The sequence below is a fragment of the Osmerus eperlanus genome, chromosome 6 (genome assembly GCF_963692335.1).
Source record: "Osmerus eperlanus chromosome 6, fOsmEpe2.1, whole genome shotgun sequence".
Classification (NCBI taxonomy): Eukaryota; Metazoa; Chordata; class Actinopteri; order Osmeriformes; family Osmeridae; genus Osmerus; species Osmerus eperlanus.
Window position 1 is genome coordinate 6,507,920 of NC_085023.1, and position 60,948 is coordinate 6,568,867.

General features: G+C 40.7%; 3 protein-coding genes across 8 annotated transcripts; 2 read left to right on the forward strand and 1 right to left on the reverse strand.

Annotated features, from left to right (window-relative positions):
• Nucleotides 1-3,433: 3,433 nt before the first annotated feature.
• On the forward strand, nt 3,434-39,342 carry mcph1 (microcephalin 1). Of its 4 annotated transcripts, none has more exons than XM_062463233.1 (15): nt 3,434-3,523; nt 4,632-4,706; nt 4,937-5,028; nt 5,163-5,281; nt 5,542-5,626; nt 5,814-5,925; nt 6,017-6,148; nt 6,428-6,514; nt 6,605-7,720; nt 9,156-9,271; nt 13,077-13,114; nt 13,234-13,396; nt 13,764-13,841; nt 38,546-38,783; nt 39,026-39,342. In XM_062463233.1, exons 2-15 carry the CDS (start codon nt 4,664-4,666, stop codon nt 39,076-39,078), a joined length of 2,472 nt encoding a protein of 823 aa, XP_062319217.1. In that variant the 5' UTR covers nt 3,434-3,523; nt 4,632-4,663; the 3' UTR covers nt 39,079-39,342. The 4 variants fall into 4 exon arrangements, with proteins under 4 accessions (XP_062319217.1, XP_062319218.1, XP_062319215.1 ...); XM_062463234.1 differs by having other exon boundaries at nt 3,447-3,518; XM_062463231.1 differs by having other exon boundaries at nt 3,468-3,838.
• On the reverse strand, nt 20,930-32,393 carry angpt2a (angiopoietin 2a). The gene is made up of 9 exons (XM_062463235.1): nt 31,914-32,393; nt 28,461-28,616; nt 27,088-27,209; nt 26,669-26,907; nt 25,868-25,995; nt 25,274-25,375; nt 24,974-25,140; nt 23,971-24,101; nt 20,930-22,832 (listed from the first exon to the last, which is right to left on the reverse strand). The coding sequence occupies exons 1-9, from the start codon at nt 32,190-32,192 to the stop codon at nt 22,672-22,674; spliced, it is 1,485 nt and encodes a 494-aa protein (XP_062319219.1). The 5' UTR covers nt 32,193-32,393; the 3' UTR covers nt 20,930-22,671.
• A 4,684-nt stretch (nt 39,343-44,026) lies between the features above and the next one.
• On the forward strand, nt 44,027-59,117 carry agpat5 (1-acylglycerol-3-phosphate O-acyltransferase 5 (lysophosphatidic acid acyltransferase, epsilon)). Of its 3 annotated transcripts, none has more exons than XM_062463239.1 (9): nt 44,027-44,133; nt 44,713-44,864; nt 46,127-46,196; nt 46,307-46,422; nt 46,863-46,952; nt 47,217-47,307; nt 53,843-54,004; nt 58,227-58,350; nt 58,661-59,117. In XM_062463239.1, exons 2-9 carry the CDS (start codon nt 44,826-44,828, stop codon nt 58,884-58,886), a joined length of 918 nt encoding a protein of 305 aa, XP_062319223.1. In that variant the 5' UTR covers nt 44,027-44,133; nt 44,713-44,825; the 3' UTR covers nt 58,887-59,117. The 3 variants fall into 3 exon arrangements, with proteins under 3 accessions (XP_062319223.1, XP_062319221.1, XP_062319220.1); XM_062463237.1 differs by having other exon boundaries at nt 44,030-44,133; nt 44,523-44,864; XM_062463236.1 differs by having other exon boundaries at nt 44,035-44,864.
• Nucleotides 59,118-60,948: the final 1,831 nt, after the last annotated feature.

Consider the following 60,948-nt stretch of genomic DNA (forward strand, 5'->3'; position numbering starts at 1 on the left):
GTGTCTCTAGCTGAAAGTATGCTGAAGTAGTTACGTTTGAAGGAGAGGAAGCTTTTTAATGATTTGAAAGGATTTACCGTTACTTTTAATGGGAGAATAATTTGCACAAAAACCTTAATGTATAAAAGTGAGAAATACCAAAAGTCATAGCCAACATCTCCCGAAGGAGCTGAACGTTTTGATACAAAAATTGTAGGAATCGGTGAAAGTATGCAGGACTAGTTAAAGGCCAAAAAAACAGCGGAAGAACTAAGAAGTTGAAAAACAATAGTGAGAATGCTGAACAGCATTCTCACAATAATAAATATATATGTGAGAGAACAAAGGTTGTGCCCTTGCCGAAGGCAAAGCACACCCAATAATCAAATTAGAAGACATTGGATTAGGTGCAGTGAACTACCTCTTGCCATTTCTTTGAGTGAAATTCCCAGTAATGATGTGTAATCATGTTTCAGTGTTTGTCTCCACTTGTCGGCCATGTGGGGTAATGCAAATCTGCTATGAGGTCACTGTTGGTTTCAGTAGGTTAGTGTGGGCCGGCTCTGGTGTGGGCCATGGGCTTGTGTCTTTCTTGTGGTGATCATTTAAGACAATTCACAAAAAGTTAATATCTCTCACTGTTAAACCCAGAATTGTACAAATTACTATCAGTGAATATGGTAGTCTATCTCATTAACTATAAACCAAAAACTGATGTGAATTGACTGAGAATGGACTCGTGAGTTAATGAAAAATTCATCCCAGAATGCAATGGGCGAGACATGAAATGCAAGCGCGTAACAAGTAGCTACTGTTGATGTTAGCTTGCTGGCAACTTAAAGACGGTGTCAGTGTAAGGTAGTCTATCTCATTAACTATGTTTGCTACAATTGACTTCTTAGCATCTATAGTATAGATAATAGTTTTGTGATTTCTAGCGACGTACCCTTGTTATTTCCCCTAATTATTTAGCCTAATAACTACTAGATTGCTTGAGCTTGTTCTACCCACGTAGGCTAACTTCGACGAGCTCATTATGCTAGCCGGCAAGTGATCTTAAATCATTAAAAAAAAAAACAAGTTAGCGCTAAATTACTCAGGGTACACGGCGGTGAAGCCCTTTTGCTGGCTAAACGCAGTCATATAAAATTGTGACTATGTGGACGTTGAGCGGTCAGTGGATTCCGTGAAATTGTGTAAAGATGTATGCAAGGTCCTTGATGGTTCGTAAATTAGAGCCTGTACAGTAGTACAGTACAGTCGTATATAATAATTATTTATCTTGACTTCAGATGTATGTTAATACTCTGCTGCTATCAGCCTAGATAGCTTGGAAGTTCAAAACGTCATTCTGAAGTTTAGATTAAGTTTAGACTAACTTTGTTGATGAATTTAGTTAGCCATAGCCCAGCTACCTAGCATCACCAGTAGAGCCTGCCCAAACAAATCTATCAATCTAGCTGTTGCTAGCTAGCCATTTGCAATGTTTATGCTAATATGCTACTACTAGACTACATATATCGGGTACGCCACAGATGGACAGTAACTTTTAAAAATACAATTGACAATTAAGCAGTCATAGATCAGATTAGTTATAACGTTATTCATCCTCGAATAGTTCTTAAAGCAATAACGAGAGCAATATATTTCGTTCGAATTGAAATTGATATTTTGTAAAATAAGAATATATTTTGTTATTACTGAGACCACATGATTAGTCTAGTGCTATAAATTATTGTAGTAGTTAGACTAGATATGTCTAGTAAAGACAAGAAAGCAACCAGTCAAATGGTTATACAGTACTGGTTTTAGATTCTGTCATAACAGGATAGTTATTAGGTAGCTAGTAGTAGAGAAGCAAAACTTGTCGAGTTAGCTTGTGTTGATAACCAGTGTGTCACATGCTGAACATTTTCTCTGGACTAGCTTACTAATGGGTCTAATACTTGCTTTGTTTGGATAGATACCATAGATATCCTTTAAATGACTGTGCGGTCAGAAATACAACTCTTAGCAGTTTCGAAAACGTGTACCCAATTCTGCTTTCATGGTGCGTGTCTGTTTGGTTGCCACGGTGATGGCGCAGCTGTGATAGCTAACGAGCTAGGCAGAGAGAAAAACGAACATTTACCTAGCATCCACACCTCAAAAAAGTTGACCTAGACGCAAAACTACACGTCCAATCAATAAAATGAGAATATTTTCCGAGACCCAAGACTCTGCCGAAACTAGAGATGTCCTTTATATGTCTGTGCGGTCAGAAATACGACTCTATCGGCAGTTTCAAAATCTTGTTCCTTCTTGCTTTCTCTGACTGATTTTACCCACCTCTCCATTGAAGTTAGTGAGAGAATTTGAAAGGCTGCTCTCGCTTCCAGGCTCATAGCTGAAAATATGTAAGTGTGAGCTCTTTAGTAGTTACATTGGCTGAAAGAGGACCATTTTTCCTACATTTTACGGTATAACTTGTTTCTGTAAGTTAAACTATATGAACGTTAGAGGAATTTGTTTGACAATTTAGTTGAATATCAGAAAAAGAACAGCCAGCAGTGTGCCACTCTGCTTGCTGCTCATTCATAAAAATCAAGAAGGAGCAAACATTTTAGTGTATTTCAAACTGTCATAATTCAAAATTGGCTGAATATTTGAAAAAGATGAATCATTTGGGAATAGCTGAATGTCTTGTGAACATTTTAAAGGTTGAATGGTGTCTCTAGCTGAAAGTATGCTGAAGTAGTTACGTTTGAAGGAGAGGAAGCTTTTTAATGATTTGAAAGGATTTACCGTTACTTTTAATGGGAGAATAATTTGCACAAAAACCTTAATGTATAAAAGTGAGAAATACCAAAAGTCATAGCCAACATCTCCCGAAGGAGCTGAACGTTTTGATACAAAAATTGTAGGAATCGGTGAAAGTATGCAGGACTAGTTAAAGGCCAAAAAAACAGCGGAAGAACTAAGAAGTTGAAAAACAATAGTGAGAATGCTGAACAGCATTCTCACAATAATAAATATATATGTGAGAGAACAAAGGTTGTGCCCTTGCCGAAGGCAAAGCACACCCAATAATCAAATTAGAAGACATTGGATTAGGTGCAGTGAACTACCTCTTGCCATTTCTTTGAGTGAAATTCCCAGTAATGATGTGTAATCATGTTTCAGTGTTTGTCTCCACTTGTCGGCCATGTGGGGTAATGCAAATCTGCTATGAGGTCACTGTTGGTTTCAGTAGGTTAGTGTGGGCCGGCTCTGGTGTGGGCCATGGGCTTGTGTCTTTCTTGTGGTGATCATTTAAGACAATTCACAAAAAGTTAATATCTCTCACTGTTAAACCCAGAATTGTACAAATTACTATCAGTGAATATGGTAGTCTATCTCATTAACTATAAACCAAAAACTGATGTGAATTGACTGAGAATGGACTCGTGAGTTAATGAAAAATTCATCCCAGAATGCAATGGGCGAGACATGAAATGCAAGCGCGTAACAAGTAGCTACTGTTGATGTTAGCTTGCTGGCAACTTAAAGACGGTGTCAGTGTAAGGTAGTCTATCTCATTAACTATGTTTGCTACAATTGACTTCTTAGCATCTATAGTATAGATAATAGTTTTGTGATTTCTAGCGACGTACCCTTGTTATTTCCCCTAATTATTTAGCCTAATAACTACTAGATTGCTTGAGCTTGTTCTACCCACGTAGGCTAACTTCGACGAGCTCATTATGCTAGCCGGCAAGTGATCTTAAATCATTAAAAAAAAAAACAAGTTAGCGCTAAATTACTCAGGGTACACGGCGGTGAAGCCCTTTTGCTGGCTAAACGCAGTCATATAAAATTGTGACTATGTGGACGTTGAGCGGTCAGTGGATTCCGTGAAATTGTGTAAAGATGTATGCAAGGTCCTTGATGGTTCGTAAATTAGAGCCTGTACAGTAGTACAGTACAGTCGTATATAATAATTATTTATCTTGACTTCAGATGTATGTTAATACTCTGCTGCTATCAGCCTAGATAGCTTGGAAGTTCAAAACGTCATTCTGAAGTTTAGATTAAGTTTAGACTAACTTTGTTGATGAATTTAGTTAGCCATAGCCCAGCTACCTAGCATCACCAGTAGAGCCTGCCCAAACAAATCTATCAATCTAGCTGTTGCTAGCTAGCCATTTGCAATGTTTATGCTAATATGCTACTACTAGACTACATATATCGGGTACGCCACAGATGGACAGTAACTTTTAAAAATACAATTGACAATTAAGCAGTCATAGATCAGATTAGTTATAACGTTATTCATCCTCGAATAGTTCTTAAAGCAATAACGAGAGCAATATATTTCGTTCGAATTGAAATTGATATTTTGTAAAATAAGAATATATTTTGTTATTACTGAGACCACATGATTAGTCTAGTGCTATAAATTATTGTAGTAGTTAGACTAGATATGTCTAGTAAAGACAAGAAAGCAACCAGTCAAATGGTTATACAGTACTGGTTTTAGATTCTGTCATAACAGGATAGTTATTAGGTAGCTAGTAGTAGAGAAGCAAAACTTGTCGAGTTAGCTTGTGTTGATAACCAGTGTGTCACATGCTGAACATTTTCTCTGGACTAGCTTACTAATGGGTCTAATACTTGCTTTGTTTGGAGTGTAGGTGACGTCCAGAGAAACAACAAGTGGTTAATCATGACCACTAACGTTGACTGTATCCCTGCTGCTATATTGAAAGGTAATTGCTGGCTAGCTATCTAACAATGAGTTTGATTCTGTTTGCAGTTGTATAAGGATTGTAGAGGATTGGGTGAGCTTCTGGCAGTCATGTTTGTGTACAAAATTATATATCTAGATCTCAGTCCAAGGTTCAGCCACCAGCAGAAATTTACATATCAAAGATAAATATGGTTTTAATAGATGGAAATTACAGACTTGGGTTAACCAGAGATTTACTTTTGCCTACAGATGTTGTCGCCTATGTTGATGTGTGGTCATCCAGTAAAACGGAGAACTACTCTAAACCATTTATCGAGCTGTTGCAGGAAATGGGAGCTGAAGTGAGACTAGAGCATGCACACACGTGTGCATACACACACATGCACACATACTCTCATTCACACACTCCCTCTACCGTTTTCCTTCCTTCATATACATGCTTACTCACAAAATCACTCTCCTTGTGTGATAACAGGTCACAAAAAGGTTCAACAAACAAGTTACCCACGTAGTCTTTAAAAATGGCCATCAAGCCACATGGAACAGAGCCAAGAAAACTGGTGTAAGACTGGTGTCCGTGCTCTGGGTGGAAAGGTAAAGTTATTATCCAAAAATAATGATCTACAAATTATTACACTTACAATTTACCATTTACAAGTAGACACTTCTACATTAGCTAAATTAAGTGTGGCTGGTTTATTAATTTAACCTTTCTGTTAATCATTTCTACATCAGCAGAAGTGGGTTTCTGCTCAGTTTAATTGCTTACAATTATTGTGTCTGCCACAAGATGGCACCATTAGTCTAAGAGATTGTGGCTCACTGGTTTGCGTATCTGGAATCAATTGTGTAAGGTGTAAAGATGAAGGTGAACAGGTGGATGAAGAGTTGTGCCCTGCATTAAATGAGGAAGGCAATCCTGCCTTCAAGAAAAGAACCGTAAGTATTTAACTAAGACTATTGCAACGTTAAGGAGATGCTGTTTAGATGATATTATTGATCAGGGATTGTGTTGCCCAAAAATACACATTTTCTATGTTATTTCAAACGCATACGTTATCTGTAATTAATATGTTGATTCTAAAGCCAAAATTGTTCAACAGACTATTTCTTTTTTTAAATGTAGCATCGTTGCATGCAGCCTAGAGAGACACCCGAGAAGACCCCTGATGGTGACAAACGCATGAAGAAAAAGCTAGACAAGATGATGAAAGACCTGGTGCCTGCCAAACCTCTCAGTAAGAAACCTTTTTTTACTTTAGGTGACTCCTTCACATAAACATTGTCATGCATTCGTGTTACCTCAATTCAGATGGTCTTTGTCCTTAGTTACAGACGTGTCTCCTTTCATCATTGATGAAGATAATGGGATAGTTTACAGCCCCACTTTAAAAAGGTCGGACTCAATGGCTAAGCGTCTGAAAGTAATGAAAGAGAAGAGGGAAAAACTTTCACCCACAGGTTTGTGTTATAACTAAACTGCATGATGTACGGTATTCAGATTGATCTATGACTATAAACCAATACAATAGCTGAACATGACACAGTAAGTTGAACATGCCACAGAATTATATATTATTTATTTGATTATATGTTCTACAGGATTAGATATTTTACATATTGAAACATAGATTAATATTAACACATTTCACTACACCACTATCAGTGCATGAACAGCTATTCTAAAGCTTGAAGTACTGTGTTACTGGCCTTATTTTAACTTTATTTCATTTCTTTCAGCTTCACAGTTGGTAGAGTCAGAATTATCCTCTGACTGGAAACCTTCTCTTGGTAGTACACCCACATGTACTTTCCTTCAGGTGCTTGGTACGGAATTACTGGTCAAATCAAAACAAAATTACTTATACTACTTACATTTATTTTGTTCTCATAACAGTATATTGTCACTGCCTGCAGATAATGAATCATATGATGACTTCAGATCATCTTCTGGTGATCTGGTGCGATCTGGCAAGAAACATAAGACACAACAGAAACGCTGGCAGTCGCCTTGCAGTGACGTGCCACCAAAACAGAAATCGTCCATTTATTCTGTTCCTGGTTTGTCAGATGAAGCCAAAGAGTCTAAAGAAAGTAGAAAGCCAAGGAAAACATCCGTCAAAATTGTTCCCGTCAAGGTAGACATGATTTTTAGTTCCCCTGTGAATTGCAGTCCAAAGGGGAGGCATAATGGACAATCAGTGTTAGAATCTGACAGCCTGGGCAACAGAAAACATGGATGTTCATCTAGCGCATCTAAAGAATTGAAAAGTACTTTTTCAAATAGTAGAAGAACAAAGTCCAATGCAAACAATGAACTTGAGATTGAAAGTATTCCTAGTTGCTCAGAAACATCCACATTCACACCGGAGAGTGGATTGCCTCAAAACATGTCTGGGGACATTTTCCTTCCGTTACTAAAAGAGGGTGAACAAAGATCCAAGCGTACCCGACCTTCTGTTTCTGCCATAGCACAATCCTCTGCAGATCTTGTTGACTCTCCAAGTACTGTTAACACCTCTACCGAGGAGGAGCAGGATGTTTTTGATGATTTCTTCTCTCCAGCTAACCACCCCCAGAGGCAATGTAAAGAACCCCTTTCACGCTGCTTGTCCTTAGGGACCATGGTCCAGATCCCCTTTAAACTTGAGTCTAGCCCTCGGAAGAGGAAGAAACGTAGGAGTGTATCTGCCGGGTCTACATTGACCCAGGTGAAAAGGAGGAAACAAGATGAGAAGCTGGATACAAACAAACACTCCTGTCAGCCTGCTAATGTCAGCAGTGTCTTAGATCAACAAGTGCCTCTTAGCAAGGCTGCAAAGTGGATTCCAACCTCTACAGACCATAATAATATTATAACAACGTTGGCTAAAAAACTAATTAGACAGAGCTCATTATCATTCGCTCAGATGAATGAATCATCTACTGGATCTGTTATGACTAAGCCTTCATTGTGTCCTGCTACTTCAAAACCCTGTGTAACTGTGGCTGGAGAAGACTTGGAAGAGCACAGAAGTCCAGACCATCTGGGAAGTATGTGAAAACCAAGCCTGTTGTCATATTTGTTTAATCACAATTGTTACTAATTCAGCTTAATTAATAAAAGCCCATTCTTTCAATCTGGGTTTTTATCTTTAAATAAGTGTAAGACCAGGGACTATTGGGTTTGACTGGAGTACTGTTTAATATGATAGCCGGGAATACATTTGTTTATGCCCCCAGGGACTACAGTGACATGCATGTTTTATAAAAATTGTATGGTAATCTCGGTCTGACCTAGGTCAGTGTATTCAGGGTGTGAAAGATATGTACGACGAGAGCCAGTAACTTTAAAAGCTAGATGATACAGTACATTTATAAAAATAGTTCAAAAAAATCTAGCATAAGAACGAAAGAAATCAATACGAAATACGCCTTCATTGTAGCAAATTGTAAAGTTAGTTGAAGTGATGGACAGTAGGCTTACAAGCGCATGGAAGCTTGTATATTACACAAAACTCCAAGTGACTGGTTTATTTAACAACCAACCATAAACACTCAACTATTGTGACCACCCCTCAGAGGTTGTGGGCCAGACATTTTGAAGATATAGAAATGTAGAGCTATATTATTAAAACAGGAGAAGGGATTCCCTCCCCCCATGTTAGCATTATGAATGAAGATGCAATGTCTGGGAGTACATGGCCAGTGAATTGGATACACCCTAACTCAGTCCGACTTAAGGAATGCAACTCAGCATTTGTTTAATCTCTGTTTATCTACCATGTACACTTATGGCATATTTAACCTTTGTGCTGCCTTCGGGTCACATGACCCAAAGGTTCACAACGAACCATCGTTGTGTTTACCCAATTTTACCCAATACAAAAACAAATAAATATCATTTTCTTTTAACCTTCGCAATGTGGGGGGTCTGAGACAGCCCGACGGTTAAAATAAAATGCTTCACTTTGTTTTTGTATGCGGTAAAGTTGTCGCAATACGAAGGTGGGTCACAATGATTGATGGGTCAGAATGACCCGAAGATAACACAAGGGTTAAAGTGAATTGAGGTCATCAGCATGTTACTTTAAATTGATTTGGCGTTGCTTTTAAGTCTTAATTGTATGCCATGTGACTGCCACTGTTGATCTCATGGTTTCACAAACCACATGAATGAGGATTTGATTCTACTTGTGTCCCAATATGTGAAGATATTTCCATAACACTTTTATGAGAGTACCTGGGGGGTGCCTGGAGTAGCAGGGAAAGTTAATTTTGAGTAAAAACCAATTGTTTTAAGAACACATTTCAAAGCAGAATTTATATTTTTCATTGTAGTGTATTGGCATATCGAATACTTAATAAATATAATGTATTCTATTCCTTGTAGACCATTTCATTGTCTTATTTGACGCTCAAGTGTTATTGAAGAAAGCTGCACCTGCTGCCGGAGTGGATGGTTGATGTGTTTTTTTAATGTTTTCAGCTGTTGGCAGAGGAACTGAGTGTGATGCGGCTGATACTGCTGCCATGTCAGAGAGAATATGTGAGCAGAAAAGACAAGTTAATGAGAAGGCCAAGAGAATGGACACAAAAACTAAGGTAAACATGGCCTCACTGAATTATAGTGTGTGCATAATGTATTGGGTTTTAGCTACCTCATTTAAAGTTTGTGATGCTGACAGTCTGCCAATTTAGTTTTATAATTATGAATTCCTTGAGTTGGTTGTGAAGGAATCTGAAAAGAGAAACTGGTCAACTTTGGTTCCAAGAACCCTTGGTATTAAACAAACTGAACATGTGTAGTGTTTAAATTCCCGATAATCCAGGTGCTCAGAAACTGCTCTTACTCAGGTTGAGGTAGACTCAGCTGCCTACCACAGGGTCTCGGTAGTCTCCAATGTTTTCTGTCTCTTACCTCCGTGTTGGCAGCACGCAGCTTTGCAGGCCTGTGACATGCATCTGGCTCTCTGTTGTCTTGGTGGTCTCAACCCTGACAGAACCCCAGCTCTTAAGAGTTTATGATGAAAACCCTTTCATCTTTCTGAGGAATCTTGTTAGTGTTGATTTCTTGTAACCTGTATCATAGAGGGAATGTTTTGTTTCATTCCCTCAGCCCTAGTAGGATGAGATTTGATATTTGAGGTTGTCCTATCAAGAGGTTAGGTTATTGTAAACTGGTGCTTTTCATTGAGGTTACAGAGGTAAATTCTCAGAATTGTTCACAGAATACCCTTTGTTCCCTGACCACCAAGTCTTTCTGGTAACTTATCTTCACTTGGTTTAGTGTTTTGAGTTGGAGCATCACAATCTCCTTTGACATGTTGTCCCTGACACACATTAGGGGAGGTTAGAGAAGGCACTGTTTGGATTAACCTCCCTCCACACACACACCGCATCTGGACAAAGGTTGTCATACCCAGAGCAAAATTAAGTCATGTGCAAGTGGGCCACAACATGACTGTAAGAGCTGCTTATATTCTCCCTGTTTGTCTACGCTGATAATTACAATAACGTTCTATCATGTGATTTAACAAATCAAGAACCCTAAGAATAAAGACTGAGTCTTAAGAAGACACTTGTGTAGAGAGTTCTTTTGATGAAGCATGCCATCTGATGTGCCTTGTACCTTAGTTGCAGTAATGTTATTGTTTGTGTACCATTTGATGTTTGTATGTACTCCCTTGATGCTATAAAGATATGTATTTTATATCTGGTTGCGGATTTGAGAGAAAGTCAAGCCAAGTAAGCAGGAGCAGATCCTCTGAAAATGTGATTCTGACTGTATCCAACCGAGGTCTGTGTTTACAGTAGACTAGTGCCTGTGATAAAATATAACAATTTGGATTAGCATTACTACATTTAAAAAAAACAATCCCCATCTTTCATGTGCCTCCACGGGCATCATGGGAACTCATCCCAGCCCCTTCAATTGGTCCTCTGGTCATCCCTCGCCCCATACTTCACTAGTGCGTGAACTAGGAGGCTGTATTGGAGGCTGTACAATAACTTCAGTGAATTTTGTTTCGTTAATGAAATAATGCAATTATCAAAGGCATTCACAATGAAATTAAACTCAGCGCTTAATGCACTGGAGTTCATAGGATGGAAAATAGGGAAATTCTGTTATTTAGAAGCGAATCTGCCTTTGCAACCGATAATCAGCTGCTATCAAAGCTGTTTGCTGGCTAGCTAACAGAACAACAATATAAAGTGGATGTACTTTCAGAATAAATCTGTGACATATATTAATGTTTTCTGATGTCAAAACTGCCTGCACATTGCAAATGTACATGCCAGTGCTGTATGGTGAATTAGACCTACAATAATGACAACTGGCTCAACCATTGTGCATGTAATGACTTCTGTTATGAACTAAATGTTTATATGTTTGTGGTGGTAAGACAATTGAACAAAGAACCAAACTAGTACGGAAGGCCAAAAAGGAGAGAAAATTATGCGTCTTCAAATGAAACCGTATTAGTGTGGACAGGGCCTTAGATGTTCTCCTGCTCCAAAAACACCTGATTCAATTGAATGGTCATTATCGGTCTTCTGCAGAGCTTGCTAACAACTTATTTATTTTAATCGGGTGTGTTGGAGCAGGAAAACAACTAAAACAAGCAGGACAGTGGGCCCTGGGGACCAGGGTTGAAGACGACTTGGTAGATGAATTGCAGGTATTAAAGCCTTCAACTGTTTAGATTAATTAAAATACGACTTTGTATCCATTACCTTCAGACTGTTCAGAAGGTCCCGTCTTTTTCTATTGACAGTTTTTGCAAATGAAGTCAATATTCATTTGTAACAACCCATAATCTGAATTTTGTTCTGTAAAGAGTGCTTTTTTAGGTGATTATTTACCATTACTTTTTCTTACCCCAAATTAAGCAGTAACCAAGCATTTCTCTCTCTTTTTCACTGTATAAATATGATCTGAGTCATTGTAGGAAACAGACTGACCATCAATAGGCTCTTCGTCATACTCTAAAGAATTTCCTTCATTTGTGGAAGGGGTATTGAAATAGAGGACGTGCTACAGTTCACACCAACTCTTTGTCTTGGGTTCATGTTGTGTGTGGACTCTTGTTCTTGAGTACTGCCCTCTCGTACTGTTGCCAGAACAAGTCCACTGCATGAGATAAGCCCCAAAAAATAAAGAAAAGCCCCTTAGATGATCCTTCAAAATAGTTGTTGAAATTCCTAGTGTGATGTGCCTCTTTAGTAAAGGAGTTAAAAATGAACAGACTTGCTTGTGCTTTTCAGCTGTACCCTCCACAAAACAGGTTTAAAGTCTGAAAAGCATTCAAAAATCACGGTTGGCAGTGGGAAACCTCTTTTTGGGTCAATAGCAGCTGTGTAACTTGCTACAACAATGGCCTTTTTGACAAGGCCCATGACAAGTTTACGGAAAGCTAGTCTGAAAACTGCTTTTTCAGTCGAGGAAGGGCTGTTTGATGAAGGTGAATGTCAGCAATTCATAGAGATGAATCCTTTTTTTGTATTGACATGAAAATATGGTTTATATATTTTAGCCTCAAGATTTGTGAAATTTGTGAAAAATATTATTAGTTGAAAATGAGAGAGACAAAGCGTTGAGTTTGGGATAGTATCCTTTTTGCTTTCTTTTATTCAGTTGTCACACCTATGTGATGGAAACACGTAGAAGTCTGTCCTCATATTTGTAACGTTGTTTTCAATAAAGTTCACCTCTGCCTTTTCCTCTCACCTTTTGCCACAAAAAAGTTTCCATCCTCTCATTTCTGACAGACACTAAACTGTCCTGTTTACTGAACCCTACACCTGGCATTGATGTCACTGCCTGCTACCCTACCCTAAGCAGCAGCTCTCTGCACTGGGCTGTGCGCAGTGGATGGAGATGGGAAGGGAGGGGGGGTGATGATGCTGTTTGGGTGTTTTGGCAGCCCTGTGTTCAGAAGGCCTTCACTCATAACTTCCTGTTTGGGGGACAGAAGAATATTTCCTGACAGGAAATAGCCTTGTGGCCCTGTTTCTCTGTGTTCTAACTGTTGCTCAGGTGTTCGTTGTTGTAAAATGGGCTGATTATGTAGAGATGACCTAGCTCTCAACCACAAGGAACCGCCATCCTGAAGGTCAATTCTGTATGGTTCCCAAACAAGTTTTTGTGTTTTGTGACCTTGGGGTTTCATTTCCGTCTCTCTTCGACAAATATGCAGACATCTGGTATAGGTTAGCTGTTGTGTTGCTGGATTGCAGAGTTGAGGTTGATTGTTCCCTTGTCTTATTCAGTGATTGCTTGACCTTACCATTCAGTCTGCCCAGAGATATAAACCAATTAAAATATTCTTAACTTGACTTTTCAACTTTAATAATCCTGTACATGTTTATATCTATAATGTACTAAATGTGTGTACTTGTATTTCAGACGATGAGAACACTGGTCATGACAAGCATGCCAACTGAGTAAGTGCATTTAGCTACCTATGTATACTGTATCAATACACAGCGCTTGGCATTAATCATTTCTTTATTGTGGGACATGACATGCCAACTTTTGTCTCTCTGCTCCTTCTCATCGTCAGGAAGCAGCACATTGTGATCCAGGTGGTTAAAAACCTAGGTGGGTTCAGTGTGGTGGAAAGTGTGTGTGAGAGCACCACCCACGTGGTATCAGGAGGACACAAACGCACTCTCAATGTCCTCCTGGGAATTGCCAGGGGCTGCTGGATACTGTCTTTCAAATGGGTGTGTAAACAGTATTGTACTTACTGTCATGGTACGATTTTCTGGACAAAATAGTCTTATTTGCTGGCTGTATCTAGGACATTTGCAGAACAGTTGATCACTATGCACCCTTCTAATTTACAAATCCATGAAAACAGCATCATCATGGACAGTGTCTGTTGTTTTAGCTGTAATTGGCTTTTTGTCGTTTCTGTCAGGTTAACATTTTCATGTATACATTATTTAGAGTAAATCTCTTATCGATTATAAACATTTAGACTTAATGAAATACATAAAATTAATGTTGTTTTTTGGTCACGTCCAAATTACACTTCTGGCAAACCTGACAAATGGGTTATGTTATATTAATGGTGTTGTTCCCTAACAGATTTTGTGGTGTTTGGAACAAAGACAATGGATTCCAGAAGAACCATATGAACTCTCAGACCATTTCCCTGCTGCACCTGTAAGTGTCAGTGTATTTTTTACTTTGTACTAACCTTTGAGTACTATTTTATTTCACTAACCCTTTTGAAAGTAATTATAAAAGCCATTTCAAGCAAAGTTGTGTAGTTTATAGCAGAAGTGTCAATGTAAGGGGAAATCTGCAGGAAACCTGCAATTTCATGTTGGTTGTTTTGTTCCCGTGGGTCAACTTCCCTGTGTCTATATGGAAGTTGACTTCCTGTAATATTCAATTCATGAATCCTTGTCCTGGCCTGCGTGGTTGAGGGGAAAGAGGTGTGTGTGTGTGTAAGTGAATGTTTCATCACATTTCCTCCTGAAATCACACACAGGCATTTGTTGTGGTCGACCAAATAACCCACACCTCGGTCCCACAGGGCCTGTATGAGGCAGCCAGTTTGATTTAAAGGTGTAGTTCAGCATTTTCACTTGTCACATTCTTCACTCTGAGGAGGCCTGTGCTGAGCTGATAGTTTGTCTGAAGGACTGAATGGAGGATGGTGCTGAGGTGACTTACTTCTTTTCTCGGTCTGATGATGACTGACAATCCAATTAAGAAAACCTTTCAAATTTAAAGGGGTGATTAACTGGGTTTTTGGGGTATTTCACACTGTTCCTTAAGGTCTCCGAATAGGGTATGTAACATTGGTTGGGTTGAAAATGGCCCGGATGCTGTTCAATGCCCCCTGATAGATCCTCTGAAATTTTCCCGGGAAAAAACACTAGCTTTTCTCCTTTTATGGTATGCTCATTAATATTTAGATAAGCTGCGCGCTGATTGGTTGGTTGGTTTTCAATGAGTGAAGCTGGGGAGCAAAAACGCAACACAGCCAACAGCACTCACTGAAATACCAAAGGTGGAGACTTGAAATAAAAACGCGCAAATAAATCTATTGTGTCTACACAACACTGTTTTCAACAGATTGACTAGATATCATTTGAAATGATAACGTTAGTCGTTTCCACTTCTGTTGGATTGACTTAGGTGGGTAGAACGTTACAGCTTAGCAACCAAACTATATCGTGATTCAACTCAGCTTCAGTTAGCTAGCTCTAGACATCTTGCTGAAAAATAACCTGACAAAGATCTGGACAAACATGCATCGTGAATTGTAGATTTACATAACAACACGGGTTATTTATTTGAATGAAAGTCAGGAACATGAAACAACGTTAGCCCCATTGCCAATAAACTAGGCTAAATCATCACACATTCTACCTATGCTCTTGCAAGCTAAACTAGTTTAACGTTACATGCCTAGGTGTTTTTGCTATCTAGCTGTTCTTGTATTCCTTGCAAATCAGCGTTAATAAAAAGCAGATGAGCTAGAGTCTAGCTAACATTGACTAGACGGGCATGGCTGATGTTTGTCAATATGGTAGCGGGTAGCGTAGAAGATCCCTGTGCAGTTCGACCCTCAACACATTTGCGCGAACCATTTCACCAAGGACGGTTTTGAAAACCTGGGACAATAAAGCAGGATTTGCTATGAAGCTGTTGCTGAAAAGAGGTGCGTTCCGACCTTACGTTCATCACAACCGCAAGCTGTAGTATGATTTTGTCGGTAACAGTTAATAGCAATGCTAACGTATCCTGTATCTAGCACCTGCCTTTCTCCAGTTCTTTCAAATAGATAATCTAGACAGGCGTTAGCAATAGGCCAGACTGCTATTTGTTTTCTGGCTATTTTTTCGGAACGTTCCCTTCTAATGCCGACTACAGCTAGTCTAGCTAGAGTCATTTGCTAAGTAAAGTATGTTGATGTGTTTAGAAACGTATTTAGCATTCTACCTATGCTAGATACAGGAGACGTTAGCATTGCTAATAACTGTTAGCGACAAAATCATACTGTAGCCTACTTACAGCTTGCGGTTTCGATGAGCGTACGGTCGGAACAGCACAGGTTCAGCTTCATAGCAAATCCTGCTTGGAATTGTCCAAGGTTGTCAAAACTGTCTTGGGTGAAATGTTCAGAGCAAATGAATAATTGAGTGCAGGGTTTTTCCTGGGTCAAAATGGGTCTTCGGTGCTCCACCCCCCCTAAAGCAATAAAGTTAGGTTACTTAAAGACACCTTACACTCATAAAGTATGTTCTAAATGGCATAAAATGCTGCCAATTAATAATTGACTAACAACTTATTGTAAATGGTCTAGCCTAGCCTATCGATTAAGGTAGGCCACTATGTACACTGCCTGCTTCATTTGATCTTGATAGGCTAAGCATTCTGTAGCAAATAATAACAATAACCCCACTTTTTATTAATTAAAACTACTTCATCATAATAATGCACCTAAAATACAAGCCTGAGCAAGAGCAGTAATCGCTATCGAATCAACAGACTATTTAGCTAGCAAGGGAAGAATACAAACAACGAAAATTACCAGTTAACTTGATTTAAATTAGCAAGAACTATAGACTTATACAATAACAGGCTTAAATGAACTGACAACATAAATTATACGACTTACAGTTCTTAAGGACGCACACACGCAATCTCAACTGCGGTGTGAAGCGCGTGTCTCCGACATGCACTCTAACAATCACTCCTGATAGACGGCCTAAGATTTTGTACAGCCTGTTTTCTGATACCGTGGCGGCAGAAATTTAGCCATAGAGGAAACACTGCACTATATATAATCATTCCAGGTTAAGAATACCAATGGAGGCTGCGTTGGAAATCGGAAATCAAACTTTTGTCAGCATTTTGAGTGGAAATTTCATTTGCATTTGAACAGGTGTATTCGTGCACGTCGGGCTGGCCCTCGCAGCGGAACGACAGTTTACTGGCCGCTCTGTCCATTCGCGCACCTCACAGTTGCGTATTGATCAGACAAGAAGACACGCTTATCAACTCGATTACTATTGATCAAAACAGAACGAGGGTTCGGCTGTAGCCTACTTGAAACATACTATTCAGAACATATTCGCTGACATGCATTGCACGCGTGATGAACACAGATTTTTTCTTTTCTTCATTGCAGACTTTTTTTTGCCTTTGGAACTCGGGATTTGTCATTGGCGCTCGGGAAAACTGCTTTGGCGCGCGCCAAAATTTTCTCTATGCAGGAAAAACCCTGATTGAGTGTCGAACTTAGCCGGGATCTTCTCATAAACAAACAGCAGCTATGCCTGTCGAATGTTTGGCTCCTTGGGAAGACTATGAGTGTTAGCCTTCCCTGTACAGCCTGGAACACAGCATTTACGACCGTGGTCCATTTTCAATATCCTTGTTATAATTCAATACGTTCTTCTTTGTAAAGGCCGAATTATACTTCTCCGACTCCGTTACGGACAGACGCACGCACGGAGTCGGACGGATTGGTTGAATTTATAGTACTCCGAAGGCTGTGGGTGCTGAAAACAATTCACTGCCAGAAGAGCAGTTGGCGCTGCACTGCGATGCTAACTAGGTTATCGAAAAGTTATAGCAAATTTACAAATTAGCCGTTTCATCAATAAAATAAGCACATTTTCAGCAACTACACTGCCCATTTATCGTCACATTTTAATTCAGATGCTGATTTACATGTACTGTTTAGCTGAAATATGAATTGTAAAAACTTACAGCAATGGCGGTCAAATATGGAAGCAAATCGTTACCAAAATTCCAATGCAAATGCATTTCCAGAAATGCATTTGCATTTTAAGAATGTGGCTGCATTATTTGACTCATAAATGAAATTAGTAATCAATCATAGACAAATGAAGACAAAGAAAGACAAAGAAATAGACATTTGAGATTTAATTTTCAAAACATGCCCCAGCAAATAGATACCAAAATTCAATTTGAAATGTAAAATTTGAAAATGAAAATGCATTTCCAGAAATGCATTTTCATTTTAAGAATGTGGCTGCAAAATCATGACCACAATTCAAATTCAAATGCATTTCCAGAAATGCATTTTCATTTTCAAGAACGTGGCTGCAAAATCGTGACCACAATTCAAATTCAAATGCATTTCCAGAAATGCATTTTCATTTCAAGAACGTGGCTGTAAAATCATGACCACAATTCAAATGCATTTGCAGAAATGCAAAATGAACAAAAAAGCATTCTGAGCGGCGCAGCAGAGTGACGTCAGTAGCCGCTCTTCTTCAGCTCCCTGCTGACCGAGCTACCCATCTTGTTCGGTAGGGAGCGGTGTGCACATCTGCATTGCATTACATTGCAAATGTGCCGGGAAATTGTCTTTAGAGCAGCGTTCCCCAACCGGTGCCCACCGGTCCGCGGACCGGTATCGGTCCGTGGGTCATTTCGTACCGGGCCGCACAAAAAAAGAATTAATAACATTATTTCCTTTTAATTGATTATCAGAGTCTTAAAGACGTTTTATTCTGAAAAATGACCTGATTCTCTCCTTCTCCGCGGGCCTTTTCCCCTGAGCAAAAAAGCTCTGCAAAGACGTGTGTTTACTCATTTTTCAATTTCATATTCAAGTTTGTGGGCTTTATTGAACGGTATCATGCGCGTCTCTTCCTCTTGACACATGACAAGTGATAGTTACCACTCAATGAAGCCTGTTTGAGACAACAACTCTATCGGTGTTTTGGATGAAGGCTATCCTGAGATCGCCACTAAAGCACTGAAAACCCTGCTTCCATTTCCAACATCAAGCGGGATTTTCTGCCGTGACAGCAATCAAACAAAATTATGGAATAGGCCTGAACTGGATATAAGGAACGCACTTCGGGTGTCACTGTCGTAGCTTATAGTCACACACAACAGTGGGACTGACACATCGAAAGCTAGATAGTAACAATATAACGATGGAAAACCAGGCTAAGAAACTTAAAGATGGGTCAATTGAAAAAACGGCTGTTTATTTTACATAAAACTCCAAAAACTATTTTTCGCTCAAATCAGCTAAACTATTTTTCTCGCGCGCTCCAGAATGTACATGCATTAGCAGCGCATCTGTCTAGGGCCTATCTTTCCTCCCAGTCCGTTCTGCCGGTCCGTGAAAATATGTCTTACATGAAAGCGGTCCGTGGCGCAAAAAAGGTTGGGGACCGCTGCTTTAGAGGACGCATCACAGACCATGGCGCTCCCTCAAATTGTGCAAACACTGTTAGAATGAGCTGAACAGGTATAATCTAATAATATATCTGAGTCTGATGCCCGTGACCGAGTAGAACAAGTCATAGAGAGCTTGGCTGCATACTCTGCCGTCACAGATTTACACATTAATAGTAGCTCTGCCACTGTTTTAGTCATTGTTTGACATCAAGTTGCTCAGTCTGTGATGTGTCCTCTAAAGACCCGGCAATTCAATCAATTTCCCGGCACATTTGCAATGTAATTGCAATGCAGATGTGCACACCGCTCCCTACCGAACAAGATGGGTAGCTCGGTCAGCAGGGAGCTGAAGAAGAGCGGCTACTGACGTCACTCTGCTGCGCCGCTCAGAATGCTTTTTCGTTCATTTTGCTTTTCTGCAAATGCATTTGAATTTGAATTGTGGTCACGATTTTGCAGCCACGTTCTTAAAATGAAAATGCATTTCTGGAAATGCATTTGAATTTGAATTGTGGTCACGATTTTGCAGCCACGTTCTTGAAAATGAAAATGCATTTCTGGAAATGCATTTGAATTTGAATTGTGGTCAGGATTTTGCAGCCACATTCTTAAAATGAAAATGCATTTCTGGAAATGCATTTGAATTTTCAAATTTTACATTTCAAATTGAATTTTTGTATCTATTTGCTGGGGCATGTTTTGAAAATTTAATCTCAAATGTCTATTTCTTTTTCATTTTAATTAGGTGAAAGATTGAGCACTCTTGAAGAAGAAAATTAAAATGCAAATAGGATGATTGATTACTAATTTCATTTATGAGTCAAATAATGCAGCCACATTCTTAAAATGCAAATGCATTTCTGGAAATGCATTTGAATTTTGGTAACGATTTGCTTCCATAGTCAAAGGATTCTGTTCGTCCTGTTTATCACGGTAACCCCGACCCTGACGCAAGCGGTTCTTAATACTGACCAATCACAGCCAAGGGGGTCTCCATAGCTCTCCGTCGCGCTCCGAAATTACGACGGATAGTTAGAAAATTCAGGAGGTGCACGTCGAGCTCTCCGACGGCTGACGGAGAGCTCGTAGAGGGCGTTCCACGGAGACGAGGGCGTTCCCATGTGTCCGTTTTTCGAAAAACGCAGAAGCATATATCGGCCTTGGCTACGTCCAACTTTGTGATTTGAATTTACACCGAGTGCACCAAGCTTGACAGACCACGGTCGTAGCTACGCCTGGTTTTAAGATGCGCGTCCTTGTGAAAATGCGAAAGCGTCGATCGTTGCCAAGCAACACATTTAAGAGCCACCTAGCTAGCCTATTTCCCTTCAAAACAAGCCATGATTTAAAAAAGAAAAAAAAGAAAAGGAAAATACACTTTACTAATAGAGAAATTAGAAAACCTCTAGAGTTGTTTACTCAGAATAGAAGCGTGCTCACGGGGAAATGTAATAATATCAACACAAACAAACAAACAGAAACAATCAGCTTGGAAATAGATCACCAATAAAATTAACAGTAGATTCGTGCGATCACGGATGACTTTTTCTTGCCTTAATGCCCTTTCCATATGTTGCCTATAAACAAGACGCGCTGCATGTGCGATCAAACTGTTATACATTATAATTACCATGGATATTAGTCCGATTTTCCAACTTACGCCTGCTCCCCACTAGACGTAAAATGTACACCCAGGTGCAGCACATAAAGGGCTTAAGTCTAACTGGTGCACTAGTCGTAACTTTAAGTTAGTCATAACTTTCAGTTCTACGTCGGACGTAGCGTTACACCCAGGCGTACGCCCAGCTGGTGCACTCGGCTCCTGAGTCAAAAAAGGCGGGCCACCGGACTGACGTCAGTCCGGTGGCTTTGTTGAAAAGCTACCGTTTTAAAGCCAAATTGTTTCATTTTGAGATTTGCATAGGAAAGAGGTGTCTGGACTTTGAGGTTCACTGTTCATTTTACCCACCGAACTGTCGTTATTCAACTATGACAAGGTCAAATCGGTTTTGCAATCAATCACCCCTTTTAAATTAACATTTTTTTCTCAGATCGAGGTGACACAGCAAAACTTTGACAGACATATTTAATGTTTTAAATAAACAGCAGAATTACTGAGTAGCAGACAGTGAGGGAAATCTTTTGGTTTGTATTGGTAAATTTGTTAAAGGTCCCATGGCATGAACATTTCACCTTAGGAGGTTATTTAACATTAATATGAGTTCCCCTAGCCTGCCTTTGGTCCTCCAGTGGCTAGACATTTTGATAGGTGTAAAACAAGCCCTGGGTATTCTTCTCCGCCTTTGAGAAAATGAAAGCTCAAGCTAGTTTGTGCGATAGGCTAATGCGGGGAGGGCTAGTTTGTGCGATAGACTAAGGCGAGGGGGGGGCTAGTTTGTGCGATAGACTAATGCATTCTGCAGAGAAGGGAGACTGGTGTTACGGTTTGGAATGGAAGGGAGAAAACCGTGACTAGTAGTTAAGGCGGCAGGCGTGTGTTGCTTAGGCGGCCGCCTGAACTGAAAAGTGCTGCAGGAAACCCTGCCTTTCTCTGCTTTGCCCGCACAGAGAATTTGGCCCACCAATGAAAAAATGACCTACAACCGTGCGAGCCCGATATTGTTTTTTCCTTGAGAGACATCATGGCTTGCAAACGACCGAAGCATGGCAGTTAGCCCCGCCTCTCTCCTCCTCATAGCATTTAAAGCTAAAGACACAGAAATGGAACGTCCTAAGGAAAGCTCATTGTGGGACTGCTCGTAGTGGCTGTAATTCTGCACCAAGGCTGAATTTCGCGAAAGAGACTTAAGATACAGTATTAGGGGACCACTAAGGCCTATATAAAAGCATCCAAAAACAGCATGCCATGGGACCTTTAAATTAGCAGTCGTAATTCATTGTTTTTATGACTCCCTAGTAAAATGTTCTTCAACTGTACAGATTTCTTTTAAAAGAAGATGATGGGGTAAGACCGTGAAGATATTTCAATCAAAACAAAGATGAACAAATTTCAAGCCAGTTTTTACAAGATATGTCAAAGCATGTCTTAGTAATTGAACAGCAAGTATCAGTCAGTAGAATCATCATAATGTACATGTTGGCAATTGCATCCCTTAGTGTAAATATTCATCACAGTCGATGAACCATTTATACATTTAAATTAAATTACATAAGTACATACATAATTGTTTTACTAAGATGAGTAGATTTCTCAGTGGAACCAATGGTTTAATTATGGCCAGAACAGTATATATTGAAATATTGCCTGTTGTACCATAGTTGGTTTTCTTATACTGAAGGGAACTGAGATACGAAATATCATTATTACAAAATTGACTTGGTCAACCTCACAATGTGCTGCACACAGATATTGCCCATATTTGTTCATGTTTACATCCATCTTCATTTGAAGGAGATAAACAGATCTATCTCTACCACAGTTCCAGTTTTCAACAGATGGAATGATCCTATTTACAACTGGTCAAGTCGTTTGACAACCTTTGACCTGTTTGTCTTGGTTGGTGGTGCGGTCCTTTCCCCCCCACAACCATTTATGTGGTACAAAATCAGTAAATGTTTGAGCAGAGGACTGACTGGGAGGACGAAAACAACTGATTGGTTTCATTCCATATAGAGAACTTGTGCGAAAAGTTGCTGCCATGGAGTGCTTTGATCCATCTTGTTTTGTTTTTCCATTGACAGTGTCAGTGCTTTTCTCTCAATGTAGTCTACATTGGGGAATACATGCTATGTCTGTGTAGAGAAGAGTTCTACAACAGAACTCTGCAACTCATGGTTTTAGAAGACAGTCTCAGAAGTCTACAGGTCGTATCATCATAGTAGTGGACTTCAGTGAGTAACCTGAGCCTTTCCAGTAGTACCATTTGATTCCATTGAAGCGATTGGAGTTCTGGCCCTGTTGGAAATATATTCCATTCAAATTGGATGGTCCGCAGGCATCAAACCACCAACCTAAAAAAAAAAAAAGATTCAATAAGTTCATATTCAGACTTTATTGTGTAAAGTGTACAGGAATGTTAATTTTTACTTTTAACATGACTTGAATAATAATAAAGTATAAACAGATAAAGTACTGTCAGAAAAGTTAAAGATGTATAAAATGATATTGTGTTCAACATTCCATGTCAGCAGATAACAGAGCCCCCCCAAACAAACTCGAGGCTTTTCTTATTACCCTGGCGGAAGGGTGAGCATTTGTTACTGACAGACTAGAAGACATTGGGGGTTTGTTTGTTTGAAAGGAGATACTGTTCGAGAGGGCTAGATGGAGATGTAAGGTCTGATGACCATTTGCTTATCACCTATGTGGAGGAGCTTTTACGACACCAGGACCGGAGATTCTGCTATTGTGTTTCAACCAGGGTTGATGACGCACACACAAACACGCACACACATACACACGCACAAGATCTATGTAAAGGAGACAGCCAATGAAAGATTTGAATGGGCAAGGCCTGGTTGTGTGGACTGTGAGCTATCCCTTTATGCACAGCCCTTTGGGGCCATGTCATTCTAAGTCATAATTATGTTACTATGCAGCTGGTTACCCCCAACAAGTCCCTGAGGTGGAGGGACTCCTCTGTGTGAGAGAGAGGCCTCTTGTGTGGAGAGGAGTGTGACCTCTTTGCTGGCCCTGCCAGCCCCCAAACAGAAGGAGTCCAACTCTTAAACTCTACTCTCAGTCAATTCAGAGGCCTAGAGAAGAAGGACCACTATTCTAAGCTCCAAGAGTAGGGCAAGAAAAAAATAAAATCTGTTCCCAGACTATTAATGTCAGCCATCGCTGGGACTGAATTCCCAAATGAGCTGATCAGTGATTAACTCGCAGCTAATTTTGCTCAAGAGCCTTGACCCTGTCACAAAAATGCAAGACGCCTTTTAACTTTTGTGCGGATTTCTGGGGGAAGTGCCAAAACTGTTCAGATGGGTGGAGGGTTAAGGAGGGAAAGGGGGGGGGGGGGTCAAGGCTGAGCCAAGCAATTTTAAGTGTAATGTTTGACAAATAGTTGATTGTCTTTATAAGGACAGGACTGACAGCTGTGAAAACACACAGGTGGTTTATTTTTCTCCACGTGGATCTGTTGCTTACCTCCCGTGGTCAGTTGTGAGCATTTGCAAACGCATTTGTCATTGTCTGCATCCTTCGTACTGAAATCACTTCCTGGCTGACCAAGGCTGCTAACTTTGCCTGCTGTTCCCTCGTAGCCTTTAAGGTGTATCCTGTACAATGAGGAGGGAAGAAATACAATGTGAGAAGGAAGTCCATGATTGCTGTTCTTCAAAAGACAAGGCTTAGGTAATGGAGCTGCTGTTTGTACAGTTCTCTCACACTCTAAAAACGCAGGAGGATGTGTAGTTGGCAGCCAAATAAGTGAATTATTCCAGGATTCAAAATGTAGAATACTAAACTGTAACCTTTTCTCTGATACCTATGGTGCTCTTTGGGAAGCCAACACCGACCATTTGTGAATGTGCTGAACGGTGACAGCAATGTTTTAGCAGTGTTGGATACCTTTGCATTGTTGTCATACATCCTTAACTGAGTGAATGAGTATAAATGCAGTTACTAACCTTTGCCACTCTGACAGTTATTGTGTAGACCAAAGTTATTTGGAATAATTGATGTGTCTGAGTCTAGATCATTTTGCTCTCTGAAATTTAACAAGCTGAACAGAAGACTGGAGTTTTAAAAGGTTTGAGACTAAATGTAAGTATCAGTTCTGTCCTTAAAATCTGCTTTTCTTCAGCAAAGAAAATAAAGGTCTGATGGTACAGATTTGATGTTAGGGCATCTGAAGTATGTTCTCTGTCTCCTGTTTCCTAGTTTTTCAAAATCTAAATGATTAACAGATGACAGAATATTTTTTGAATTGGTGACGTGTTTTGAGACGTAGAAACACTACAAGGCTATTAAACGTGGTAAATGCTGCAATTTGCATGTCAAATCAACCGCTCAACATACATTTTGCACCTTTCTAAGAATACATTTTTTTTTGTTGAAACGATGATATTGTGTGTCTACAGTACCATCGTTGCAAAAAACTTTATTCTATCTTTCAGTGGTTTATACAAACATTTTACCATCAATATACCTGTAGTTTTGCGCCTCACTTCCGAGAGAAAACTGGTCATATTGTGAGAATGCTGAGTTTTCCTCCCAGTCTTTGAGCTGTATTCTTAAGGTGTATTGTTGGTGATTTGTCAGTTTTGAGACAAACTCATTCCCAAGCCAGTATTCCTCTGAACTCTCTCCAAAACCCTGTGACGGGGCATGAAACTGAATTAGCCTCCAAACAGTATAACACAGTCTGTTATTCTGCCACAATCAAGTATCTTGTTGCTAATTATATCAAAGCCATTTTTTTGCCCTGGGACCAGCTCATAGCTCTCACCATTTTGTACTCTTTCCACGTACGATGAAAGTCAACGCGACCGTCAAATCGTCTTTGTAGAACCGTCCATCCACCCCCCTCTGTCTCCATGTCACAGAAAGCCTTGGAACAACAGAAAAGGGTTGCTTTCATTGATGTTGCCGATATTAAGATGAGATTGTTGTTTACATGTAAAAGATCAAAAATTTGGCTGGGAACTTGACAATGAGGCAGCCTGGTTTCAGTTCAAAGGAAAGTCAAGTTAGTGGTTGGATCGCCAGCTTAACTCTCTGAAAAGTATCTAAGGAGATCCCTCTTCAAGCTCAGGTATGCACAAAACCAACCAAAGGCCGGGAACATTTTGGAGTACTAAATTGTAGCAACCCAAAAGAAACCAGTTATTGGACTTATAATTTTATTGGCCTACTGTACGTGGAAGAAAGCAAATAATTACATTTATTTTCCAGACAGTGTGTCAGCAGTGTTAGTGTTTGATACAAAAAAGGTTGTTTTTTCAGATTTTTCATCATGCTATGTTAATGCAACCCGTAATTGGGAATAGGGTTCAAGCAGGACAATTTAACACAAGTGTAGAGTAGAGGAATGTATTTATACCTTGATCTCCTGTGTGGTGTTGGGAAGGGTCAAGGAGTAGACTCCACTTTCAGTATTCCCTGATTTGTAGATAGCAGCACAGTCCATGTACATCGAGGGTGTATCCTGCATCATGGTGGGCTTGCTCACTGTGATAGAGGTGGCCAGATTTTTTTTTCCAATTTCATTGAAAACATGGATTTGCACTGTTATAATGATACCCTCCCCTATCCAAAGTTACATACTTCACTACAGTATAGGAAACATTTGCACATAATTCCTTTTTTCCCCCCAAGGCCATGACTGATGAAAACCTAGCACTGCTGTCTGTTAGCCTGAATTGATTAGTTAAGGCTTTCTGGCTGTAGTCACTGGTGCCAAAGAGATGCCAGTCAGTGTGCCCTTTTCTTGCTGCCGTAAAGAGTCTGGATCTTTGATATTGTTTTTCCAAGACCCCAATACGTAAATACAAAGTATAGGGCCAAAGGCCCACTCTAAACAAAATCCAAACCTTTAGAATTACATTTAGCAGACGCTCTTAACCAGAGCGACTTACAGTAAGTACAGGGACATTCCCCCAAGGCAAGTAGGGCGAAGTGCCTTGCCCAAGGACACAACGTCATATTGCACGGCCGTGAATCGGACTGGCAACCTTCAGATTACTAGCCCGATTCCCTAACCGCTCAGCCACCTGACTCCCTATCAACCTGCCTATCAAACGCAAACAAAAAACGTATTGAACAATCCTTCCCCTGACCTGGCTCATCCCCAATCTACGCTATTATAACCTACAATGGGTGTGAATGCATTGTGCTCACCCACCTCCATCAGTGGGGACAGAGATGGTGTTGATGAGGTTGTTGACCGTCTCCAGCAACTCCTGTTGCTGCCGCTGCAGGGCAGAGTTGTTGGAGGAGGCACGGAGGAGCTGCTGCTCAAGGTCCTCGATTATGGATGTCTGTCTCTGGATCAGCATCTGGAGCTGCTCCTTCTCCTCTCGCAGGGTCTTTAGCTCCACCTGTCTCTGCTCCTCCATCTCGCCCACACGCTTCTCCAGAAAGCTGCAGAAAGACCACGCAGTAGATAAGTAACTACAAAGGTGTTTATACTATTCAGACACGAAGGGAAAAACTTTATTATTTCAAGCACACAGGAATAAAAAGAATACTGTAGGAAGAGTACAGATAAAGCCTTAAGTTGTTTTTTTTTGTGACAAGATGAAATGCCTTCTAATATCTTACCAGTTTTTCTCATTTAGCTTGCTTATTTCATTGGTTTGGACAATTTGTTGTTTTTCCAGCTTGTTAGTAGACAAGGAGTTTTCAAGAAGTTGTCGCTCTAGTCGGGTTGTGTGATTTATTACCTAGAGGGGAAAGAATTTGATTATTAGTATCAAAGATTTAAGTTGAGCTTTTAAATGCTCTGAGCCTCTTTCTAATCAAATTAAGTAAGCACAATGCTGTATTATCATTGATCAAATACTTAGAATAGAATTGATACTGAACTTAGAATAGAATATGTGATCATGAGGGTTTTGGTCTTACATTTACATTTAGTCATTTAACAGACGCTCTTATCCAGAGCGACTTACAGTAAGTACAGGGACATTCCCCCCGAGGCAAGTAGGGTGAAGTGCCTTGCACAAGGACACTTTGGCACCGCCGGGAATCGAACTAGCAACCTTCGGATTACTAGCCCGATTCCCTAACCGCTCAGCCACCTGATCTTCGGTCTTGTTATCCCACAGAAGTTACTTCTGTAATTTCAGACTTTCAGTGTCAGGATATGTTCAAATTGAATGTTGGCCTTTTCTTACAAAAAATATTTCTAATTATCTGCTGCCTTCTGAAACGTCTCTTTTTTTCTTTTGTGTGATCTGATACACAAACAATTCCTGTTAAAGTTTTGTCCTCACACAATGTTAACTTCAGTGAAGTATACCTCAAGTGTCTAAACATAGGCTTCTCTTTACTCAATCATGGTTATAAGTGCTAACCTAATTTGTATCCCCACTGACCATCCCATGTGGGAAAGCAGCATTTCCAGGCACAAGGAGAAAAGCATTGACAGGTTGGAAAAATCTGTTTCGTGACAGGAAAAAACAGAACAATCAAATTCTAATAAACCTCAGATATGTTGGAGAGGGGGGTGTAGGGGATGTAGGTAGAGGTAGGGACACAGTGAATAGCCAGCCCCCATAATGTAGTGAATGTCTGTTCACAGACAGATATATTGAACTGTAGGGTCAACAACCTTGCCTCTGATTTCCCTGTTTGAGGAACTGAACTCAGCAAAAACCAGGGCCAATATGTTTACGTGAATCCAAACTATGTGTCTACTGGTGGGGCTGGTGTTGATGGCTTTGAACAGACGGATGCCTGATTGTGACAAATTGATATACCCTTTCTGTGGGAATACAATTGCTTTAATAACAGGAAATGCTGTGTGGTTTGGTCACAAAAGGTTGCAGACCTTCCGACAAAACAGCAGTGCTAGACATGCTTTTTAATGTTTTTTTCGTAGCCATTATCATTACATTACATTGACTTGGTTTTATACACAGTATTAAACCGAAACATTCAAACAGTGTGTGGTATACAGTAACTGTCCTCACCTGTGCCTCCACGTTGGTAAGTTTGCGTGTTTGCTCGGCAGTTTGGCTCAGCAGGTTGGATCCTATCTTGATCATGGCAGCTGTGTGGTTGTGAACGACGTTCTGCTGGATCTGGACCATCTCCTGTCTAATGCTCTCTTGAATGTAATTCTCCAACTGTAACAGAAGAGAACAGAGAGGTTTATCAGTGAAACTCTGTGTTAGTATTAATGTTCTGTACCATGGCAGTGGGCTTTGGCTTTGTTTTGTAAACTTACTTTGATAAGCTCCTCAATTTGTCAGGAAGATGTTGATGATAATGTGACTGCTGTATTCAATTATTCACTGCAGTTTGTCATTTTTCTTCTCGTATTTAGTTAAAATAATAATGTGACTTAAATAGACATAAAATGGAAATTGTGCTTTAGTCTTTTGTTGGAATAGTAAACTATATGTCTCACTGTTATAAGCATAGGTATATATAAAGACTAGATGTCTTACGGCGGAGTCTAGAACGTGCATACTTCTATTCAATAAAAAAAAAAAAACATATTCATAAGTATGCAGTGGCATAACGACATCTCTGACGTTGATAACAAACCAAACCGTTTAAAAAATCGGTTGAAAATTGAGCAAGTTATGGTCATTTAAAAAGTACATGTAGCATCAACACAATGTTATGGGTGAGCGAGTTGACTGTAGCAAGATGGCCGCCATGTGCGGACGTTCGACTCCGTTGTCCGGCAACGCGGACGAGACATCTACCCGTTATATATATATCTATGGTTATAAGTGCATACCCCTCATCTTGTCCTCACCACTTATGACATAAAATCCTTTTAGGCATTGCAGTGTTATTGTCATGGCGAGCCCTCTTCCCATGAGCCTGACTCCCAGAAATCTCAGGGGAGGTACAAGTGGGCTGAATTATCCTATGATTGGCCTCATATTTTGAAAGGTGTTTACATTACAAGTTGAGGACTTTGGGGGAAATTGGGGCAGGAAGTTTGGCTTCCTTCTGTTGTTTGTAAAAAAGGGTCAGACATGGATGACTGGCGATTTTTCCCCCAAGTATTCTTTCCTCCTGGTACTGTATTACAAAAAAAGACCATGTCATGATGATCAACATGGAGTCTTCACTTTCTTATATTCCTGATAAATCAATAAAGAATTGCATATAACTTACAAGTACTGCTTGAACAAGGATAGGGCAATGAAGGCTGCATAAATTAATGTCTTTGTGCAAGTCTTTTTGTTAATTGATAATCTGCTATATAAGGTGGAAATACCACCTTCTTAATACACCGTACTGCAGTATAATAGTTTTGTACTCTCATACAGGCTCTTTAACCCTTGTGTTATCTTCGGGTCATTCTGACCCATCAGTCATTGTGACCCACCGTCGTATTGCGACAAATTTACCGCATACAAAGACAAAGTGAAGCATTTTCTTTTAACAGCTAGGCTGTCTCAGACCCCCCACATTGCAAAGGTTAAAAGAAAATTATTTTAATTTGTTTTTGTATTGGGTAAAATTGGGTAAACACAACGATGGTTCGTTATGAACCTTTGGGTCATGTGACCCGAAGGCAGCACGAGGGTTAAATGCTAGTGGCGTTTCCATCTACCTGTCACAATGCCTCTTGCCAGAGTTAGAGTCCAATCATGAGATCCTTTCCTGCATTGAGTTCCTGAGTGGCAATCAGGTCTCAAGCACGGTAAACAGGATGGCTGTGCTGAGTGACAAGTTGCATCCTCTTTATGTCTTTATGTGAACAGCAAACGGCGTCAATCGAGTCTCTTTGATCTTTGTTTGCATAAACAGTAATTCAGTGGACTTGCAGGTTTACCAACAAGGTTACCTTAAATAGGTTTAGCCTCTCCCCATACTAATGAAGGCCTCAAATCACTGTTGCAATTAGCACTAATTTTGTTTGTCTTTCTTTCCTGGCCACCATCCTGCCAGAGTTTTTACGCAGCACGTGGAAGGTGGAGGAGTGTCATTGGAGCGGGACATTCCATTGACAGCGAGTGATCTAATCAGTTGTTTACTCCACTCCTCCTTCCTCTGAGGAGTCCGCGAGGAAAGCTTGTTTGTGCTTCACGCTCACACGAATGGGAAGCGTGACAGCAAACTGACACTGTTTTACTGGCACGGAAACAACGTACTTTAGCCAGTCCTCTGCTTTATTTTTTTGACTGACGAAGAATGTTGAGGTGACAGTAGGTACTTAGATGTGTCCTTTTTGTCGGGTGTTATACAATGATTTCCTCAGTCCCTGACTAAAGGGTCCTGCTTGGGCCAGTTCAGAGAAAGAGCCTTTCCTCTCTTGCCAGTAACACCTCAGACAGCTGTTGTTTGAGACAGAACATGTTTTTTCACAAACATTTGAATGTTCAAATTATCATTATATGTAAAACAATTCACCATCTTCACCTTCAAAGTATATTCTATCTTTGCAGATGTCTTACATACAGTATCATAAATTGCAGTTTGTCATCCGTTAATTCAATCTTTTACGTGTGAAAATAATTAAGATAAACAGGCTTCCTCAGACTTCTTTCGTCAGACGGACAACAAACTAATTACAAAGAGATCATCATCACCACCCAGAGCACTTCCACTGTTCCTGTGCAATTCCATGGTCATTACAGCTATCATTTGAAGATTTTATTTTCAAAGCTCAGTATTCATCTGTGTTTATGGTTTTGTTTCATGAAACCAGTCTGACCAAAGCTTGAGGGATCTCAATACTTCGCACCCACTGACCCAGCCTGTGGTACGGTTCAACGTTTGTTTTATGTTGAGGAGATGGGAGTCGTGTGATCTGGCTGTGAGTTTTTTTCTTGTTTGGTCAGAGCTCCACAGCCTCCATCATTAATCAAAACTCTAAAGAGAGGGAACGAGAGCCTGAGGACTCTGAGTCCTTTCACACAGGCAATGCCTCAGCAGCGCTGAAAAAGAAGCACACATCTCTCATTTGGACACCTGTGTACAGTCTTTGTCACTCATTTGCCCTTCTCACACACTCACTGAGCCTCCACAGCTCTGCCTCTGAGGCACATCTTTGTTTTATAGACTCTTAAAGGCTTCCTCTTCTTCATTCCCCCCAATTCCCTGTCTTACTATTGGAGAGAAAGAGTGCGCTCCACTTTGAAACAAAAAAATGTCACATTTCATCTGGCAGTCAGACCACACAGACCTTAAAACCAAGGGTAGTGCAAACCATGCAAGGCATGGCTACAATTATTCACTAGGCTTATATAAAAAGATCTTTAAATCTATCACAAGATTAGGTCAGTTGGATGATCAGACCGACCCACCAGCTGTGTGGACTATACACTTTGTAATGACTTACAGTTTCTTATCCTTCTTTGTTTCACTTGAGGTAGCAGAAGGTCGTAGCTCCTGACAAATGTATCCCAACCTTGGAAGGGAAGGTGCTTTATATAATCAAAGCTAGACTTGCTTACCTTGAGAAGCCACTGTGTATTGTTCTCCATAATGCTCTCCAGTTGTTCTAGCCTGTGAACAGACTCGTCATACTCTGCTGGGTCATCCTTCTGGACCAGATTGGAATAGGTGCTACTGGAGGTCAGGCAGTTGTCTTGCTCGGGCAGTAGGAAGGTGTAGCTACATGGACCGTTCTGGATCTGGTACTGTCTCTTACCGGTTGTGTCTGAGGTCTTCTTGTACCCTTTCCCCTGGGCAAGACAGCCACTTAAGACCAGTAAGCCAACAATCATCTTCATGTTTCAAGGTTTTTGTAACAGTTGAAAATGAAAGAACATAGATATTTCTCCGTCTCTTTCAGTTCTATATGTGACACATTGAAGCATAAACACACTCCTTTGAAAGTTAATTATATCACCCAGACAGGAGGAGAAGATAGTCAGCAGCTAGCAATGGAGTGTCATTCCTACAGGTTACTGGTCCCAGACTGTGTGCATTCCCTCTTTACCAAGCCATCATTCTCTCAGTGAAAAAGCAGTTGGACCTCTGATTAGCTGGCTTTGGGATTGTAGACCAGGCCCCTCCCATTGCCCTGCTTTTGGCCAGACTCTGAGAAGAGTCAGAGTCAATGCTGGGAGCAGCTTAACGGAGACTTTCCCCTTAGACCCTCTCACACTCAGGAGCAGATGCACTAATCAAACACATCCCAATGTGTTTTTTTTACGCCTAAGAGAGAGCGAAATGAGAGTGGAAGAGGAATAGAGAGACAGCTAGAAAGATATATACTGATCGAGACAAAGAGCGAAATAATTTCTTGAAGATAAAGTAAAAAAAGATTGAATTGTGTTTTCTTACAAACAGTTATTTGTGCAGGAAGCAGCTGCCTGCTTCAAAAACAGTCAGCCACAGCAATGTGCATCCCCAACCTATCTGTCTCCACTCCCCTAAACCAGCCTCTCTCCTAATGAGCAATCAAGCATGTGTTTCCGTGATGTTTAGAGAGAAGGTTTCCCTAAAATGTCACTCAACCCATTCAGAATTACTTTCTCTTCTCTTCTGAAGACGAATAAGATGTCCCCATTTCCTGTCACTTGTCTTCATCTCTAGCTGAATCTGAACCTTGTTACATAAACTGGGGAGGGATTCAGTGTGTTTACACTATGCTGGAAGAGTATCTGGCTGTAATTCTGTAGGATATTAACAAAGCTCATCCTTCCCACTTCATGTCATCTTGATAGTACTCTAAATCTCCATTAATGAAACTTAAAAATAGACTTCTTTTGGCTGCTGCTGACCAGAGACCCAGAGAGGATGCAGCTTTGCTTTTGTTTCAGGGGTTTTTGCATGTGGGAATCAAAAAGCTGTGGTGGTTTATCATCTCAAGATGATTGTTATTTAAAAAATAGAAAAAGCCCTGAATTACATTTAGAGAGACACCCCTTCTTAAATATCTAAGATGCCATTGAAGATTAAATATTGATTAGGTTACTGAACAGGGGAAATTTGTCAAACCATTAAAAATGTTTTGTGCTGTTGGCTTTGAATGGGGTCTGCCTGGCTGTCGCCAAAGTATTCCATCTCTCATATTTCCCACCTTTGATATGAGAGGATGTGTCTCGGGTCATTGCTGCGTTCCCTGCATCCTGTCTCGGGTTCCCAGTCTGACACAATGTGTGTGTGTGTGGAGGGGGTGCGGCATCACAAAAAGACTAGTTACACAGCAAGGCATTTCATTCCTCACCTCCAAGCCACTGTAGTTGGTTACAATATATGCTGATGAATGGTTGTGTTTTCCAATAATAATTAGGCCTAACTGCCCTGTTTTTGCCCTGCATGACAACAACTTTGCACAGCTTGTTTTTGACAATTCTACAATCTTAACAATTGCATCACATATGCAGTATGAACGTAATGCTTTGTACACTGTTCCTGTAGAAAATGTTCAAAGGAAACCCCTTTGAGCATACATGGCTGGTTTACATTAACCTTTGGCATGAATGGATGAGAGATCCAGTCAGGGTGATGGGGAGCTAAGGTCATACGTTAACACTATAAACTTATGATATGACAGGCCATCTGTTCCACAATGCTGCCTCAGTTGAAGGCAACAACAAGGCAATAATGCATTTCCTTTCAAAATGTTTAAAACCAAGAGAGATTATGTAGAGTAAGTTCATTGACCAGCAACATGTTATAATCAAAACCAGGTTGGCTGCATTCGGCTGATGCTTCTTAAATATGTTTGAAAAACTAAAAAAACTTGAGTTGTGATACTTCCGTGTTCATGTCCTTACATGTCCTTGTTTGTTCAGAACAGATTAATCCAGTTGGTATGCGTGTACACTTCCCTCAATACGGGCTCCTTCAGAATGCTGACATCACACAACAGGAAGTACAGGTGTTCTGCCTAGGAAGTCTATCCGCCAGCAGGATGTTTTGTCTGAACCCCCAGAGAGAGATCATTCTTGGTAGTCATCTTCCTATGCCTCAACTCTCCATTTGCTTCATTTCCAGTTTACACTAAAGCTAACTTAAGTCACTCACCTTCAGGGGAAAAATGTAATGTTTTACCTTAAAAGCACAGTCAAAATGTCTGTGTTGACCTTTGTCTATTCTTATCTTCCCCAATGCACTTCGGCACTACACAACTGTCAGTGTGCACAGGAAACACAACACTGGGAAGTGATGCAACGGAATGTTAAGGAAATGCAGCACATTTCACGCAGATTACAACAGAGGAAGTTCCGTGTCATTCCATCAACAGCCTAAATGTGGAGTAATGTCACTATTCCGGCTTAACAATTAATTTAGATTGTGTAGGCATGTGTTGGTTTTTGTCTATCAGTCCTTTCATGTTTGGAGAAAGCATCAGGAGGAAGGAAGTGACACAAACAATGATCTGTTGTGGACATAGGTGACCTCCAAAGACCATTCCATTTCACATCCTTCTGTGTATGTGGCACTGCTGTAGGGGTATTTTCCGTGTCTTTTCCATTTAGACATCACCAAGTTTTTGTAATGCAAAATACTGACTCCATCTTTGTTTTCCGTAAAGCAAGAATACTTAATATCTATACTTAAATTGTTTTATAGATATGCTTTTTAAATTAAATACTAAATGTTTTATGATACAATTAAGCTGGATGCTAAAAAGTAGCCTTACATTTTTGGTGGGCTTTCTCAGGCTTGATTCTCAATAACCAAAATGTGTTTGCTTTTCTTGAATCATGTGCATGTTTTTATTATGTTTTGCCTATGTATTTCATATCCTAAAGCAGTACAGCCAAGTGATAAGTAGGAATGCACCGATCCGACTTTTTCAGTCCTGATACCTGGGCTTTGTGTATCTGTCGATACCCGATACCGATCCGATACCGTTGTTGAATTAATAATAAACTGTATACCTCCCACCTTATACCTTCCTTCCACCATGTGGAAGAGACTAAAGGCACCAGACTTTCCTAACTAAACATTACTTTCCTAACTAAGACAAAATAACAGATGTAATGTACTTAATTCTTATTTATTTATCATTTAAAAAACACTTGTGCATTCAAAATTTGAAAATAGAATGTAATCAAACGTGTTAAAAAAAATAAAATGTAGCAGTAGAAAACAAAATTGTGTATTGGTCAAACATACAATAGTAATCAAACAGTTACCAAACATTGTAAACATGTAAAAAAAATTACAATATTTTTTATTTGTTGTCGCTGGTGTGTGAACCATGGAAGTTTTTAGCTTGAAGCATTGCACCGTGCGGTGTAAAACTTGTGTCCAACCAGTGGACAGTTAAACTTAAAAGTAACATGGAGCGAGCCAAAGAGTCGGCTGTGTGGAGATATTTCACGCTTGCCACGCCAACTAGTTCGTTGGCTGTTTGCAATGTCTGCAAAGTAGAGCTAAATGTTTTGAGGGGTGGTGTTAGTACTGCAAAGTACAATACTACCAATTTAATCAAGCACATCCAAAAGCACAATGCTAGGAGAACACCGAATTCCTGCAGCTCAACAACTCTACTACTATACTCGCACATATGTGATCGTTCGAATGCGGGTCTCACAGCGTAAAGTCGCATATGCGATTTCGAAAATTCCAACGGAATATTTTCCGATAGACAAAAACTGTGCGACAAATGCTGTATGGCTTCAATATGTACTAATGAGAAGGCTAACAGGTATATAGCATGCTAGTGCTACGAGTATTATGCTTGCTGTGGGGACCGTTGGAAATATTTAGAACTCACGCATCTAAAGGTTTGGTTAACTCATGCTGCTGAAAAATGACATGTGCTGCGGAATTTTTTTTAATGTATCGGCCAGTGGATCTGTACATTTTTTCGATCGCCGATCCAGCTATTTTGTCAATATCGGGGCCGATATCCGATCTTAATATCGGATCGGTGCACCCCTAGTGATAAGCTTTAGTAAGACAGATCAACCTTCTCATTGTCACCAGTTTGTTCTGCTCTACCCTATTTGCCATACAGCTGTTTTACATTTTACTAGAGCCTGACCGATAAAGGATTTTTAAGGCCGATACCGATACAAATATTTGGTGATTTAAAAATCCGATATTTCGATACATTGGCCAGAATTTTTATTTTTTTTTATCTAGAAACGCGTAACAAATATAACTAATGTTAGGGAAATCAGTTTATTTGTAGTTTACATTTAGTCATTTTTAGCAGACGCTCTTATGCAGAACGACTTAAGGCCGAAATATACTACTCCGTTTTCACGGAGACGGACACAGGGAACGCCCTCTCCGAGCCCCTCGGAGAGCTCTACGTGCACCTCCTGATTTTCCTGACTATCCGTCCGTCCGTCATTTTACGGATACCCCTTGGCTGTGATTGGTCCGTATTAAGAACCGCTTGCGTCAGGGGCGGGGTTGCCGTGACCAACAAGACGAACAGAATCCTTTGACTGCCATTGCTGTAAGTTTTTCACAATTCATATTTCAGCTAAACAGTAGATGTAAATCAGCATCTGAATTAAAATGTGACGAGAAATGGGCAGTGTAATTGCTGAAAATTTGCTTATTTTATTAGTGAAACAGCTAATTTGTAATTTTGCTCCAACTTTTCAATAACCTAGCTAGCATCACAGTGCAGTGCCACCTACTTTTCTGGCGGTGAATTGATTTCAGCACCCACAGCCTTCGGAGTACTATAAATTCAACGAATCCGTCCAACTCCTTCCATCTGTTCCGAGTTCTCACAAAAATAATCTGATAATGCGGTTTAAAAATAAACTTGTTTGTTTTATTGTCACAACAGAACAGAGGAACATCAAAATATATTAAAGTTCTGATAAATAAAATGTATAAAAATACAAACTTAAGATATGAAACCTTAAGATATGAAAGTCCTTTGAACAAAAACACAATAACCACCACCAAAAAAAATAACATTTATCGGCCATTATAAATGCCGATACCGATATATCGGTCGGCCTCTAATTTACCTGTGAGACATGCAGTTTTGCTACATTTTCAATTGTTATATTTGTGTTGCAAACTTCTTGGATGTACAGTAGCCTGACTCTTTGCTACTGAATGCCATTACCAGACACACAAAAAAGAAAGTTTGTTGTGAAATCGCATATCCTGCTATGGCATATTGAAAAATTGTCTTGTTCACGTGGAGAGCGACAACAGAGAATTTCGAATGACATAAGCCTGCAATCACCATGAAACAAAAGTTTTGTAATTTAACTCTTGGTTTTCTCTTTCTGAACCATTTGACCAAACCTTGATTATGCTCTCATAAATGACCGCTCCTTTGCAAAGGGAGGGCAGAATGCTTGAAATCCGTTTTTCTGGCACCCTTTCAAAACAGAGCAGATTGGCCCTATTCAGCCTTGCAGCTGACCCATGCTGGACATGGAGCAGTTCTCTAAGCTTCTCTCCACTAGTCCTAGGACAGAGTACAATGTCAGAATGCTTCATGCATGTTCTCATCGTCTGGGAGAATGGCTAACCCAGACCAAGGCCTAAGGGACTCTATCGAAGCAAAGAGAAGGAGCATTGTGACTATCCTTTGATATAGGCTGTCTCAGAGCAAACTGTGAGCTGTGACAGCCTGTGGAATTAGACCACGTTCACCTATCGGAGTTCCCAGTCCAATTGCATTTCTATAATCTATACTCCCAGTAGAAGATGTTTAGCATATACTCATATGGTCTCAAATTATGTCATAATACAAGGCTTGATATGTGACCGACAGCTGCACATGGTAAATGCATGTGGTCTCTGAACTCAAAAGATTGATAAGTGCACCTTGAATTGGGATTAGTGGTGACAGGAAGTTTGATTTATTACAGGATTTGTACTGCCCTCTCCTTGTGAGCTGAGGATACTGCTGTAGTCTATTTATTGGGGTTAGCAAGGTGTGTAAAAAACTATGGATTCATAGACATAAAAAATTGATGAAATATTGAGACTCTTCAAAAGTTTGAATGGCTGCCACAGTGGAAGTACATCTCAAAATATATCTCAGGATAATGATTTATTCATTTTGAATTGCTTTTTGATTCATCATTATTAAACAAACTCCTCCATAAATAAGGAGTGTACAATCACTGTATCCCACTTTGGATAAAAGTGTTTATTAAATGAATAAAGACAAGTTTCCTTCTCTCCCCCCCAGATCTGCCGTCTTCAGCAGCACCTGTCTGCAGGGGAACACCAGCAGGATCTCTTCCTCAGCCAGCCAACCATGTTCGTTTCCCAGCTCTCCCAGCCACCCAGACATAGCCTGGCAGAGCTCATCCAGCTGTGCGGGGGCACCGTCTGCAAGACAGTCCGCCAGGCAGGCCTTTGCATTGGGGAGCACAGGGGCAAAAGACCCGAGGGCAGCAAGATCCTGTCGGAACAGTGGGTGCTGGGTAAGATGTTGGCAAATGCTTGTAATTTGTACTTGATTGCACACTAGGTAAGCCAAGAGGCTTGTTGCCTGTTTCATTACTGCAAAGCAATATGAGCACTTCTTGCACAGGACATTAGACTATTGTACTTTACTGGTGGAAAATGAGTGTATAATTCTGGTTTTGGTCTGATTTATAACTCTTTTGTGTGGACACTAGGGCAGACTTTGGTCTCATACTGCATCTTCTTATTCATCTTCTAGATTGTATTACATATCTCAAGCAACTTCCATATGACAACTATGAACTGGAGTGAAAAATCCCACTAATTATTTTGGACTGTTACGATATGAACTGTGACGAGGTCATGGAATGTTACATGGACAAAGTCACCTGTGCTGGACCTAAAGACACTCAGAAGGAGAATACAGAGACCCTACCTATGCATTTGTTTACAATAACCTTTTCCATGAATGTAACAACAGGTGTGTTACCATCGTTTTATGTAAATCCAGCTTTCAATGTATTGTGTTGTTGTACCTATCTTAATAAAACAATGTCTGTTTTTACAATCTGACATCACTGTGTCTTTGTAAAACTATAAACGAATCGTGGGTAAACTCATAGACAATTAATTTGATCAATGTATGTTTTTGACACGCACTATAGGCAGTACTGTCCCTTTTTAAAGTATCATCTCATATGACTTGGGGTTGCAGCACTGGTGCATTACCAAAATTAGACACTGCAGCTTGATAAATTAATTCCAGAACTTCTGATTATGTTATTGTTAGGGTTTTCTCAAAAGTTAGGTGGGAGCTTTTCCCCTCTAATTAGGATTCCTCTGTCAGGAGGAAACCTATTGGAATTGTTGGTATTATTAGGGTTCCTCCGGTAGGTATAATCCAATGGAGTGCAGTGGCAATATAGCCAGGTTAGCAGTGCTGACTGCTGGCATATGAATGAGGTGCTTTCAAAGGGTTTATCTATCTAATAATGAATAAAACAAATAATGCCAGGAATCTGTGTGTGTGTTTGTGTGTCTCACTTTAGTTTCTCATGATTATCTGGAGAACCGGGCACTCTGCAAAGTTCTATAGGCCATAGTGCTGACTGCTGGCTTAACATTGAATCGGCTGCTTTCAAATGGGTTTTCTGGCTATCTAACAGAACAACAATATAAAGTGGATTTACTTTCAGTATAGATCAGTGAATTTAGTTACATAAATTAGTGTGTTTACTGATGTGTCAAAACTGCCTGCACATTACAAATGTACATGTAAGCGCTGTATGGTCAATTAGGCCTACAATAATGACAACTGTCTCAACCATTGTGCATGTAATTACTTATGTTATGAACTAAATGTCTAGATGTTTGTGGTGGTAAGACAATTTAACAGAGAACCAATATAATGTTATATAATGTCATGAATGTAGGCCACAGCATTGGCAATTTGACTAGAATAAATTATGTGGAGGTTGAACAAGTACTTGAGATGACAGAGAATTTCAGTTGTGATCTGAGAAATATACAGTTAGGTCCATAAATATTTGGACATTGACACCATTTTCATAATTTTGGCTCTGTATACCACCACAATGGATTTGAAATGAAACAATCAAGATGTGCTTTAAGTGCAGACTTTCAGCTTTAATTTCAGGGTATTTACATCCAAATCAGGTGAACGGTGTAGGAATTACAATACATTTTATATGTGCCCCCCCCCCCTTTTTAAGGGACCAAAAGTAATTGGACAATTGGCTGCTCAGCTGTTCCATGGCCAGGTGTATGTTATTCCCTCATGGGAGTTCGTTATTTCATTGACAAGGAGCAGATAAAAGGTCTAGAGTTCATTTCAAGTATGGTATTTGTGTTTGGAATCTGTTGCTGTCAACTCTCAATATGAAGTCCAAAGAGCTGTCACCATCAGTGAAGCAAGCCATCGTTAGGCTGAAAAATCAAAACAAACCTATCAGAGAGATAGCAAAAACATTAGGTGTGGCCAAATCAACTGTTTGGTACATTCTTAAAAAGAAAGAACGCACTGGTGAGCTCAGCAACACCAAAAGACCTGGAAGACCACGGAAAACAACTGTGGTGGATGACAGAAGAATTCTTTCCCTGGTGAAGAAAAACCCCTTCACAACAGTTGGCCAGATCAAGAACACTCTCCAGGAGGTAGGCGTATCTGTGTCAAAGTCAAAAATTAAGAGAAGACTTCACCAGAGTAAATACAGAGGGTTCACCACAAGATGTAAACCATTGGTGAGTCTCAAAAACAGGAAGACCAGATTAGAGTTTGCCAAAAAACATCTAAAAGACCCTGTACAGTTCTGGAACAACATCCTATGGACAGATGAGACCAAGATCAACTTGTACCTGAATGATGGGAAGAGAAGAGTATGGAGAAGGGAAGGAACTGCTCATGATCCAAAGCATACCACCTCATCAGTGAAGCATGGTGGAGGTAGTGTTATGGCGTGGGCATGTATGGCTGCCAATGGAACTGGTTCCCTTGTATTTATCGATGATGTGACTGCTGACAAAAGCAGTAGGATGAATTCTGAAGTGTTTCTGGCAATATTATCTGCTCAGATTCAGCCAAATGCTTCAGAACTCATAGGACGGCGCTTCACAGTGCAGATGGACAATGACCCGAAGCATACTGCGAAAGCAACCGAAGAGTTTTTTAAGGCAAAGAAGTGGAATGTTCTGCAATGGCCAAGTCAATCACCTGACCTAAATCCAATTGAGCATGCATTTCACATGCTAAAGACAAAACTGAAGGGAAAATGCCCCAAGAACAAGCAGGAACTGAAGACAGTTGCAGTAGAGGCCTGGCAGAGCATCACCAGGGACGAAACCCAGCGTCTGGTGATGTCTATGGGTTCCAGACTTCAGGCTGTCATTGACTGCAAAGGATTTGCAACCAAGTATTAAAAGTGACAATTAGATTTATGATTATGTTAGTTTGTCCAATTATTTTTGGTCCCTTAACCCTCGTGCTGCCTTCGGGTCACATGACCCAAAGGTTCATAACGAACCATCGTTGTGTTTACCCAATTTTACCCAATACAAAAACAAATAAAAATAATTTTCTTTTAACCTTCGCAATGTGGGGGGTCTGAGACAGCCCAACGGTTAAAAGAAAATGCTTCACTTTGTTTTTGTATGCGGTAAAGTTGTCGCAATACGACGGTGGGTCACAATGACTGATGGGTCAGAACGACCCGAAGATAACACAAGGGTTAAAAAGGGGGGGGGCACATATAAAATGTGTTGTAATTCCTACACAGTTCACCTGATTTGGATGTAAATACCCTGAAATTAAAGCTGAAAGTCTGCACTTAAAGCACATCTTGATTGTTTCATTTCAAATCCATTGTGGTGGTATACAGAGCCAAAATGATGAAAATTGTGTCAATGTCCAAATATTTATGGACCCAACTGTAGGTACTAAAACCACTGAAAAGAACTGTCATCACCAGCTGCATCACATGCACTGCACTATCTATAATTGAAAAATTCTGTGTGTCATCGACATTAATGTTGTGCATAAGTGACTAGAATAGATATGGAGGTTGAACAAGTAGGCCTACTTCCGAGATGACAGAGAATTTCAATTGTGATCTGAGAAATATACACTCACCGGCCACTTTATTAGGTACACCTCGCTAGTAATGGGTTGGACCCCCTTTGCCTTCAGAACTGCCTTAATTCTTCGTGGCATTCTTTCAACATTTACATTTAGGCATTTAGCAGACGCTCTTATCCAGAGCGACTTACAGTAAGTACAGGGACATTCCCCCGAGGCAAGTAGGGTGAAGTGCCTTGCCCAAGGACACAACGTCATTTGACACGGCCGGGAATCGAACCAGAGACCTTCTGATTACTAGCCCGACTCCTTAACCGCTCAGCCATCTGATCCCCCAGATCCCCTTTCAACAAGGTGTTGGAAACATTCCTCAGAGATTTTGGTCCATATGGACATGATAGCATCACGCGGTTGCTGCATATTTGTCGGCTGCACATCCTTGATGTGAATCTCCCGTTCCACCACATCCCAAAGGTGCTCTATTGAATTGGGATCTGGTGACTGTGGAGGCCATTGGAGTACAGTGAACTCATTGTCATGTTCAGAAACCAGTTTGAGATGATTTGAGCTTTGTGACATGGTACATTATCCTGCTGGAAGTAGCTATCAGAAGATGGGTACATTGTGGTCATAAAGGGATGGACGAGGTCAGCAACAATACTCAGGTAGGCTGTTGCGTTTAAATGATGCTCAATTGGTATTAAGGAGCCCAAACCATTTCACCATCACCACCAGCCTAAACCGTTCATACAGGGCAGGATGGATCCATAATTTCATGTCCTTTACGTCAAATTCTGACCATACCATCTGAATGTCTTAGCTGAAATGGAGACTCATCAGACCAGGCAACGTTTTTCCAATCTTCTATTGTCCAATTTCGGTGAGCCTGTGCGAATTGTAGCCTCAGTTTCCTGTTCTTAGCTGACAGGAGTGGCCCCCGTTGTGGTTTGCTGCTGTAGCCCATCTGCTTCAAGGTTCGACGTGTTGTGCATTCAGAGTTGGTATTCTGCATACCTTGGTTGTAAAGAGTGGCTATTTGAGTTACTGTTAGCTTTCTATTATCTCTAACCAGTCTGCCCATTCTCCTCTGACATCAACAAGGCATTTTTGTCCACACAACTGCCACTCAAGGGCCACTCAAGGGTCACTTAGATCGCCTTTCTTCCCCATTCTGATGCCTGGTTTGAACTTCAGCAAGTTGTCTTAAACACGTCTACATGCATAAATGCATTGAGTTGCTGCCATGTGATTGGCTGATCAGCTATTTGTGTTAACAAGCAATTGAACAGGCGTACCTAATAAAGTGGCTGGTGAGTGTAGGTACCAAAGCCACTGAGAAGAACTGTTTTCACCAGCTGCATCACGGGCACTATCTTTAATTCCAGAAATCTGTGTGTGTTACAGACAACATCGTGGGCACTGTGCCCTATCTATAATTTCAGGAATCTGTGTGTGTGTGCCACCAATTTTATCATAGGCACTGTGTACTATCTATAGTTCAGGTAATCTACTGTGTTTTTCACTGACGTCTTAATCACCGACTGCATCACCGGCATTGTGCACTGGTATTGACAATTTTAAAGGTTACTTGACTGGTCTTGCTTCAGCCCCTCCCCTTCAATGAACACCACTTTTACGTTGAGCCAATCGGGTTTAACGACATTGCAAAACGCCTTTACGTCTATTTCCAACATGGAAGCCATGAGAGGAGGCGTGTGTGTGACTTTGGCACTGTGCAGTTCATGTATTTCATGGTAATCAAGAGCGATTTCCTGGTAAATACTGCAAAAGTAATCACAATTGAATACCGTATTTTTGAAAGTTGTTTTGTTAAATATAGTTTTAACTTGTATGCATTAATGCGGCGGGAAACAGTGTCCTAGTTGCAGCCAGCTAGCTAGCCGGCGTTGTCAAATGTACATTGCCTATAAGATAACGTTAGCTAGATGTTAAGTTTTGAGGTCGTATGCAAGCTGTAAGATTAATGACATGGAGTGTATAACGTTTAATTTGAGTTTACATGTCTTATTTAATACAAATATTTGAAATAGGACGTTTTATAGTTGGGCAACCAGCTATCTCGTTATAACTTATCTAGTTAGTTGGGTTAGCAAGCCCTCCCTCCCCCCAGGCATCATACAGTACTTTGACTATTCATTCCTAGCTGTGAAGGCGGTGATTGTCAGGGAGGACTCTTCACGTTAACAAGACAAGCGAGTGTTGGCTGTATACTAGCTATACCTTGACTTTGGAACTTTCACAAATAAGTCACAGTGTGCCGAACAAAATGCTCCTGTCGCTGGTTGTGCACACATACTCTTTGCGGTATTGGTTTCCTGCCACGGTGATGCTAGGCACAGCACCGGCTTACCTTCTGTCATGGGGTGCCTGGCGCTTGCTGTCTACCATCTTACCAGCAAGACTATACCACCGGCTAGACGACAATATCTACTCCATCTATCAGAGCATGGTCCTCTTTTTCTTTGAGAACTACACGGGTGTGGAGGTGAGTAATGTTTGTTTCATGTATATTTTACATTTACATGTATTCATTTAGCAGACGCTTTTATCCAAAGCGACTTCCAAGAGCGCTTTACAAAAGTGCACAAGTCACTGATCATAACGAGATAGTCCCAAAAACATTGCGGGTAGCCAAAACATGAAGCATACATTGTGAAAACAAAATAAGTGCCGACGGGAAGAACCATAAGAGCATAAGAATCATAAGAGCATACAGTTAAACAAGTTACAATTAAACAACATTGTTTGTGTATATTTCTATCACGTGGGGGGGGGGGGGGGGGTCTCCAAGGTGGATGCTGGGTTTGATGTTGGGTAATACAAATAACATGAGACCTCCCAACTTCCTATTTCTCCTTCAACTCTTATGCTGGGTGTAGATTCTGCAAAACTTCGCCAGCCTAACCCTCCTCAGATCACAAATCATTTGCCACAACACAACCTCAAGTTTATTTCCCCTTTGAAGCTGCATCTGCTGGTGCCCATCATGTTTAGGTTACAGGAAGAGAGAAGACAGCTGGGGACTCTTCTAACTAGTATACAGAATGCACAACACTTCCGTTCTCACAATATAGGATGTCAACTGCCATCTCTTAATACTACACAGTTCTGTAATGTAGCGGTTACTGTCAGTTGCTGCACAGGAACTTGTCAAACCAGCTGAATACCAGCCATGACTCAGTTTTTTTTCTGGCCAAGAGTAGAGCCGAGGGTGTGATTAGCTTTAATGTAAATAACGACTGTATAATTGAAGTAAAACTCGATTGCGAAATGTATTCACAGGTTGAAGCATTCGAAGAGTTGCCACTGATGCATTTTGTAACGTGTATTTTATGGCTTTTTATCCACAAAGATGCAAACACACCATATATTTGAATGGACAGCATTTGAATAGGCCTATGTTAAATTCCGCACTGTTGAGGTCTAGTGTTGGCCTATAGTACAAGTTTGAGGCCAAGCTACGGTTTATATGAAATTTACAATTAATCTCTTTAGACTAGGCAGTGGTCACATTCCATTCGTACCAGTACCTTTGTGTTATTGTCAGTTTTATGAGGCAAGAGTTCACCTTGGGTGTGTATTAATGTGTACCACCCTGAAATAATCTTGATATATTCTTTCTTTAGCTTATCTCTAGGTGTGGTGTTAATTTGTGATATATCATGTAGTTACATTTGTGCCTGTTAAGGTTTTGTCAGCCTAACAATTGATCTTAATGTGAACTTTCCTCTTTGTTTTCTTTTAAAGATTGTTATTTATGGAGATATGCCAAAGAAAAAAGAGAATGTGGTCTACATTTCCAACCATCAATGTACCGGTGAGCTGTCAAGATTACTTCTAAAACATTGTAGGCTTTCAGTTCGGGCTTTTATTTGTTTATTTTGAAATGAGTTTCAAACCATGATGTTCCCCTTGTTCTTGTCACAGCGGACTGGATCATTGCTGACATGTTGGCCATCAGGCAGGATTCTATTGGCCATATAAGATACGTTCTTAAAGATGGTCTGAAGTGGCTTCCGCTGTATGGATGGTACTTCTCTCAGGTAACATCTTACATTTAGTCATTTAGCAGACGCTCTTATCCAGAGCGACTTGCAGTTAGTACAGGGACATTCCCCCGAGGCAAGTAGGGTGAAGTGCCTTGCCCAAGGACACAACGTCATTTTGCACGGCCGGGAATCGAACCAGTGACCTTCTGATTACTAGCCCGATTCTCTAACCGCTCAGCCACCTGTCCCCTCCCATCTTACATCTTATATTGCGGTGTGCATGTGTTCCCAGTGTTGCTGCTTTTTCACGTGTCATTTCTAAATGATAAATATTTCTTCTTCAAAATATGTCTAAAATAACTGTGGATTAAACTGGATTATCAGATATGTCCTACACATACATCCTACAATTGTCTTCTGTTTTTGTTCATATGAACTCACTATTTGATTAAATTAGGTCTCACTGCATTTTATATTGATTTATTTTCTTTAAGCACGGAGGTGTCTACGTTAAGCGAAGTGCAAAGTTTGATGAGAAGGCAATGAAAAAAAAACTCCTCTCACAGACAGACCTGGGGACACCGGTAAGTACTTAAAGGGACTGTCCACCCAAAACCTCTGCGTGACCTTTTAGTCTCTAGAAGACTTTATGATTTGCAAACTACGTTTTATTCCTCAGGACGATAAGCTCAGTCTGGGGACTTGTTAACTTAACTGTACCCTATTAACTGTCTGTGGGCACCAAGTTCAGTTTAAGCAGCAAGATATTTTGAAGTGACAACTATGTGCTGTAAATACCCAAGAACACATCATGTGTAACAACTTATGTATTATTTTTATCTTTACAGATGTATCTTGTTATTTTCCCTGAGGGAACTCGGTATAACCCAGAGCTCAAGAATGTGATCACAGAAAGTCAAGATTTTGCCTCCAAACAAGGTGCTGCTCATATCAAATTGATCTATATTTATCCAAACATTTTTCCTTAAGGCAGATAACCACTGTTTCAGGTTCATGCAGAAATGTATTCAGTTGGTGCTCACTCCAACTGATTAAAAGTTGGTGATTGAAAACCCTACTCAAATATCGCAGTTGACAAGTAGTGTTTGGAAACCACTTTTCAGATTGAAATGTTTAACCCAGTGAAGATTCTAAAGCTAAACTCATTTAGAAACATTGTTTGTGAGATGGAAGATGTTACACTCAACTTACTTTCCCATATATGTTTAGATCTCACCCCCCATTTTTTTTTTTTTGCTGTAAGGGTTTAGTGGGAAACCTGACAAAAAATGAAAAGAATTCTCATGGAAGGTTATTTCTTTTTTCCCTCTCCATTGTTGGTTAAGCGCCAGTAGCTTGGCGGCCATGACAAGTGAGCAGTTTAGATGAAATATCCCAGAGGCTGTGGCTTAAAAACCGGGCTGTCTGATAAGTGATTATCATGTTGCCAATCTGAATTTGCAACATACATTTTTAAAGATTGAAAACCTGGTTCTTGTGCTATTGTAAATGACATAGTTGGATGTTGGGCTAATATAGTAACAAACTGATTCAGTATTCAATGGTTTCATTTTACAAACTTATATTCAGATAGACCAGCCTAGGGGAAATCATGAAACGTGCCTACATTGATTGGTCTGGTACAACATTTGGGGTGATACCAGCTTTAGTGTGTAATATGCCTGTCTCGCAATCAGAAATGAATATAATTTGCCCCTACAAATCCTTGTAAAGAGCTTGTGAGATTTTGGGCTGTGCCCATTCCATTATCTGCACTTAGTAAGGTTAAGGGTGTTAGAGGAGGAAGAATAGTGCCATGTCTCACCAATAACTGGACAAGGCAAGGAATTGGATATGAAGCTGTTGGTGACCCAAAAAGTCCTATGGACTTTGGTCGGAGCTCAACCACAGATTTATACTAAGAATAATAGTACCTTCATGTGGGAGGGGAGGGGAGGGGGAGGAAGTGGTGGTAAATCACAACTTAAAACATGTTTTCATAAACATTAAGATTGTTACATGGACATTATAAAATATATCTTCTATTGAAATTAGTATCGGTAGACTCTCCGCCAAGAGACCCGCCCTTCTCTGACTGATTGGCCGTCAACCGATCAAAAACGATCAAACCAACAATGGCAGCGAGTATTACCCAATCAGGGGCAGAATAGGACGAGTCTTCACAGAATTCGGGTGGGATGATTTGCATGGGACGCTGCATTGAAGACAACTCAGAAAATACGGGACAAAACCCGTCCCGTTAAACCGTCATTTATTGTTGTGGAGGGAGTTAGCAAGATTATGATGATGTGAAAAGAATAAAATGGATGGGAAAAAGCCAGGAGGAACTGAAAAAGCCAGGTAAAAAAATCTAGGTTCCTGCAAGGGTGGGAATTTTTTTTCTTCTCAAAAGCCAAATCTTTCAGGTAAAAATTTGGGTTGTAATTTCCGGAAATATAACAATATGAGTCCAACGTAATGTTCATATTACATAAAACAAAACAAAAAACAATTTAGCACTGAAATTAATGATAAAAAATTTGCTTGTGCGCTATGCGTGCTCGCATTAATGTGAATTTCCGATTTCAAATCACATCAACCTAGGTTCGGTTTAAGCCCTGAATGTTCAACGTATGGCTTGGCCCCTGGTGGGGATGAGCTGGTTTGGGCCATTACACTCCTGTGCTGAAAATTGGTCTTGTTTTTGTTTTGTTAAAGCCATTCATCTATAGGGATTCCCACGTACCGTTTACCCATGCTACCCTGCCAAGACCTCTTGCCACCCCTTTGCCACCCCATATAAAATGTTCTAGATCCGCCACTGAGACTGAGGAAGTATAGGCTGTTTTCTTTCTTTTAGAAATTAATTTTGTGTCCAGTTAGGTTATTTATTAATTTCGCATTGCCATCTTCAAAAGTGCGGGTGAGAGTGAGCGATTTTGTCCACCAGAATGACTAACCCTTCCGAATGTGTGGCATGAAGAACCACTTAAGTCTCAGGGCTACACGCAAAAGGTGTGAATTAAAGTGGCTGTAAAGCAGAACTGAAAATTAGTTTTATGTTCATCACACCACAGAAGAATGTGTTGTTAACTACCCATGCAAATTCGAATGAAAAAAACAGAAAAGTATGTTAAATTAGGCTTTGAAATTGTGAGAAAATCAGCAGTCTTCTCTGCTTGATACTTGGGGGGGCGTGTCACCTGAAGGAGCTGAAGCACCACCCCCTCGAATTTATTGAATTTTGCAACAAACAGCAACAACTAGCAAAATCAATTGCAGATATCAGAACAGACCTACCTGCAGTCTCTGAGTATTTTATGTGTTAATTACTTTGTCTTTGCATACCAGCTGAGTAACAGAATCCAGGTTATATAAACCGTCTGTGATCTGACATAGATAGGTGGCTCTGACGTAGATAGGTTGGGTTTTGCCCCGCCTAAACAAAACCTGAGCTGAAAACGTGTGAGAAACTGTTCATCGGTCTACTCCACATTTCAGTGCGACAAAGTTTTAGAGCTTTGGACATGCTTTCAGCAACTCATTTCACACGTATATGATGTACTGAGAAGCAAATCATGGAATTAGCCTTACAGCACATTTTTTAAGTGTGAGGAATACTGTGAACTTAAGAACATCAGCAGTGCTAGCATAACATTGAATCAGCTGCTTTCAAAGGGTTGCATTTATGGATGAAATGCTGGATCACTAACAGAACGACAAGATAAAGTGGATACTTTCGTATAGATCAGTGAATTTTGTTACATAAATCAATGTGTTTACTGATGTCAGTTTTGACCTGCAAATGTGCACAAAACTCTCGATACCAATTCAACTTTGACATTTTAATCACCGGTGCACATCAAGGACATGGGCACTATTCCTACCACTTTAGCCTCCTTAGTTGTTTTTTTAAGGCATGAATATAGCGACAGGAACAATGTTCGTACGAATTTAGACTCCTCGGTCAGTTGTGTCATATTTATGAGAATGCGATACATGCAAGACTAACATCATTGCATAGCACAAAGGATAAAATACAAACATTAATATAATATATATTTACATTTATGCATTTAGCAGACGCTTTTATCCAAAGCGACTTCCAAGAGAGAGCTTTACAAAAGAGCATAGGTCACTGATCATAACGAGATAGCCCCAAACATTGCGAGCAGCCAAAACATGAAGCATGAATTGTGAAAATACAAATAAGTGCCAAAGGGAAGAACCATAAGAGCATGCAGTAACTGGGGGGGGGGGCGGGGGGGGGTGTAAGGCTGGAGGAGAGACTTGATGTAGTCGGGTGCAGTCCCGTTCACTGCTCGGAAGGTCAGTACCAGAGTCTTGAATCTGATACAGGCCGTGATGGGAAGCCAGTGGAGGGAGATGAGGAGCGGGATAACATGGGAGCGTGGCAGGTTGCGCTTTCGGGGAGACCGGCGAGCAGCGAGTTGCAGTAGTCCAACTTTGAGAGGACAAGTGCTTGGACTAGCAGCTGGGTGGAATGCTCAGGCAGGTATCTCCTGATCTTCCGGATGTTGTAGAGGGTGAATCTACACGACCGGGAGACTGCAGCAATGTGGGCCATGAGGGAGAGCTTGTCATCCATGGTCACTCCAAGGTTCCTGGCAGAGGATGAACGACCCTGGGATCGGCCGTCGCCGATCCCAGGGTGATTGAGAGATTGTGGGAAATGGAGGGTTTGGCTGGGATGATGAGGAGTTCTGTTTTGGCGAGGTTCAGCTGGAGGTGGTGCTCGGTCATCCAGACGGAGATGTCTGTGAGGCAGGCCTCGATCCTAGCTGAGATCCCCGGATCAGTCGGGGGGAAGGACAGGTACAGCTGCGTGTAGTCAGCATAGCAGTGGTAGGAGAAGCCATGGGAGGTGATGATTGGTCCAAGCGAGGTGGTGTAGAGGGAGAAGAGGAGGGGTCCAAGGACGGAGCTCTGTGGGACACCAGTGGAGAGCTGGCGGGGGCCTGACACTTTGCCTCCCCAGGAGACCTGGTAGGATCTTCCCGACAGGTAGGATGAGATCCACTGAAGTGCAGTGCCAATGCCCATCTCAGTAAGTCTGGCCAGCAGGATTTGATGGTTAACCGTATCAAATGCTGCAGAAAGGTCCAGCAGAATGATGACGGATGACCTCGAAGCCGCTCTGGCAGACAGGAGGGCAGTTTCTGTGGAGTGGCCAGTCTTGAAGCCCGATTGGTTGGGGTCAAGCAGGTTGTTCTGAGGAAGTTTGACAGTTGGTTAGTGCGTTCAATTGTTTTAGAAAAGAAGGGTAGCAGTGATACTGGTCTGTAGTTCTGGAGGACGGCTGGGTTAAGGTAGAGAAAAGTTTGTGAGGGTTTGAGGCAGAGTTAATTTTGTTCAGGAAGTAGTGGGTTTTAGCATCAGTTATGCGGGCAGAGAAGGATTTGAGGAGGGAGTGATACTTATCGAGGTCCAGACCGTCTTTGGACTTACATTTAGTCATTTAGCAGACGCTCTTATCCAGAGCGACTTACAGTAAGACAGGGACATTCCCCCGAGGCAAGTAGGGTGAAGTGTCTTGCCCAAGGACACAGCGTCAGTTGGCATGACCGGGAATCGAACTGGCAACCTTCGGATTACTAGCCCGATTCCCTCACCACTCAGCCACCTGACTCCCATACTCATACCCATACCCATTCTTGCGCCATCTCCTCTCAGCTGCCTGAAGGATGGACCGTTCTTCAAGAATAACATCCGTGAGCCACGGACAGGAGGGAGAAGATCGCGCAGGCCTGGTTGACAGGGGACAGAGAGTGTCGAGTGATGCAGTTAAAGTGGATAACTGGGTGTTGGTGGCAGTGTCAGTGGGGTGGCACATGAACTCGTCAATGGGAGGGGATAGGGAGCGGAGGTTGCGGCGGAAAGTTACGAGGGGAGGGGAGGTAGGAGGAGTTGGAGGGAGAGAGACAGAGAATTGGATGGGATTAGAAATGTATAGTCGGGTTACAGAGGTTAAATCAGTGATAGTTATGTGTCAGGATGAGGTCGAGCTGTTTTCCTGCCTTGTGGGTCGCCGGTGTGTTCAGCAGCTTCAGGTCGAAGGAAGTCAGAAGAGACTTGAAGTCGACTGCCTGCGTTCCTTCTAGGTGGATGTTGAAATCTGGTTACTTACAGTCAAGATGGCAGTCACGAAGTACGAAGTACACTCAGTAAGACACTATTCGCTCAATATAAACATAGCAAACACCCCTTAGGCTACATAATCATGTGCATGAATGTACCAGAGCATTGGCAATTTGTTTATATAATCTCTCTAAATCTATCTCTAAATAATGAGAAATTGCTTTTATGACGTGCATAAGTGACTAGAATAGATGATGTGGAGGTTGAACAAGTAGGGCCTACTGCAGAGATGACAGATAATTTCAATTGTGATCTGAGAAATATAGGTACCAAAGCCACTGAGAAGAATTCCTGAAATCTGTGTCACCAACATCATCGGGGGCACTTTGCCCTATCTGTAATTTCAGGGGGGGGGGGCCTCCTTCGTTCGGCCAACCAATGTCATCATGACACGCACGCTTTTATTTTATTTTTTGTCTTCTAGTCTGTAATTACGGAGCCCCAGACATGACTTCTGGGGGGGGGAAATCCTAATTCGTGCCCACAAAATGCTAATTTGTGCTATTTTGGGGATAATGACGTAGCCTAATCATATTGCGGGCAGTTCTGCTATACCTGTGTGGGGCACATATACCCAGAGCAAGCTAAAGGTGCAGTCACGGACAGAGATGATTTGATTGTATTGTATTTTAGGCTGCCTAAACAAAGCGTATGTTTAGGGACCATCAACAAATTACACGTTTCAAAAGTCAATAGCTTCTCAACAACATGAACTAGGAGCGTCAAAATAATGTTAAACTGTTGAAGATGTATGCATTCATGCAGCACAGCCTTTATTTTGTTCATTTTCATCTCAAGTTATTAAAAATTATTTCTTAATTCAAAATAAACCTTCAAACTTCAATAGCTTTTTGGTCATGTGACCTATAATCCTCAAATTCATTTCAGTGTTCACTGACTATGCATATATATATATATATATATATATATATATATATATATATATATATATATATAAGCATGCCCTGGACCCCCGAGGGGGTTCGGATCATTGTCACCCCTGATGAAGACCTGTGTGCTCTTGTTGGGGTGGAAATGTTTTAGGGGCACTGACAGAAAATGTAGGGGCTCACACCTTAAATCCACCTGCAACACAATCTTTCAAATTTTGCCAATTTTAAATGCATTACTGATAATGTGAGGTTTTATTTTAGTTCACAGTACTAAGGCATACATTAATCCATCAAAGAAATTGAGCATAAAGTGGCTTGTGCAATTTGTGTTGGAATTGGTAAATTATATCATTATTTTTGTACACACTGGTCTGGTGGTTTAAACTGCCCTGTGTGAATAACATGGATGTGTATCCACACAGGACTGGCTGTTCTAGGCCACACACTGACCCCCAGGATGAAGGCCTCGCACATCGCCGTGGAAACCATGAAGGACCACTTGGAGGCTATTTATGATGTCACAGTGGCATACGAGGGAACAGTTGGTGCCAACGGTGAAAGACGGCCTGCCCCAACAATGCCAGGTATGGGGTTGTCTGAATGTGTCCACCACAGAGTTAACCACAGTGCTTGTTTCACATCAGATAAAGCAATGAGTGTCATTGTTAGGATGAAATAGTCTGTATTAGGCATAGGGTCTCCATCTTTTACCCTCTTATCTGCGAGCAATGGATACAATCACAGGATCAAGAGGGATGTAACCAGACAGGATGTAAACCCTATGAGCAACGTTGCACATCCAATGACCTTTGGATGGACAGTAGAATAGTATCGTCCAGGAATCACTGGATGTGTCATGCTGCTGTTGTGCTGTCGGTTCATCAGTGACATGACATTGTACTCTTAATCAAAGCAGAGGAAAAAAGTGATGGAAGTGTACATTTCCTGAAGTTTCTTGTAAACAAGCGTGTGTGTTGTTTTTAATTCCCTGTTTTGTGCACAGACCTGTTTTTAAAAGCACTGCTGCAGTGTGATAACATCCTGTTTCTCTCCGGAGTAAACACTTTTGTGTTGCCAGTAAACAGAACAATGAGTGTTTGTTTTTCATTGAACACCTCCATTCTTTTCCCATTCCTGGACATGTTATTGAGGTATTAGTACCCTGAGTGTATTAATGAGTGAGTTATTGGACAAGGGCTCAACATGTACATAAGAACGTCTTTGGTCTCAACCAGACAATAATTAATTTATATATATATGTCATGTAGTTTTTTTTAAATTATTATTATTATTACCCATCGTTCTGTTTGACAAGACTCATTATAAAAAAAATTGTGCCACTGCGTCATGCTGACATTGACTATGCCAGCATGCACCTTAGTTTACTTTGGGCTGGGTGGTATGGCCTGAAATGTATATCAGTATAATTTGAAGCAAGGAAAGTAAGTGTATATACAGCATAACCAAGCCAAGGTTGGTACCTGTATAGAGATCCCCAATCCTCCATCCCCAATTACCAAGGGTTGAAGGGGTTGAGTCCAGTAGGTATAATGTCTGCATGCAAATTCGGGAGGCACGCATCTGAAAAATGCAATAGGACAAGAAAAACAGTGCTTCTTGACCTGTGTGGTTCGCAGCCTTAATCAACAGCAAGGAGATCGAACAACTACACCAAGGCACGTCAGGTAGATCTCAAGGCGAATAGCCTAGTCATACCCCGAGTCGGCCATAGTGAAAACATACCCCCCCTGCGCCGAGGACGGAGAGAGCGAAGGAGGAGGACACGATGTTTAGAAGGTAATAGCGAATAAAAGGTGAAGGCAACAACCAAGATGCTGCTTCACAGATTTCAGCTACATATACGCCACGAAGGGTGGCTATAGACTAGGCACATAAGTTGCTGACACGCTTTGCGAGGAGCAGGCAAACGCAGCGAGGCATTAGTAAGTGGCTCAAATGGCGGCCTGCTCTGGGAGCCTGCACCTAAATCGTCTGAATGACTGCCTCAGGGAGACCTCTGCATACTAGCAGGTCCCTTTCAGAAACCAAGCCATGAGTGGGGCCCCAATCACAGAGGGACTCGCCACCGAGCCCCCGGCCTGAGAGAGCGTGTCCTGGAGGGGAGGAAGTGGCCATGGGCTCTTCAAGATCAAGGACATCAGCTCTGGGTACCACAGGGTGGTAGACTGATGAAGTATGCAGTCTTCGTCTGCCCCCAATTTGAGCAGGGTGTAGCTGCGTGAATGCCCACATCCAAATCTCTGTCGCCGAGTGGTGGAGGGAAGGGGAACGAACACCTCCCTGACGGTTGACATGGGCCACTGCAACCCTTTTGTCGGCTCAAAGGAGAACATCCTGATCCTTCAACACCGGAGTGAAGTGGAGCAGTGAACGATGCATGGAGCTCTAGCTAGAGCTCTGAGTCCCATGTACCTCCAATCGAGCCCCCCGACAGACATCCCCCCGAGCTGGTCAGGGACATGTCCATATTAAATTGAACTGTCGAGAAGACCACTGGGCACTGTTCTTCCAGTTGACAGCGAAACCCAGCTGGGTGAAGTGATTCACCTGCGAGATCGTGTTATGGATGGCTGCCAAGCCAGGATCAAGAGATCGTTGAAGTATGCATATGCCCCTGCGAAGCTCCAGTCTTCCGAAAGTTTCGTTCACCCACAGAGGAAACCACTGGAGCTCGAGCATCACTTTGAGCACAGTCATGATCTCCTGTTTTAACCCTCGTGCTGCCTTCGGGTCACATGACCCAAAGGTTCATAACGAACCATCGTTGTGTTTACCCAATTTTACCCAATACAAAAACAAATTAAAATAATTTTCTTTTAACCTTTGCAATGTGGAGGGTCTGAGACAGCCCAACGGTTAAAAGAAAATGCTTCACTTTGTCTTTGTATGCGGTAAATCTGTCGCAATACGACGGTGGGTCACAATGACTGATGGGTCAGAATGACCCGAAGATAACACAAGGGTTAATGTAACAACAAATTCACAACTTGTTTGACACAATGACAACTTGACTGCTGTTAGAAAATGTTTCCCAGATAATTAGCATCAGTTTTCATGAGTGTCTGTAACTTAACAGTTTTACAGCCTGTTCACTGACAACACCTGCTCAGAACAAGTAGTCTAGGCCAGTGGTTCTCAACCCTGGTCCTCAATTACCCCCTGTCCTGCACGTTTCAGATATTTCCCTGTTCCAACACACCTGATTCAAATGAATGGTAGCAGGCTTAACAACCCATTCATTTGAATCAGGTGTGTTGGAGCAGGGAAACATCTAAAACATGCAGGGCAGGGAGGCCCGAGGACCAGGATTGGGAACCCCTGGACTAGGTCATATTTTCGTTATCACATGATGACTGGCATATTGTCACATTCTAAACATCTCTCTCCAAATAGGCATAATACATTTAAGTGTATTGCATAGTCGATGTTATAGGTCACTTTTAAAATCATGTCATATTTTATAATTATATCCTGGCCATGGATGCATTAATCATTTCAAAGATATCAGGTAAAAAGCAATTAATTAATTAATTTTGTCACTCTTGCCTGTCTTCAAAACTTGAGAGCCCTGCTGTGAAATAGCCCTAGAATGAAACGAGAGGGTTGCTCTCTTTTATGGTATGCTCCTGAATATATAGATGAGCTGCGCGCTAATTGGTTGCTTTACAACGAGCGAAGCTGCGGAGCAGAGACGCAACATAGCCTAAACATGCATCGTGAATTGTAGATTTACATAACGATACAGGCTATTTATTCGAATGAAACAGTCAGGAAAATGAAATAACGTTAGCCCCTTATCCAATAAACTAAATCATCACACATTCTATCTATGCTAGATACAGGATACGTTAGCATTGCTGATAACTGTTAGCGACAAAATCATACTTACAGCTTGCGGTTGTGATGAGCATACGGTCGGATGTGTGTAAATTTTGGGGCGTGATAAAGGTACAGACCGGGGCCAAAAAAGGTGGTAAATTCGTTGGCTTTTTGGAAACCGACCGTTTTACAGTGGCAGTTTTCAAAGTGTGAGATTTGCATAGGAAAGAGGTCGATGGGACTTGAGGTTCACTGTATGTCCATTTTACCCACCGAACTGTCGTTATTCAACTATGACAAGTTAATTCAGTTTTGCAGTCAATGACCCCTTTAAGGCATATATTTGTTTGAAATTAATGTCACTTAGCATGTAGTTTGCAGTAACATAAATCATTACTTATCCAGTGGGTTCTCAGAATAACCTTGGTAGAATAATGAATGGATATTCATAATACATAAATCATAAGGTAAACAATGTAATTTGATGGATGTTGTGGTAGTGTAGAATTTGCTGTTAGTAATGCAACTTAATCTTAAGAAAATGACAATATATATGAAAGAAAATTACAATATCGTATATATATATATAATGAGATTACTGATGAATTGCATGCACAATGCAGAGGTTAATTGTGTCACAATGAACAATATGGAGTTTACATTTTATTTTTGCAGTTGTGAAAAGTACAATGATTTACTATTCCAGTTTCAGTAAGCAACAACCAGATGATACAGACTCTTCAAAACACAGTTTATTCTATTTGTGAAAATGCAAAAAAAGAGCTGTGCTGGCTTGAACCCTGCAATCCCTGATTGCGGCTATCCTTGCACTTATGGGAACATTCTCCCCCTCCCCCCCCCCCTTCTTGATACAGTAGCTGATGCTCACTCAACAGGATGTGTTTCTTGGTGGATAGGCTCTTCCGGATGTTGTTTAGTCTTGAATTCATGTTTTTTGTTTGACAGAATTCCTGTGCAAGGAATGCCCCAGAGTCCACATTCACTTTGAACGTGTGGACATGAAGGAAATTCCTCTGGAGCCAGTGTTTTTCCGCAGGTGGCTGCATGAGAGATTTGAGATCAAGGACCAGTGAGTATCCTCTTACCATGTCCCTCTGACCCTGTCTAACATCACTGACACATTCACCAGCTTGGGACAAGTTCTCAGTCAATGTAGTCTGTAGAATGTCCTGGCAGTTCAAAGCAGTACTGATCACTGTCAAGTCAACCACATAAAATCTTCAAGAAAACATGAGACTACATATATTTATATGCATATATAGATAGATTTACATATATTTATTATTATTTTGCATTACTTGACTTTTGTAATCTCATGTTCTCTAAAAGAGACGAGAAGGATTTTGAAAATCTAAAGTACATCAACTGTCTTGCTATAGGCTGCTGTCCTCGTTCTACGAGTCGGAGGACCAAAACACAAAATGCAGGTTCCCTGGACAAAGCAAGATATCTCCCCTGAGCTTCACGAAAACATTGCCATCCCTACTATTTTTGGGAGGACTGACACTGCCGATGCTGTTGACTGAGTCAGGCAGAAAACTGTACATCCGAACCTGGCTGTATGGGACTCTGCTGGGCTGGCTCTGGGTGAATGTTAGCCCCTGAGTGGAGGATTGATTACTGCCATCATGACATCCTCGATGGCCATGGACAGACCCTGCCTTTATTCTACACTTATAAAGCAATGAGTGGAGTTTTAAAATACTGGTTCAGATGGAGCTCCAAATAGTTTTGATTTTCATCTGGCTGATTGTCTGACCTTAACTGTAAGAATAATGCTGTGGAAAGGATAGAAAGAAATGTTTCATATACCCTGGTCGATTTGACCATGAAAAGGTGGAAGGTCAACAAAGTATGGCTTGTGTCTCCATATGTTGGCCTTATTTGTCCTCTTTGGATTTTTACCTTTACCTCAACCGTAATATATTAGCTACAATGAAGTTTCCCTACATTATTAATCCTATTAAATCCAGCCATATAGTATTTTTTTCATGCCCAGTTTCCAGCATCCCTTTTAAACATGATGTAGTCTTTCATTAGTTTGTCTGATTTAACAGTTGCAATAATTGTCATAACAGATCTCATGTCTACCACTCATTACAAACCTATTTTAGTGTTCCAGACATTTAACAGTTCGAGTGACATGCTCTACTATAAACATTACATATTAATGCAAAGTTCCATGTGTGCTCACTTTGCTTCTTTTGTTGCTGGAAAAAAAAGGCAGTTGTTGCCAAAACACGAACTGTAATTGCAGACTCCTGAAATGAACAAGCAATGAACAGAAGACTCAGCGGCTTGTTCCTAGTTATCTTATTCTAGAAACTCAACTTACAAGTACTAAACATCCAAGTTGTTTTTTTCTTACAGTACTTAAGTACATTTGTTGTGAGACCTTTTGATTGAGGTACATTTTTGTAAGTAAATGCTGCTATTTACGCAATGTTACAGACAACAGAATGGATATAGCTTGCGATATGTTGACAGCCATCTTGAGAAGGTGTATTAAAATGTAAATATTTTTGAATGTATGCTCCTACAGAGCCAACTCTATTATAAACACATTTATTCCCCCCACTGTTGCCACTTTACAAATTATCTTTCAATTACTGAAGTTGTCTACATAAGGTTGGCCCATTATTTCTATGTCACTCCAATAGGCTTGCATATCCTTTCTTCATACTGTTCATTGGCAAAATGAGAACAGTTAACCAAGATTTTCTCCTGTTTAAATTCATTTTCAAGAGGGCAGTGTGTATTCCCAGAAGATTAAAGAAGACACAATTGTAGTGCCAATAGTTCTTCGAAATGTGTCTTGCGAAAGGGCAGACAGTCTGCAAACGTAATCTAAAAAGGACTGTCCCCTCTGACAAGTGCTGGCATGTCCTCTACTGGACAGCACTTGAACTGTGGAGCACTATACTAATTTTCAATGTTAATTTTTGGCATATTTTATGATGTTGTAAGGATGGTAACTGTGACGATGAGAAATGATGTATATGCAGATGAGCCATTAAAAAAGTTATTTTTTATCTTTCACATTTGTTAATAAGGTTTAATTGTGTTGTCAAATGAAGAGGAGAGACAATGCCCATGTTGACATTTGGTTCTCTACTGTTAATGTAAACATATTGTTTCTATGTTGATGTACTCAAAGGTAGCAGTAATTCTCGTCAGCCTTGTTTTCCTCGAATGTGGGACACCAGGGTATAGTTTTTGTTTTAACATAGCATTTCATATGACTGCTTTACAGTTAAAATTTACACTCCAATAAAAGCCCATACGTGTGCCACTTATGCCTATCCTTTGATACTTGTCAAGGCAGTGCAGCCAAAGAGCCATACACATTCACTTTCTGGTGTGAAGCACATTTGAAAATGATTGACTGCAGCTTACATCAAACATGGTCAGAAACCTTGTAGCGCACAATGACTCAATTGTACTTGTGTTAATTTCATTTTTTGAGAATAAAGACATGTCCTTACAAATGTAGACATGTTTCTTTAACAATCATCTCTCACCTTTAATGTCATGTCAATTAGAATGTCAATTAGAATGTGATATTTACACTGGCACAACAAATAGATAAGGTTGTGGTGCAGTCTGGTACAGCTACGTTCAGACTGCGGATTTATTGGTCAGATCAAATTTTTTGTTTGGTTATCAT

Bases quoted from the DNA above. Each gene is read 5' to 3' on its own strand.
- mcph1 (XM_062463231.1), top strand. The intron at 5,029-5,162 runs GTGAGACTAGAG...GTGTGATAACAG, and splicing joins TGCAGGAAATGGGAGCTGAA to GTCACAAAAAGGTTCAACAA. The intron at 13,842-38,545 runs GTAAGTGTCAGT...TCTCCCCCCCAG, and splicing joins ACCATTTCCCTGCTGCACCT to ATCTGCCGTCTTCAGCAGCA.
- angpt2a (XM_062463235.1), bottom strand. From the start codon at position 32,192: ATGAAGATGATTGTTGGCTTACTGGTCTTAAGTGGCTGTCTTGCCCAG. The intron at 27,210-28,460 runs GTGAGGACAGTT...TTTCCCCTCTAG, and splicing joins TTACCAACGTGGAGGCACAG to GTAATAAATCACACAACCCG. The intron at 22,833-23,970 runs GTAAGCAACAGA...TTTTTTTTTTAG, and splicing joins CTCACAACTGACCACGGGAG to GTTGGTGGTTTGATGCCTGC.
- agpat5 (XM_062463237.1), top strand. From the start codon at position 44,646: ATGCTCCTGTCGCTGGTTGTGCACACATACTCTTTGCGGTATTGGTTT. The intron at 44,865-46,126 runs GTGAGTAATGTT...TTTCTTTTAAAG, and splicing joins AGAACTACACGGGTGTGGAG to ATTGTTATTTATGGAGATAT. The intron at 46,197-46,306 runs GTGAGCTGTCAA...TTCTTGTCACAG, and splicing joins TTCCAACCATCAATGTACCG to CGGACTGGATCATTGCTGAC.